The sequence below is a fragment of the Mercenaria mercenaria genome, chromosome 9 (assembly GCF_021730395.1).
Source record: "Mercenaria mercenaria strain notata chromosome 9, MADL_Memer_1, whole genome shotgun sequence".
Taxonomy (NCBI): domain Eukaryota; kingdom Metazoa; phylum Mollusca; class Bivalvia; order Venerida; family Veneridae; genus Mercenaria; species Mercenaria mercenaria.
This window is the reverse complement of record NC_069369.1, coordinates 72870115-72942203: the sequence shown is the minus strand read 5'-3', so window position 1 is coordinate 72942203 and position 72089 is coordinate 72870115. Positions and strand designations below refer to the sequence as shown.

General features: G+C 32.3%; 1 long non-coding RNA gene across 1 annotated transcript; it reads right to left on the bottom strand.

The window, feature by feature from the left end:
* Positions 1-20064: 20064 nt before the first annotated feature.
* On the bottom strand, positions 20065-21411 carry LOC128559707 (uncharacterized). The gene is made up of 2 exons (XR_008372547.1): positions 21187-21411; positions 20065-20722 (listed from the first exon to the last, which is right to left on the bottom strand). It is a non-coding gene; the product is annotated as an uncharacterized LOC128559707 (long non-coding RNA).
* Between the last annotated feature and the right edge of the window lie 50678 nt (positions 21412-72089).

Here is a 72089-nt window from a genome sequence, read left to right as displayed (position 1 = left end):
ATGTCTATGACTATGAAACAAAAGTGTAAAAAATAAACGATCAATTACACAGTGTATAGACTCTCTGTACACCCAACCGGAAGTCGCCAAAAACTAGGCGTTCAGAAATCAAAACACAAACTTTTACTGTCGCGGATGGCTTGGATTTTCATTGTTTATTTCGTTAATATAGCACGAAGTAAGTGTATTTTTTATTTTACATATCGATTAAGAATTACTGTTTACGTAGATACCAAACACGCCTGTTAAAACTCTTAATATACTTAATTTCAAGTCAAATCACGGGTGGGTATTTGTTCGATTTTGTAATGAAGCTGTCAATTCTTTGAAATACATGTATCTCAAGCTTTTGCAAAGAATTGAAACCTTTGCTAATTCGTAGATAAATATCTTACGCATCGATAAATACTAGCACGACTCAATGGTAACGAATACGCTTTTAGGAAAATGTGTTTTTCAGAGACATATATGCCGATTACACTGTCCCACTATTCGTTATATTACTGGCCAACTAATCGCAATTTTTAAAATCCGGACTGAACGCTTAGTCGAAAAACTGTACGCCTATTCAAAACTTCTTTTCATTCTTGTATTTCAATGTTTTGACTTTGTTTTATGATAACCAAAAGTTAAAATATAATAGTTATAACTTCTTTCGTTTTCGTAACAGTCATGGACCAGTTTAAATGCTATTACTGCAGTTTCGATTCCACTTTTCGTTAGTGTTTATTAGTAAGCATTTATCAAATTAAACTGGTCTAGCGCGGCGCAGCCGTGCGCCTAACTCAATTTGGTAGATTCGTTACACATAAATCACTAGCGCATCATTCATGTCATCGTTACGTGGCACAACTCAGTGTTTGACCCATTTTCGGCATCTCAGAGACTTGTTCGGACTTTACGACGGGAACTTTATCATCTTTCACAAAAGAAACAGTTGCCGTCGGCGCAGTAACTGGTAATTTCTGTTTATTTTAATATCCGGCTCTAAAGCATCGCTGTTATCATTCAAAATCAAGCAGATCGAAGCTAACATCCAGTTCTTTTTCGTTTTCATTTATAATTATTGAGTATTATTGAGCTACAGAACAAACTGAAAATGACCTGGCTCCTAGTGATTACATCAGTTGATCTACATGTATAAATAATTTGAATAAAGCTACCACCGTCTTGAAAGATAGATGAGCGGGACTCAATTTCATTGCACACTTTGACTGTACAAAGCCACCAGGCAGACAGTGCGTGTGTCTGTAGGCGGAGCTTAAATTCAAAAAGTAATCATTCAAACACTAAGTGCAATACCTTGAGTGACATTGACCTTGGGTATAATGGACACAGGGACCCTGCATAAAAGGCTTTGTTTCTATGCTGCACAATGTTTATGCGAAGTTACAGTAAGGAATAAGCAAAAGTAAAAAAGATGTGACGAAAAAAGGTTGCCTTAATACTTTTAACCAAGAAAGCCAACGCCGAAGCCGGGGCGAGTAGAATTGCACCCCTATTCCCGAATAGTCGAGCTAAAAATACAAAGAAAAAACGAAAAAAAAAAAAAAAAAAAAAAAAAAACAGTGTCCTGTCACACTGAGCGAAATAAATATATATTTTTCTCGTATGTTAGCGGAAACACGTATAAAGATTCACAGCGCGTGTGTCTGTAGGCGTAGCTTAAATTGAAAAAAATAATGTCAAACACTAAGTACAACACCTTGAGTGACCTTGACCTTGGGTATAATGGACACAGGGACCATGCATAAAAAGGCTTCGTTTGTATGCTGCACAATGTTTATGCGAAGTTACAGTAAGGTTTAAGCAAAAGTAAAAAAGATGTGACAAAAAAAAAGGTTGCCGAAAATATTTAACCAAGAAAGCCAACGCGGAAGCCGAGGCGAGTAGAATAGCACCCCTATTCCCGAATAGTCGAGCTAAAATTACAAAGAAAAAAAGAAAAACAACAAAGTGTCCGTCAAACTGAGCGATATTAATATATATTTTTCTCGTATGTTAGCGGAAACACGTATAAAGATTCTATTTCTTGTCCAAGACAAGGACATCGTTGGTGAAACAGACTAATAAATACTGTTTCACTGTCGCAAGTAAAATACAATACAAAATTTATATTTCTTAATTCAAGGAGTACAGTGTATAGAACCTGCAAGTCCAAACACTTCGTCATTTCTTTATTGAATAGGCGTACAGTGTTTTAGCGAATAGTGGAACAGTTTTTATATAAAGTTTTGCGACTAGGCGGCCAGTGCATAATTCAGATGCATGTTGAGTTAAACAATATTTCAACTATTCGGGGTTGTAAATTCATATTTGTAGGTATAAACTCATGTGCATGGATTGATAATGTAACATTCAGAAGCGGTTCTGACACGTATTTCCTTCATAGTTCCTAAATAACGGGCATTTTTAGCCTGAATGCATCGTCTTTTGCTATGACCAGTTGTGTTTTTGGTGAAAATACGTTTTATTTTCATGTGTTAGTGTCTATTTAACGACAGTGTGTTGCAGAGACATTTATCATACATTGAAAAATATATACAAGAAGAATATTTATTCCAAATAGCCACAGAAAAACATAAAAATCATTACTACCTACAGCTTCCAACAAGTTGAAAAACGAAAGTGAACGCCTAGTTATTGGCGACTTCCGTTTTGGCGTACAGAGAGTCTATACACTGTGAATTACGCCAAAGCAAAAAGCTGTTATCTCAACAATTCATTTAAGAACTAAACAATTTTGTGCATTTGAACTTTCAATTAATGGCAATCAGTAAATCTCTATGCTTCTAATTGAACTGACTTTATAAATATTGCGGCGTACCTGCTGACTTTCACGTGCCTTTGCTTTACTGTTCAAACAGTTATGCGACAATGTATGACCGCAAAACGGAACTTGAAATGTGTCTAAAGGATCCTCTAACAGATCTGATTCAAAGTAACGATATTTGCGTCAATCATCAACTTACAGGCCTAGAATACAAGAAATATTTATTATATCAGACACTTAAAGAGAGAATTTAACGAGCGCAGTGACTGAATCGATGAGGATTCAAACTGTTATTGTTTATTTATGACAGATGAGTGGCTGTGAAGAACAAAAGAAAGTAACCGCATTTAAGTTTTTGCTGGTTAAATGATGTTTTCATTTCTATTAATGAAACATAGAGATTTAGTAAAATGACAAACACGACTGTAAATAAATAAAACAAGAATGAACATATTTCCAAACATTTCAAAAGATTGAAATATTGAAAAACATTCTATATGAAAAAGTTTATTTCGTGTAACAACTCAAATTCATTTTCTTCCATTGGGCTATATACACCAACTGTATTCCATTTAGAGTCTATTGAACCACAAGGTGGAACATCACAAGTGCATTCACGCTCGGTATGTCACGTATTTTACGACATGTCTTTATACCGGATTCGTACATTTTACCAGATGTTGTCCAAGGACAGCGTGTGTGGCTACCTGACTTAAGAATGTTTGCCTTTGTCTACCGCTGTTAGTGAACGAAATGTTAGAACGTTTGGTATTCAAACTACCGCTGAAAATGAACGAGATGATGGAACGTTTGTTATTCCAACAATCTCAATTAGTGAATGAGATGTTAGAAGGTTTGGTATTCAAGCTACAGCTGTTAGTGAACGAAATGTTAGAACGTTTGGTATTCCAACAACCTCCATTAGTGAACGAGATATTAGAACGTTTGCTATTCTAACTACCTCTGTTAGTGAAAGAGATGTTAGAACGTTTGCTATTTCATCCAACGCCATTAGTGAACAAGATGTTTGTTATTCCACCAACCGCCGTAGGTGAACGAGATGTAAGAACGTTTCTTGCTCCATCAGCCCCCGTTAGTGAACGAGATGTTAGAATGTTTGTTATGCAACTACCGCCGTTAGTGAACGAGACGTTAGAACGTTTGCTATTTCAACTGCCGCCGTAAGTGAACGAGATGTTAGAATGTTTGCTTTTACAACAACCGCCATTTGTGAACGAGATGTCAGAACGTTTGCTTTTTCAACAACATCCATTCGTGAACGAGATGTTAGAACGTTTGCTATTTCAGCTACCGCCATTAGTGAACAAGACGTTGGAACGTTTGCTTTTCCAACAACCGCCATTTGTGAACGAGACGTTACAAGGTTTGCTATACCAACTACCACCGTTAGTGAACTAGATGTTAAAACGTTTGCTATTCCAACTACCGCCATAAATGAACGAGACGTTAGAACTTTTTCTATTCCAACAACCGCGTTAGTGAACGAGATAATTGAACGTATGATATTCCAACTACCACCGATAGTGAACGAGTTGTTTGAACGTTTGCTATTCCAACTCTGCTTTTAGTGAACTAGATGTTAAAGCGTTTGCTATTCCAACTACCTCCTACAATGGCTGATTAAATTATTTAACAAGAGCTGTCGGAGGACAGCAACGCTCGACTATTCAACAGCCTTGTCGATTGAATGAATACGAGTCGAAAAAGGGACATAATTTAGTAAAAAAGCAAAACAGGGTTATGGAACCTGCATAGTGCTTATCAGCTCAGGACAGTGGACAAGTGTGTGAAGTTTCAATCCATTCCCATTAGTGGGTACTAAGATACCAGCTTACATTATAAGAATTTAACCAAAAACTCCTAAGTCGAAAAAGGGGCATAATTTTGTAAAATGCGAAGTTGAGTTATTGATCCTTTGCATTGCCTGTCATATCATGACAGTGAACAAGTGTGTGCAATTTCAAGCCTTTCCTATTAGTGGATACTGAGATACCAGCTTACATACAAAAACTTAACCAAAAATTTCTATGTTGAAAAAGGGGCATAATTTTGAAAAAAAGCAAAATAAAGTTATGGGACCTGCTTTGTGCATGTCAGATCATGACAGTGAACAAGTGTGTGAAGTTTCAATCCATTCCAATTAGTGAGTACTGAGATACCAGCTTACATACAAAACCTTAACCAAAAAATTCTAAGTCGAAAAAGGGGCATAATTTTGTAAAAAAGCATAATAGAGTTATGGAACCTGTGCAATGTAGGTCAGTTTATCACAGTGAATAAGTGTGTGAAGTTTCAATCCATTCCCACAAGTGGTTGCTGAGATACCAGCTTACATACAAAAACTTAACCAAATCGGGACGCGGACGCGGACGCCGACGCGGACGCGGACGCCGACGCATGGGCGAGTCCAATAGCTCTACTATTCTATGAATAGTCGAGCTAAAAAAAACATAAATTTCAAACGTATGCAATTGCAACATTAGATCAATATGCACAGTTCGACATATAAGAGAAAATATACTCTATAAACAACAGAAATGAGCTGCCGCGTGCATAATTTCTGCTTATATCATAAAATCTTTGTTGTGTCTAAACCGCGTGTGAACTTCAAACACGCCCATGCATGTAGTCTATACCCGATTAAAACATTGTCATGACGTCACTCCTTTGTTCTCGCTGTACTGTATTTTTAATATTGGACTGCTTTCAATGGGACTTAGTTCAGTATTTTCCACGTGGAGTCCAATATTATTTTAATATTGGACTGTGTATTTAATATTTGACTGCACGAGGAAAACGATTTATATACAAAATCAATGTCTTCGTGTAGTCCAATATTTATCAATACATGTAGCGTAATTCCATACAGAAATATTGTTATCAAATGAAAGCAGTCCAATAAAATGACACAGTACTGATAATAAAAGGGAAAATTAATATCAAAATTAAATTTTATGTATAGATCTAGATGCAAAATTTTAAAAATAGCATTATACATATATGTATTCTGCATGCGTCAACGTAGTCTTACTCCTTAAACGACGTTTCCCTAGAGCAATAATTTCTTCCAGTTTTAAAAATTGTGCAAGAATTTATTGCTCTCTATTGAAAAAGCAGTTTTATAAGACCAATCATGATAGTTCTTTTAGGCCGTACTGTCAATAGCCTTTATGATTTTGTTAAGTTTAAATGAAATGTCATCAATACTTTTCAAGTAATGCTCCGGAAAAAGCCTTATTTTGTATAAAAAAGGGAGATAATCCAACAGCTAGGTAAGGTAGAGCTATGGTTCTTTGACACTGCTCTTTGATTGCTCTATGATTATGTGAAATTTTAATAAAATGCCGTTAATACCTTTTAAGTTATACAACGGACGGACGGGCGGACGGACGGAAAGACGCACAAAGTGTCAACCAAAGTGCTCACCCTTCGGGAAGCATAAAAATAATAGTAATACTAATTTGCGATATACGAAAATTAGCTGAAGCATTGCATCATCGTATACATGGCTCATATTTTGTTATGTCACATTCCACATTTCCCGTATTTATCCGTTCATCTGTACATAGAAAAAACTAAACAAATGCTTACACGTTAATGTTCATGTAAACCCCTGAAAATGATATGAGCCGCGCCGTGGGAAAACGAACAGAGTGCGTTTGCGACCAGCATGGATCAAGATTAGCCTGCGCATCCACGTAGTCTGGGCAGGATTCATACTGTTCGATAACAGTTTGTCTAATGGCATTAGGCTTTGAAAGCGAACAGCATGGATCCTGGCCAGACTGCGCAGGCTGGTCGCAAAACCAATATGTTGGTTTTCTTATGGTGCAGCTCATAGATTTGTTGGGTATTGACAGTTACAGTTTATGTTTATTTAAGTATTACATCCGTATTAAAAAAAAACTGTAAAAAAAAAACAGGATGTTCATTAAAAAAAAAATAAACGTTTATTGCACCCTACGTAGAATAAATTGCCTTTATTTCTTGTATTTGAAGCCAGTGTGAAGCATTTGCTCACATTTGTTCAGTCTGTGAGATGGCCTATTCGGAAAGAAAAAGGAACTGCAATTAAGGGACACATGTACTTGCATGAACCTTAGTTTTGTCGAAATATCTTTTAATTTTGTACTCGTATATTCTATTTCATTCTATGCTATTTTATGAAATACTGAGATTTTAGTGAAAATAAATCTAATAGATTCAAAGTGAATGATATTAAATATATTTTTCAGTATTTCAGTTGGGACTACATTAAACATCCGTTGTAATAATAACAACATAAATACGAGTAGCTTCGAGTGCATCAATAAAAATCATACTGAAAGCAAGTTTTCCTTAGTTTTCTGCATCCGCCTCGCCACTATGCGTCTAAAGGAACGAAAATAATATGATTTGGACTTACCAGTAGCTGTATCCGATAATATATTAAAATGTCTGTTCTGTAAGTCTTCTTGCACTAAATTTGAAGATTTTCGGGCAAGTTCATGTACAACCCAACAAAAACTGTCATTGAACTAATAAATCACAACAGTATATTGTCAGGCGTGTAAACAAACAACCCATTTTCTCATTCAGCGCATTCATTTTCTCCATCTGTCCGATTTCAACTATACTTTCAGTGAAACATTATCATAATCCGCCATACCCTTGTAATTTTTAACACAAAGAAAGTTTCCTTGTACACATTTAAATAAAAAAAAACATAATCACTTTATCCTAGCCATGAATTAAAATAAATCCTTTCTAAAATGTCACAAAATTTATCTCCTCCCGCCGCCACTCATGAGAATACTACTGCTTATTCCGTACATCAGTGTACATGTGTAAACACAATTAATAGCATCACGAGAATCCCGGGCTAACGAAAGTCCAATATCACGAAGGCGAGAAACCCGAGAAAAACGCAATCGTGCATTATGAGAAAAACGTGCGTAAAATTGTCATGAGGATCTACAGGGTATTTCATAATCATATAGCAACTTTTATTAAATGCATTAATGTGAATAAAAACCGAATTAATTCAAGAATATTTTACGTCAATGGTTTATACGTAATTTTTTATAGGTTATGTCATAAAAACAATGTTTTAAGTAAGATATAAGCCTCAAACGATCCAATATGTAAAATACTGGACGGTCCTCAGCGCTAACGCTAACTTTTTGAACTGAACTTGCTGCTCAAGAACCTTCCAAATATTTATTTCCTTTTCAGCTAACAACTTTAAACAGTCATATAAAAATGTTATCTTCTGCTAAACAGTTTGATGGTGTTTCTGTCCTTGAACGTTGTTATTTAACTAACAGTAACGTTTTTACAAAACAACATCACGACAATGGTGTTATAAATGACCCCGAGTGGGCAGTATACAATCTTTTCTTAACTGATCATATTATAAAACCATACGGAAAAAATCCAATTGATGGATTTGTTTATGTTAAAACCGACCCAGAAATATGTTTTAAAAGACTTCAAAAAAGAAACAGAACGGAAGAAAACTAAGTTGGTTTAGATTATTTAGAAAAACTACACAAATTACACGAAGAATGGTTAAACAGAATGTTTCAAGAAGGTATTAAAATTTTAACAGTTGATAACAATTTAGAAAAAATGACTTTAAAATCTTATTCAAAAGATATAGATAATATAAACAAATTTCTCAAATCAATATAATTTCATTAGGTGTGTTTTGAAAGATTTTTTTCTATAAGTATATTATATATAGATGGTTAATAGAAAGGTAGATAGAATGATTATGCCAAAATTATCTAGCACTTTAGGAGAAATAATGAATCCAGATAAAAATTCATATAAGAAAGTTCTTAAAAGAAGAAATGTTATTAAATCAAAACTTGATCAAATAGTTAGCGATGAATATAAAAATCATGTCATTGATAAATTACAAAATGTTATAGATCCTTATCTTTTAAAAAATAATTTATTTGAATGGAACTGTGGTTGTCTATTAACTGAAGAAGAAAATGCTGAAAGATTATGTGATTGTCCCAAACCAAATAATATTCGAAACAATCCTAAAAAAGTTATTGTAACCGACTGTGATACTAATGAAGAAAAAACATATAAAAGCAATTATGCAGCGTCTAAAGACCTTGGTATTAATTCTGGGTTAATAACAATGTGCTGCAAAGGAGAAAACCGAGTAAAATGTGGAATATCAAAAACTAATGGAAAAAGATATAAATTTAAATATTTTATTTCTTCTTAAAGATAATTTAAAACTTTGTTTATTTTATTTTTTTTTTAATTATTTTTTTAATTATTTTTTAATCCTTTTTTGCTTAACGAATTTTATTTTCTAAATATAATATATAGATGGAAATCGAGAGATCTACAAAACAATACTATAAGAAATTTGAAATTAAAATTACATATAGACAAGATCCAAAAAATCAATTATATTTAACTATAAACGACTCTTATGAAATACTTAAATCTGAACTTAAAACTTTAAAAGGTATAAAAATAAACGTTGTTTTAAAAATAACTTTTGCAAAAATGGATAAAACTGATACAATATATAAATCAGCTTATTTTCAATCAAAGGCTTTAGAAATTATTAACACAAACGAAATAAAAAAACTTTACATCAAGCTTTAGATGAAATAATAAATAGAATTGGTAATTGGATTTCTGAAGGAAGTGGCTGGAGAATAGAGTCAGTTGATGCTCATTATATAAATAGATATAAGTATAGTCCATTGGCTGCTTCAAGTTATTTAGAATTACCAAAACCATTACAACATCCAATGAAAGGATTAATAAATATAAAGAATGATGATAACGAATGTTTTAGATGGTGCCATTTAGCTTACAAATTTCCTGTTAAAGAAAACCCTCATAGAGTTTCAAAATATAAAAAACATATAAACGATCTTGATTATACTGGAATTAAATTTCCTGTTACAATAAATCAAATACCTAAAATAGAAGTTTTAAATGAAATATCATTTAATATATTTGGATATGAAGAAAATAGTATTTATCCATTGTACATATCAAATATCAATACGAAGAACACTGTGACATGTTGCTAATTACTAATGATAAAATAAATGATAAAACAAATGATGATGACTGTAAGCCCTCAAGAACTGTAGTCCAACATTATGTTTGGATAAAAGACTTTAATAGATTAATGTTTAACAAAACAAAACATGCAAATAAAAAACACTTCTGTAAAAGCTGTCTGCAACATTTTTCTCAAGAAAGAATATTAAATGAACATATTCCAAATTGTTTAGCTATTAATGGTACCCAAGGTGTAAAAATGCCAAAAGAGGGAAGTAAAGTACAATTTAGAAATTATCATAAAGGTTTAGCAGTACCTTTTGTAATTTATGCTGATTTTGAATCAATAACTAAAAAAGTTTTAACTGCTTTACCATCAACTGAATCTTCATTTACTGAACCATATCAAAATCATATAGATTGTGGTTACGGCTATAAAGTTGTTTGTTGTTATGACGATAAATATACTAAACCAACCCAGATTTATAGAGGCCCTAATGCAGTTTATAAGTTTATTGAAAAAAATGCTTGAGGAAGAGGAATATTGTAAAGAAATATTTAAAGAACATTTTAACAAAGATTTGAGAATGTCTAAAAAGATGAAAGTGAATTTAAAAAACAAAAGTTTTGTCATATCTGTGAAAAAGAATATATAGAAGGTGAAGTGCCAGTACGTGATCATTGTCATATAACAGGAAAATTCAGAGGAAGTGCTCACTCAGAATGTAATATTAATTTTAAACTAACACATAAAATTCCTGTTATTTTTCATAATTTAAGAGGTTATGACGGTCATTTTATTATGCAACAAGTAGGGAAATTTAAAAAAGAAATTAATGTTATTCCTAACAATATGGAAAGATATATGGCATTTATGATTTCTGACTTGGTCTTTATTGATTCATTCCAATTTATGTCTCAATCATTGGATAACCTAGTAAAAAATATTCCAGAATTTAAATACACATCAACTGAATTTAATTGTGAAAATGTTGAATTATTAAAGACAAAAGGTGTTTATCCATATGATTACATGGATTCATTTAAAAAATTCAAAGAAAAAGAATTACCTCCTAAAGAAGAGTTTTATTCAATTTTAAATGAAACACATATATCTGACAACGAATATGAACATGCTAAAAATGTTTGGAATAAATTTAAAATTAAAACAATGGGAGAATATCATGATCTATATTTAAAAACTGACGTATTACTTTTAGCTGATGTATTTGAAAATTTTAGAAAACTATGTTTAGAGTACTACAAATTAGATCCTTGTCATTATTTTAGTAGTCCTGGTTTAGCTTGGGATGCAATGTTAAAAATGACTGGAATTAAGTTAGATTTAATAACTGATATTGATATGTATCTTTTTATTGAAAAGGGACTGAGAGGAGGAATAAGTTATATTTCAAACAGATACAGTAAAGCAAACAATAAATATATGAAGGATTATGATCCTAAACTTGACAACAAATACATTATGTACCTCGACGCCAATAACCTTTACGGTTGGGCTATGTGTCAACCTTTACCCTCTGGAAACTTTAAATTTATATCCGAAAAACAATTTAAGAAATTAATTGCAAAAGGTAAATCTAACTTTATAGTTGAATGTGATCTTGAATATCCAAAAGAATTACATAAAACCCACAACGATTATCCTTTAGCTCCTGAAAAAATTAAAATACCAGATCAATGGCTTTCTGATTATAGTAAAAATATTAAAACAGAATTTGAAATAGGAAAAAGTAATGTAAAAAAAATTAGTTCCAACTTTAATGAAAAAACAAAATTATGTAGTTCATTTTAAAAATCTTGAACTATATACACAATTAGGGTTAAAAGTAACAAAAATACATAAAATATTAACTTTTGATGAAAGTCCTTGGTTAAAAAAGTATATTGATTTTAATACTCAAAAAAGATCTAAAGCAAAAAATTCATTTGAAAAGGACTTTTTTAAGTTAATGAACAATTCTGTATTCGGTAAGACGATGGAGAATTTACGCAAGAGGGTTAATATTAAATTAACTCATGATGAAAATATTTTATTAAAATACATAGCCAAACCTTCATTTGTTAGTTCAACGATGTTTAACTCTAACCTTTTTGGTATTCATAGAATAAAAGAAAGTTTGTTATTAAACAGACCTTGTTATGTTGGAATGTGCATTCTAGATTTATCAAAATATTTAATGTATGATTTTCATTATAATTACATTAAAGAAAAGTACGAGGGTAATTGTAAATTACTATTCACTGACACTGATTCATTATGTTATGAAATAAAAACCAAAGATGCATATGAGGATTTTTATAAGGACAAAGATTTATTTGATAATAGTGATTACGATAGTAATTCAAAACTTTATTTTGATAATAATAAAAAAGTAATTGGAAAATTTAAAGATGAAGCTGCCGGCATTCCCATTGTTGAATTTGTCGGATTAAGAAGTAAAATGTATCCATATTTATTAGAAAACGAAGTTAATGTTAAAAAATGTAAAGGAATTAAAAAACTTGTTGTTAAGAAAACAATAGTTCATAAAAATTATAAAGATACTTTGTTTAATTCAACCCAAAGTAATCACACCTTTAAAGTTATTCGTTCTGATAAACACAATCTTTCCAGTTATGTTATAAATAAAACATCTTTATCATGTTATGACGATAAAAGATATATTCTTGATAATGGTATTGATATATTAGCTTATTCTTAAATTAATTAACTCTTAAATTAAAACTTAAATTATAGAACCATAAATTGTTAACTGAATATTCATAACGTTTAAAGAATTAATATAAATAACATCATTTATTTTAAATTCATTTGCATAATTAATAGAAATAGATTCATTTTTTCTATTATTTTTTACATTATAACTTTGAAGAATTACATTTTCTTTATTTTTTAGTTGTAATTTAGCTTCTCCTTTATCTAATTTAATTGCATCAACAAGAATAATTAAGATGCAATTTTGTTTAATTCTTACATTATTACCATTTTGAACTAAACCAGGACTAGCATTTACAGTTTTCCATTGAAATAATCCACCATCAGTATCTTGGGTATAACTTGTTAAAAACAATGGAGGTTTTCTTATTAATTGTCTTTCTATTTTATTTACTTTTTCATTTATATTATTAAATATTCCCATTATATTAATTATTCCAGTTAAATAAATGTCCTTATTGGTTAAAGTAATTTATAATAGTTTGTTCATTTACTCTTTGATTATTAATTTTTAGTATTTTATACAATAAATCATACAACGGTACTTTATCTTGTAACATTTTAATGAAAAATAAACAATAATATCCGCAAAGCATACTTGTTTTGTCTTGATATTGAACATTGTTGTATTTTACATTTGGTATATACTTAATTACTTCTTTTGGTGGAGGAAGTCCAAACGGATCGAAATACAAAGTATTAAAGTAACAAACCCAATGTGTTCCAGGACCAACAGAGTCGTCCAAATTTATAATTCCACATTCAACCTTTTCTTTTAATTTTAATAAATTATTTCTACTAAATACACCCCTAAAGTTTTTAATTTTTAATTGTTTTACCCATTGTTCAATTTCAAAGTTAGAAATAGGTTTGTTTATAAATTTTATTTTTTTTTACTATAGGACTTCGTCTGTAAGGTCTCCGTTGTGAATCAATCTGTAGTCCTTTTCCACTCAACAAAGATGTAATCAAAGGTATCCCTAGACTAGCAGCCAACATACCTAAAAACCCACCGTCTTGTTTTTGTTTTTGTGTTAATTAAATCACTCCAGATCCTACTAGTTGCTTTCTTTGATTAGGTGTAAGATATGGTGATATCATATTTCTCTTATCATTAGCTACTGAAATCATACCATTCCCAAGTAACTTACTAACACCAGTACTGGCCAGCCCAGACAAAGCGCCAATGCCTAGAGGGGCTAATATTTTTGGAGCTATTTTTGCTGCCATTGGAAGAATTGTTTTTCCTAACAAACCAGCCAAAGCTCCTAAAAATCCACCATTTTGACCTTGACTGGACATTTGTTTCTTTGAAATTGTAATCTCTAATCCCTTCTTATTTGCAACAGCTTTTTAATTTGATTAATTTGTGTTTTTGTTAAAAGTAAATGGAAGTTTCCACGTAATTGTTCATGTTTTAATCTAAAAGTATGTGGAATTTTATTATTATAAGCTTGTGCTAAATTTTTCTTTTGTCCATCTGTAAGGTTAACTTTATATTCAATATAATTTGATGTCATTATATATAATTTATATTTATTTTATTTAAACAATAACAAGTTCATTTCCAATAATATTTATTTCAACTGTTTCCTCATATAATACAATTGCGTAAATACGAATATTAGCTGCTGGTGGAATATTTAATTTAGCTGTTAATGTAATATGCTTAGGATCTTCGTTATTGCTTCCTTTTTATATTCCAAGTTAAAATGAATAAATCCAAACAAACTTTGAAAATTAAATCTTATTTAAGAGACTTCCAGTAGTCTTATTATTTTGTTTATAATAATAATTAATTACATCGTCATATATTCTTGATATACTTGTGTATTCTGTTTCTGGATAAAAAACACCATTACCAACTTCAAGCCGACAGGAGCTCAAAGTGCAATTATCATTTGCTGCATTAATTTTTAAATGTATCTAATAAATGTGGGTTATGTTGTTGTGAATTACTTTTGTCAGGTCGTTGTAAATAAACAAATACTTGTTGTGGTTTATTACACCAGCTGTTATTCTAAAGGTTATAATATTTTGTTGTGTATCAGTTGATTGTGTCACCATTTCCCTAAGGTATGACCATCTCGCTTTTTAAATCTTTCAGTAGCAATTAGATCAAACCCAAATTCATAAAAATTAAACGTGGAACCCTATAGAATTAATTTTTGTTACAATTACTCTACCAGGATCAGCAGCATTAGCTCTAAAATTAATTCATCATCATCTGTCAGCTGCAGTGTTATTTGAATTTGACTTGGAGGTATAATATTAGTTTCTAAACCCTGAAAAAATGAATAATTATTTAATGGAATTTTTAGCATTTACCTCTTTATTTACCCTTGATTAATTCATTTCTAAATTTAAAACCTGAATTATCAGCAACAGCAGCAGTAGCAGTAGTATCTAAATAAATATATTCGTTTGTTCCAGTTGATTTTGCATAATCCTCAGACAATTCAACTAAATTTTTTACATTTATTACTTTGTATAAATTATTACAATCATAAACAATTTTTCCATTTTGTTTAACCACTAACTGATCAATTAATGAAGCTGCATTATTAATTAGAGCAATTTGGGCTCCATCTCCGTCACCAGCATACTCAGCACCATTAGCAAGCTTATTTACTTTAAAACTTACTTCAAAATAACCATTAAACCAATCAAAATATGAACTTCTATCATTAATTGTAAAGTGATAACCGTTTTTTTGTTGTTTAACATTATTTCCCAGGACAGATATTAAAGCTGTATCTAATTGAATAGGAGTTAATTCATATCTTTCGCAATATTGTTTTGTTCTAAACATGTATATATTATATATTATTTTTTTTTTTTTTATTAAAGTTAAAACTTTATTTTTTATAAATTAATCTGTTAATACGTTTTTGTCGAGCTGAAGTTCCAGATCCTGACAATAATCTATTTAATCTTATATTAATATCCTCCTCATTATCATTATTTTTACTGTTATTCTTTTCTTGTAATTCCTTAGCAATTAAATTACCAACTGCCGGAGCAGGTTTCTTTTTAAATTTTTCAACAATTTTATCAGTATTTCCAGTGAAGCTTCCAATAAGCTTTGCTGCAGCTAAATTTCCAACTTCTGTTCCAACCTTTTTTGTTCCACTTTCAAGTGCTGCTTTTCCTGCTGTTTCCAAAGCTTTTTTTCCAGCTGTGCTAATTGAAGATGCAACTCCGCTTGAAAACAATTTCGTTAAAGTGTCAAAGATACCTGTTCCGTGTATGATTTCTTTCCCGTGTGAGCATCAACATAAATAAATATCCTTTATTTTTGTCATAAACTTTTTTGTACATTATATAAAACTAAAATTTATAATTTCATATTTCTTTTAAAATTAGTGTAAAACTTGTTTCAACCTCATTAAAATTAATTATTCTACCAAATACATCTGTAATATATATTCTAATTGAATTTATAATATATTTATTAATTTCAGAAAATCCAACTCTTTGTGGTTCTTTTGTAAATGGATAAGCTCTTGTTAAATCTGCAGTACTTAAAGCATAGATAATATCACTGAAATTACCATCAACAAGTGAATTATCAATAAGATCACAATGAATGTAAATTGTATCCACAGAGTTAGTTATATTTGGTGTTTTAGTTCCCCATTCAGTACTGTCTAATTTTTTTTCTCAAATCCAAGCAATGTATGAAAATTTGATGTTTCCAAATCCAACTTAAAATTATCTGTAATTGAAATCAAAATCTTAAAACTACTTAAATCAAATTCCAAACTTATTGGAGCAATTTCTGATTTATCAAATTCATAATCGCCATTACTTATTAATGTTTCCCTAATATAATTATTAATATCTGTGTAACTGTAAGAACCATTTGTAAATATAATATCTTTCCATTCTTTACCATTATTGTAACGAATTCTTTTATTGTCATATTCATCACTAATATTATGCCAAGAGTAGGTCATAGTGTTAATACTATCCAAACCAACAACATAAGTTTTATTTTTATCTAAAATTAAAGAACGACTAAATCTGATTGTAAAATCACTCGGTTTATTTTTATTATCTTTAACTGTTTCAGAACTTAATACTATTTTTTGTTCCATTTATATAATTATCAAACATATCTTTTTAATAAAAGTGTAAATTCAAGAAAAATAATTTTTATATAACTTTTCATGTTGTTCTGGTAAAAGTGAATTCATTTTTAATAGTTCATCAATTATTCTAATACCTTCATTTTTTAGTCCTTCATTATTATTTCCAGCATCAATTGAACCACAAATTAACTCCAAGTCATTAACCAATTCTTTTGGATTACATGGACAAACGTCATAACCTTCACCTCTAATTACTTTTTTAAATTTCATAGATCTTTTATTGATAGGTAATCCTGATTTTTCTGTTAATTCTTTGAATATTTTTCTTGAATGAATTGAATGCTTTTTATTATTGTTATATCTTTTATTAATCAAATCAATTAAATCATCATCTACTTTAGTGTTAATGACTTCTTTTCCAGTTATTCTATCCTTAGCAATTAATTTGTTTTGACCATAAAGTTTATTTAAGTTAATAATTAAATTACCATATTGTCCATTTGGTGAAACTTTATATGGGTTATGATATCTTATTCCTTTTCCAAATATCTCTGAGACATTAATCATTTTTGATAAACGTTCACCATATCTTTTAAGATTTTTTTTTGTCTAATTTTAACTCTGAAACATACTCACCTACAGTCATAGGTTCTGCATCTGAAAATTCAATTTTTTCATCTGGATTTTTTTTACTGTGTTCATTTATTCTACGAGTACATTTCTTTAATTTTTCGGTAACCTCTTTTCTTGTTTTTATCCAATCATCTTTATCTTTGTTTATTACTAACTCTGATAATACAGGTAAATTCCAATCTGATAATACATCTTTATCAATATTTACATCTAAATTTGCCTCAAATTCTTTTTCTGATTCTTCAGGAAATTCTCTAGTGTCTTCAAACTCATCATCTTCATCATCCAAACCCATATGATCTTTCGGCGGTAATAATCGTATTGGTTCTTGGAATAGCTGTGGTATACCCTGATATGTTTGTATGTCTTTCATTTCATCACCTAGGAACGCTAATTGTTGTTTTATTCCAGGTAATGCTTTTAACTGACTTGATAATTGTTCTTTTTGACTTTCTATTCCTTCAATAATTGGCTTATAAATTTCAGTGTACATATCCCGATTTGTAGCTTTTCTTATTTTTTCTCTCATTATTTCTTCTCTAAGATCTCTCATCTTTTATGATTTCTTATATATTGACAAACCAAGGAAGTTTTTAAGAAAAAACTTTACTGGTAATATATAATGGGAGTTTTTAATGATGTAAAACAAATAAGTGAACCTGACAGTATAAGTAAAGTTAAATTTGATATTGATTTAAGTGATTATGCTACTAAAAAACAATACAAAAAGCTTAGAAAGGACATGGAATCATATCTTCACAGAAATAAGGAACTTGATAACACAATGAACAGAGCATTAGATATGGGAGGTAATAAAATAATCAACCTAGGAAATCCAGATAAATCCACCGATGTAGTTTCAAGACGATTTATGTTTAAAAAAGTTCAAAGTGTAATAGATGACTATAATCTTGAAGACATCAAATCTATAAAACAGACATTAGAAGAAGAAGTAAAGAATATTGAAGAATTAACAAAAGATTTTAAAAAGAATTCATTATTAATAGTTGAATTACAAGGTAAAATTGAAGAAGAAATGAAAGCTATGGTTGATTCTATTAAAGAACTTGAAGAGAAATCTGATTTAACAGATGATAACATAAAAGAAGTATTTCGAGTTAATTTAAACATTTTATTCACCCAAATTCAAGAATTAAAAGATAGTATGATTAAACATGAAGAACTAAAAGCCAAGATTATTGAAGCTGAGAAAAAGTTACAAAATATGTATCAGTTAGAAATCAGAACGAAATAAATAAACTAAATACTGAAACTGAAAATAAGCATAAAGATTTATTAGAATTATTTTCAAATAAACTTGCAGAATATAAATCTGAATTGGAAAAGGCAGCTTCACAAAGAGGTGATGATCATGATACAGCATTATAGGATTTTAAAAAAGAGCTCAATTCTAAAATAGATGACTTTAAAAAACAAATTCGAAATTGGATTAGTATTGTTGACAACCGTCATAATTTAAAGTATGCAGACTTAAGTAATATTACAAAAAAATTACAAGAAGATATGACGCAGCTTAATGCTAAAGTTGAAGAACATAAAAATGAACTGGACTTTGTAGTTGAAAAATCAGTTAAACAAGGAGAGTTAATTACTGCTAATACTGAAGCAATTAACATAATTAATAATCAGCTAGAAAATTTGAGAAAACAACTTGTAAACATGATTAATAATGTTGATGCAAGTCACAATATAAAGTACGAAGAGTTAAGTAAACTTAAAGGTTTATTACAAAAAGATATTAATGAATTTAATGATAAATTTAATGATAAAATTAAAATAATAATAAATGATTTGGACTCTGTAATTGAAATATCAGCTAAACAAGGAGAATCAATCACTGCTAATACCCAAGTAATTACTGCTAATACTAAAGCAATAACCACTAATGTCGGAGAAATTACCACTAATACCCAAGAAATTACAAAAGTAAAAAATGTTTTCTTAAAACAAGAAACACAATTAGCTAGAACAAAGAATACTGTTGACAATCTATCTGCTTCTGAAGTTGCCACAACAAAACGACTTGATGATTTAGCTGAAATAATTCTTCAACTTAAAAAAAAAGACAGGAAAATAGAAGAAAGGCTAGAGGAAGTGGGACATGAAGTGTTTCTCTTTGAATACTATAATAACACTCTTTATGATTACGTAAAAATGAAAAAGTATTTTAACCGTCGTGGTGCCTGGATATATTCAACATATGAAAATATGACCGGTCTGAACTATTTAAATGCATTTAAATTAAAACCTGGAATTTTGAGATTATAAAGATTTTATAAAACAAACCAAGAATATAAATTATTTGCACAGATGTGGTTTTGAGTGGTGGTGTTTAAAGTTAAAAAATCCGGAATGTATTAATAGATATTAAGATTTTATTAACGGGGACCAGGCCCTCGGTGAACCAAATAAACCGATAAAAGCCAATATCAATTTTATATTTAGGTGGTGGAATGTTGAATATCATACAATTCTCGTATGTATGATGTATTTGATAATGTAAATATAACAGTTGAGGACTTTGACACTGATCAGTTAATATCTAGTATAAGAAAAAAAATAAATATTTATCTAAAACAAGGGACAGTGATTGACATTCATCCTTATGACGATTCAGCATCTACAGAAGTAACATTTTCGCTTTTGGCGGATAGTTACATCAAATTCTATATATCGGATGAACCAAAGGACAGTGATTGATATATATACCTGGGGTTAAGTATAATAACATACAATATCAAGACAAAACAAACACATTTTGTGGTTATTATTGTTTATTTTTCATTAAAATGTTACAAAATGGTATAAACATTTATGATTTATTGTATAAAACACTGAAAGTAAACAATGTAAAACATAATGAACAAACAATTATAAATTATTTTAATAAAAAGGGTTAAAATGTATCAAAAACATAATATTCTTTACTACTATCAAAAATGCACCCATAAACGTTATATTCCATACTACTCCCAAAAGCGTATATTCAACCATGCGTATGACTATGGCATACTCCTACGGTTGAGTGATTTCAGTAACACTAAAGTTTAATAATATTCAACCATGCATATGCCTATGCCATACTCAAATGGTTGAGTGATTCTTACAACATAAAAGTATTATAATATTCAGTCAACCGTAGGATTATGGTATAAGTGTACGGTTGAGTGATTCTCACAACGTGAAAGTATTATGATATTCAATCATGCGTATACCTATGGCATACTCCTACGGTTGAGTGATTCTAACAACATGAAAGTATTATGATATTCAACCATGTTATGGTTAACATTCTTTTCTTGAAGTCTTCCGATGATATATTTTGTGTTAAACGTTCGTTGTCTTTATAAAGTCTTGGATTTTTCACGTTGTAATTCGTCTGGCTAATAATATCTTTGTAGAATTCTTGAATACCTATAAAATAAACAAAATAACATTAAAAACCCATATCAACATACTTATTCTACAACGTATAAATAGTAAATAGTAAAAAACTGGTAAAGAGTTAAAAATATAATTATTTTCTTAAGCTTGTTAAAAAAACCGCCTCGGTAGCCTAGTGGTGAGCGTCCGCTTCAAGTGCGGGAGGTCGCGGGTTCAATCCCCGGCCGAGTCATACCAAAGACGTTAAAAATGGCACAAGCAGCTTCCTCACTTGGCGCCTCAGCATTATGGGGATAGTGTTGGGACTGGTGGGGTATCATGCCACGTGTCTACGGCGTGATATTCCAGTGAGCAGCAAAATAAAGTTGGGCATTGTGCTCACTGCTACAAGCAGACACCGTCGTTTATATGACTGGAAAATTATTGAAAAAGACGTTAACCCGAACACACACATAAGCTTGTTAACAATAAAAAAATAATAAAATAAAACTTACATTTCAGTTGTTTAAATTCCACTTTTTTCGTTATAATACTTAAAACAGTAAAGAATGTTATGTGTATTGATAAAACTAGTCGTAACCGGCTGATGCAATATTGCGAAATACTATAATGGAAACCCAATATCTGTTTACACTGTAAAGTCAATATCGGCTTTAAACCGGAGGCTAAAACTATTTTGTAAATTGTTTTTCGGTCCGGGTATAACGTTTTTTAAGTTTTTATTAAGGCTTTTTAAAGATATTTTGAAAGTTTAATATGTATTTTCTCAGTACTTTATGGAAGCTAAAAGCTCCCAGGGACTTACGTTCATCAAACAGAAGGTTTTCACAATGAGTTGTCAAAACCTGTGGGTTTTAAATTGTCCGGTATTGGTTAGTTTGGACCGAGGGTCAAAAGGTCAAGTGGGGTCAGATGTTTCAAAACCATCCTAATATTCACTGCTTAGGGCTTTCCTGATTTCTGCTTTTCTAGGGTTCATGCATGTAAAGCATTTCAAAGACACGTTGAATTGGATCAAGTGTAAAGCACTTTACAATAAACTTGCACATTATTTTGCAAATAATATATCATGCGTGAAAACATAGAAAACAAAACAAATAATCCTAATCATATGAGCCAAACGTACCATGGTTATCATCACAAAAATACGGTATATACTGTGCCATATTGAACTTTTAGCGTGCAGCCACTTTTACAGCATTTACTTATCGCAATATGTGGATTGCAATGACTATCGCTAAAGTAGCATTTTCTTGGCGAAAGCCTCAAGGTAAAGACACTGGTTCCTGTATCTTTTCCTTCGTCAGACGGGCTGCATTGACTGAAATTGACATGGCATTTGCGTCTGCTTGATTTTTGCATAAGTTCTCGATCAGCAGGACTTTTTTCATTACGCGGAAGGCAAAATGTTAGTCTAGTGTTTGTTTTCTTTTATCTTCGTCACAGAATCCTGATTTTAGAAAACCTTTTTTCATTCATATATACAAATTTGAAAATGCTGATACTGAAAAGCATCGGTTCAGAAAGAGTTTTAATTATACAGATACGAGTATATACATTACGTGAACATTTATACGCTGTATTGTATCGTTGTATGCAACTGAACCTTTCATCTTGGTTTGATGAATTGAACTTTTTACTCATCTCGCTAGCATTATGGTAGAGCGTCCGCTTCGGGTATGGCCGGGAGGTAGTGGGTTCGCACCTTAGCCATGTCCTACTAAAGACGTAAAAAGGTGCTAGTAGCTTCCTCGCTTGGCGCTCTGCATTATGATGATAGTTCTAGGACTGATCAGTCTAGTGTCAGCAGAATGTGACTGGGTGGGGGTGTCGTTTCACGCGTCTATAGCGTGATACATATTGTATTCCAGTGCGGCAGCACTATTGGTGTGGGCATTGTGATCAGTGCTGCAAGTAAACACCGTCCGTTTCTATGACTGAACAATTGTTGAAATAGACTTTAAACCCGAACACACACACAAATGTACTGCTATAAGGAACAAAACGCAGTCATAAACGTATCTGATTTATTCAGTTTTATGTAAGCAGTACGAAATGTAACACGAATGTTTTAGGCTAATATAGCTGAAATATATGATACTAGTGGATCGAAGCTTTATTACGTTTGCAGTCGAATTTATTGCGTACTAAACGTTTTTTATTTGATACTGACGATCTATGAAAACATTAAGTATCCTCTTTGTTTTCAAGTCTAGAAAAAAATTGAAATTATCATTTTTTGACTTTAAGAATTCCAACTAATTATAGCGTCTGTTTCCTGTTTTCATTTAAACAGTAACACAAATTAGGAACATCTCGAAACCATTTCCTATAATCCAGATCTAAAATTCCGTTTTGCAATACCTTTGAAGCCTTTAGAGATATTTCAAGAAACAACAATTTTGCAACAGTTTAACTTCATTGTGGTTTGTTTTAATTCATGGACAGGAAACGTGAAAATGTAAAAGGCCAGGTAATTTCATTCATACATTTATTTCAAACGTACTGTTCAATAAAGACAAATATAATATAATTGTGACTTGAATGGCTTTTTAAGCTCGACAATGCGCCCTTCGTCCGTCGTCCGTCCGTCCGTCTGTCCACAATTTCTTGTGAACACGATAGAGACCACATTTTGCAACTGATTTTAATCACACTTGCACACAACTTGTAGTGGCATAATATCTCGGCTCCTTTTGAAAACTGGCCAGATCCCATCATGGGTTCCAGAGTTATGGCACCTTAAAGGGCCAACATTTGCTATTTTAGCTTGTGACCACGATAGAGACCACATTTTGCAATTTATTTTATTCAAACTTCATACTACTTGTATTGGCATAATATCTCGGTTCCTTTCGAAAAATGGCCAGATCCCATCATGGGTTCCAGAGTAATGAACCCTTAAAAGGCCAAAATTTGCTATTGTGTCTTTTGCAGCCATATAGAGACTTCATTTATGGTTTGATTTGATACAAACTTGCAAAATATTTTTAACAACAATAGGATTCCATGATGAATCCGTCAGATCCAATCATATGTTCCGGAGTTATGGCCCCTGATTGACACATGAAAGAGCCAAAATTTGTTAATTTTTACCTTGTGAACACGATAGAAGTGACATTTTTCATTCGATTTTAACCACACTTACAAACAACTTAAGTCACAATAAGATCTCGGTTTCTTTCGAAAACAGGCTAGATTTCATCATTGGTCTAAAATTTTCTACTTTGGCCATTTCAGCCATATAGAGGTTTCATTTATGCTTTGACTTGAAACAAACTTGCACATAATGCTTATCTTGATGATCTCTAGGCCAAGCTAGAAACTGGGTCATGTGGGGTCAAAAACTAGGTCACCAGGTCAAATCAAAGGAAAAGATTGTTAACACCCTAGACGCCACTTTTATAACCTATCTTCATGAAACTTGGTCAGAGTATTTATCTTGAAGATTTCTATGCCAAGTTTAAAACTGGGTCATATGGGGTCAAAAACTAGGTCACCCAGTCAATTCAAAGGAAAGCTTGTTAACACTCTAGAGGCCACATTTAAAACCCTATCGTCATGAAACTTGGTGAGAATGTTTATCTTAATGATTCCTAGGGCAAGTTTGAAACTGGGTCATGTTTACTCAAAAACTAGATCACCCACTCAAATCAAAAGGAAAAGCTTGTTAACACTCTAGAGGCCATATTTATGGCCCCCTCTTGTTTCAGTTATGGTATGATATTCGAGTATGAAGACGTTGCATTGTATTAAAAGGAGCATTTATTAATCAAAAGGCCGATGCCAAGCTATAGAAGGTTATGTGATAGCTTTGACTAGAGCATGACTGTTAATTCTTCTATCATAATTTCATAACAACTCGATATATCAGAATGATCTAAATCAGTTTTATAGTATTTCACTAAATCAAGAGATATTAAAAAAGCTGTGCAAGTATTTTGTTCCCATGCTGATAACTATACCAGATTTGCATGAACAATTTCATAAAGATTAGGACTAAATAATTAACAATGGCGTTTAGGAGGCCCTGGTGTGATGCTCTCAAATTAAAAAAATATAAAAAGTAAATTTAGCATTATGCATAATGTGTTGGGCATATTGTTCTGTTTGAACTAAAAAGTGTTTTAACATATTTTAATCAATCGTCTTTTTTAAACTTCGAAATATACTGTAAAAAAGGATTCAAAGAATAAAAACATTCAAAGAAATAGCGGATAATTTTATGAAAATATAATAATAAAAACTCAGCACCTCTAAACTTGCAGTAATAGTGCAGAAAAAGTACCCATTGCCTTGTGCGCATCTTTAATGGGTACAAAGGAAGTCTCTGGGTTAAAGATTAATACTAAAGACATTTACCGAATGAAATTACCTAGCACAAATTGAAACTACTTGAGCATAATTTATGTTTAATGGTCATACATTTTGGAAAACAACTTTGCATTTTGTAATAATCTATCCAAGGTACTGATGACATGTTGAACACAAAAGTATAACACATTTCTCGATGTAAAATTGTGAGGATTTTCATGCGGTGATATGAGAACTTTATTTACCAGACGCCACCAATACCGGAAATGTACGTCGTGACACGAAAATATTCGCGGATGGTAAAAGATTTGGATATACAACACTGAATAATCAAAACAATATAAATCAGAGATAAAAAAAGTAACTAGGCTTTATAATGCACATATTTTAAATGTGTACATTACATTGCATAGTTTACACAAGCATAAACACTAAGAAACAATTAATCCTTATAGTTCCAATTATAATATGACTAGCAATGCTTAAATCATCACGATTCTATGTTGACGTCATGTCGACGTGATATTTAGCGCCATGTATGTATCGAGAAACAGCGCTTTTAAATGTGATCAAATGTTTTACTTATAAACATGTTTAAAACGAAATGTCACATAGCACAATTATCTTGATTAATTTACACACATACTTAGTTGGTTATTCGCTGTGCAGAATTATTCAACATCATTTGCGCTGTAATGTAACTATTTCGCAAGACGTTTTACCATTTCCGGTCCAGGCGTGTATAAACAAAGGAACGTGACGACCTACCATTTGGTGCCATACATGCGCGAAGAAACAGTTTTATCATAACTGATCTAAATTTTATATTAAAAGACATATTAGAATCGAAATAATTTAGAGCAAAACCCTAGCGCCATGTATGCATCGAGAAACTTAGTTGGTTATTCGCTGTGCAGAATTATTCAACATCATTTGCGCTGTAATTTAACTATTTCGCGAGACGTTTTACCATTTCCGGTCCAGGCGTGTATAAACAAAGGAACGTGACGACCTACCATTTGGTACCATACATGAAGAAACAGTTTTATCATAACTGGTCTAAATTTTATATTAAAAGACATATTAGAATCGAAATAATTTAGAGCAAAACCGTGTTTGAAGACTATTTATACACTCCGGCGGTTACACGTCGTACGAAATAATATTATTGCACTCTACGCATAACCGCCTATCATGTATAAACAGTGTTAAAACACGGTTTTGCTATAAATTATCTCTAAAATAAACCTATTGCAACCGCGATTTTTTAAACGCTCTATCATTTTACTTTCGCCGACAATAATTATGAAATGAGAGTAAAAAATGTACAAGTATTACATACATTTGACATATTCAACAGGAAAAATAATCATAAAATATAAATTATTGGCAATTTTATTAAATGATTTGTATCTTTAAAGCGACTAACCCACACAGTGGTGTGAGATCTTAAAATATCGAACTTTTCCTATATTCACACTTAGTTTGCATATTTGATGTTATAACAATGTCTTCTTCATCGAATTCTGTTGAAAATCGTTGTTTTTCTAATAAATCTAAAATAAAAACAATCGTCTACGATTTCTGATAAGGGTTTCCCAGTTTATAAAAAAAAACGGGATTCCTTCAGCGCACACCTTGCAAACATTACGTGTCAGTTTGAAAAAATACGGTTATATAGAGTAATGTGGCAAAATGACGCGTAATGTAGCAAAATGGGGAGTAATGTATAAATAAATTTAATACTAGAGCTAAAATACTTGCGCAATGACATGTTTTGTTGCTTATAAAACATTTTCTCTCATGAATTATGATAATTATTATTTTATATATGGTAAAACACATTATCTAGGTAGCATTCAAAGCTAAGTACTGATGCCCTGTACAGCAATCTAAGCGTAATGCCGATCAGTAAGGCTAGTAGAGGCGTAATGTATGTATGGAATTTATACCAGAGCTAAAATATTTGCAGAGTGACATGGTGTATTGCATAAAAACATTTTCTCTCATAAATTGATGAGAAATGTTATTTTATCTATGGTAAACCGCATTATATAGATAACACTCATAGCGAAGTCCGGCGTATTGATGATGAAAGCCTAGTATATACATTGTATAGGCGTAATATTGATTGTTAATACAGATTTTGTTAAGATACAAACACTTTCAAAATGAATCTGATGAATAAACATTTTATTGGAAATAGAATAATGAGTAACGATTTTATGGAATAAGAAATAATTAATTAACTTGCATATTAATCCTCATTTATTCTTTGGGTTGGCAGAGTTAATGTTTGATTCAGCTCTTTCCGTATCAAAGTGTGTTGGGTATTGTTCGCAAGGTTCAAGTATGAGCTAGGTTTTATGAAATCCTTTCATTTTAAGATATCTTAAATAATGCAGTGTTTTCTCTCGTTAAAAAAACCATGCAGTTTTTCCAAATAGAATCTAAAAATGTGCGACAACTTTTCATAGTAATCAAGATATCTTGAAAGTAGATGCGTAATGATGCAAAATGAGAAGAATCTTCGAGGGATTTCATCATGTGTTTTTCTTATGGTAGATTCAACAGTTATCTGATTTAATTTCTCATAAAATCCTATGATTCTAACAAATATTTTGTTACAATTTACTGCAATTGTCTTATTAAAGATCAGTTATTTAGCAGACTGCAAAATTTGTTTAAAATATTTTTTACGCAATAGGAGTCAGAAATCGAAGTGTTTTCATGTATTTTCATGATTCCATGTATATATCGTCTTGTTAGGGAAAGTCACCAAGTGTATATTATAACTGCCTTACATAGGTTATGATCTGAAACTTATTTTGTAAGTTGTGTAAGGATCCAAATATTTAATATTTTTTAACATTGATTAGCTCACACGCGGCATTCATTTCTGCATGATCCGCATGGAAATTGCACTTTTTATTCCTGAACCCATAATCACAGATCAAAATATTGTATATTGTTCAAATATGAATAGTTTATATATTCCAATAAAACAAGTAATCACAATGCACTATTATTAGCAAATGCAAAGCTACGTGTATTTATTTAGAATAAAGAATATATAACTAAATAAATCGTAGAAAGGCATTTATATTGATAACATTTACTCAGAAGCAACCAATTAAAAACTTTTTAAAATCTGAGTATTTTCCTTGACCAGTGACATTGTTGGATTAAAGATACCCTTTCATGTTGATCAGCGCGATGCGATCCTTATTGAAATTGAAACTGAAATTGGTTCTTAAATAATTTTAGTGTTGTTTTAAGCAGACGCAAATTTTGCGATTAAAGACGACACATGTGACATTACACGGTAGTTGACTAAAGAAGACGCGTGTGATATACACGGTAGTAGCATGTTACTGTCCCCTCTCTTGATTTATAAACAATCACGGATTGCGTTATCATTTTGATTTGATCAAATGTAAAACAATTTTGTTAATAAGAGTTGAAACCGCTGGATATCATTTGAAAATATAAAGTCAGTAAATGGCATTTGACTCAATACTTACAATAAAATTGATATTTATTTTTTAATTGATCTTGAATGTCTTTGTATTCTTTCATAATATAATTATTACTAAAATATAAAGGGGAAGAATTGATATAAATATTAGAAAAACAAATGTCTAAATATAAGAAAAACATTGATGTTCCTTTTATCGAATTGATGCATATTTATTGATGCATGAAAGAAAGAAATTGACCTAAAACGGGTAATAACGGGTCTAATATATAAAGAGAGCAGTCAGAAATAGTTTTGAATATATCTATGCCTGATGTTTAGGCTACAAATGTATCATTTAGTGCTATATAATCTTTTTCCTTCCATTATTAGTATCATGCGCAGTTTAGGTTCGCTGCTCACGTGATGATAGTGTCTAAAAATACAGTCGCTTCTCGTTCTATATTTATCAATGTTTACAATTATAAAGCGTGTTTATAAAAGTGAAGGAGAAAAACTTCGAAAGCTCGAATGTTCCCGTAATTCTGGAAACAAGAAACTTATCAACCATTAAGTTCCATGCAAATATATATTACCGTGGCGGCATTTTGCCTTTCGGTGAAATGTCTGATGGTTGCGGGTTTTTGGTAGATTTATTTTCTGTTTAAATGCCAGTCTATGAATATACATGAATGAGAAACAAATACAAATTTAATGTGCCTCATATCTAAGATGAACTCTGCCTGACCCAGCTTGTGATGTCGTTGATAGATGTTATATAATCTAAATGGTCAGTGCCAGTGGATACAGGTTGAATAAGAACTGCTTGTTCATTGATAATTCATCCGCATTGTTCATGAATAGGACTATTTTGTGTAGCACATGAACATCCTTTGGATGTGATTTGGAATCAAATAAAGATGCTATGATTGTCAGAAATACACTTTAACTTTGGTAGCGGGATGAACCCGCAACCCAAAATCACAAATCACAATGTGTGGGTTAGTCGCTTTAAAACATCATCCTTCAAAATCATACCATTATACGATTTAGCATAAAAGACTACGCATATTTCATATTAAACTGTCTTGGGTGTTTTAAACTACACATAATCGAAGCTGTGCAAAATTAAACAAAGTGTACCAAATTGATTTAACAAGCAAATAATAGCCATAAATTGCTTCCGCGAAGAAATAACTTCATACATTAACGTTATACAGAATCAGTACACCTTACCTTATTTTACTTTGGGAACATCAAAAAAAGAACCATTGCATATATATCATCTAATATACAGTTATGAAATTGTTCGTTTTCTTTTATTGTTGATATTATTTCAAACACTTTTCTAGATTTATTAAACTTAAACTTATTCGTAGGAACAATCAGGTGATAGAGGTATTTCGCTGTTAAATCGCAAATAGAGCCTTTCAATGTTAAGATGCGGCTAAAGTCCGCGACTTAAGTCTTTCACTGTACAAATGTAAGAATGTCATTTCAATAATGCCAATGTTTTATTTGTCAGAGCTAGGATTCACGGAACAACAATTCTGTTAATGAAACGATTCTAGCAAATATTATGAAGATAGCAAATTGTATTTCTTCCGATGCCTTGTCAGTTTTTTGATATTCGTGAACTATTTTATATTCTGGTCTTCCACACAATTTTCTTGAAGGTGGAATTTCAAATGTAATGTCTTATATGAATTGAAATTTTGAAGAAAACGACATTTCGTGAACCCATTAGATCAAGGTCAATGATATTACAAAAAGTCTAGTATATTATTACCAAGTATACAAAAAGAGCCTTGTGAATTTTTTCACAATCAATCACTGCAGTAAGATTACTGCTTCAGTTTGTATTTCAACATCTCACCAGCTGCAGCTGCTTATCCTTCCGATCAATAAAAGCATAATTATGTCGCCATTAGTCATGTTAGTGTGAGCGTCTCGTTTCTTGTCACGCTTGTCATTGTCGTCCGTTATTTAGTATTTGACCAAACTCAATTTCGATCTATCATGAAAATAATTGATAAATAAAAAATAGACATGACTCATAGAATTATAACTTAGTCCCTAGCTGCCTAGGAAATGAGTCGAGCTTCTATATCATCACATCGAATTCAGAATCATCATAATATACCAACTTAGTCTAAAGCTACATAGCCAGTGAACCCTGCGTCTGTATCATTGCATCGCATTCAGAATAACGTTGTCCCTGTCTAGCCAATGAGACCTGCGTCTGTATCATTGCATCGCATTCAGAATAACGTTGTCCCTAACTGTCTAGCCAGTGTGCCCTGCGTCTGTATCACTGCATCGCATTCAGAATAACGTTGTCCCTAACTGTCTAGCCAGTGTGCCCTGCGTCTGTATCATTGCATCGCATTCAGAATAACGTTGTCCCTAACAGTCTAGCCAGTGTGCCCTACGTCTGTATCATTGCATCGCATTCAGAATAACGTTGTCCCTAACTGTCTAGCCAGTGTGCCCTGCATCTGTATCATTGCATCGCATTCAGAATAACGTTGTCCCTACCTGTCTAGCCAATGAGCCCTGCGCCTGTATCATTGCATCGCATTCAGAATAACGTTGTCCCTAACTGTCTAGCCAGTGTGCCCTACGTCTGTATTATTGCATCGCATTCAGAATAACGTTGTCCTTGTCTAGCCAATGAGACCTGCGTCTGTATCATTGCATCGCATTCAGAATAGCGTTGTCCCTAACTGTCTAGCAAATGAACCATGCGTCTGTATCATTGCATCGCATTCAGTATAACGTTGTCCCTAACTGTCTGCATCTGTATCATTGCATCGCATTCAGAATAACGTTGTCCCTAACTGTCTAGCCAATGAGCCCTGCGTCTGTATCATTGCATGGCATTCAAAATAATGTTGTCCCTAACTGTCTAGCCAGTGTGCCCTGCGTCTGTATCATTGCATCGCATTCAGAATAGCGTTGTCCCTAACTGTCTAGCCAATGTGCCCTGCGTCTATATCATTGCATCGCATTCAGAATAACGTTGTCCCTAACTGTCTAGCCAATGAGACCTGCTTCTGTATCATAGCACCGAATTCAGAATATAATAATATGGTAAATTAGACCCTAGCTGCCTAGCCAGTTTACACCGCTTCTGTATCGTTGCATCGAATTCAGAATAACGTTGTCCCTAGTTGTCTAGACAGTGAGCCCAGCGTCTGTATCATTACACCGAAACATAACTGATCACATACCACATGCCAAATGCTGTACAACAATAAAAAGATTACTTGGCAGTTTGTAATAGATTCTCTGTTACACAAAATCAAACTAATAGTCGGCCATTATAGTCATTGTCTCATTTCCTGTTGTCTAGACAATAATTTCAAAAATCCTTTACGATATTGTTTCAACCACTTGAAAGGCAACCTCTATATCTAAACGTAATTGCTAAATAGTTTACGTTTCCTTAATACATCACTTAATCTATCAAATTATGCATTTTGATATTGTATGTACACCAATAAGTTTTGGTTTACTGTAAAACCTGTCTCCATCTTTTTTCAACAGATCTTTCTGATTATTCTGTTGAACTACAACGGTGAAACCCTAGTTCACAAAACAATTGGGTCAGTTCTTGCAAAAATAAATGCATTTTCTGGACTCCCATAGCTGGCCTTTTCTCAGCAATATGCAAATTAATTACGTTGTCAGATAAGTTTTGAATGTTGTTAGCTATATACAAAATGCAGCCGTATGTTGGGACATTGACTGGCATCCTGTATCGAGCACATATTGTAAAACTTTAAAGACCCACCTACCTAGTGACCTACTTTTTCTTCTCACATGAACTTCGTGCAAATCATTCTGATAGTACTGGTATAATACAGCTATTCTACAAGATGGCAGGTGGAAAATTTAGGCCCTCCCTGAATAAATGTGTTTTCACAACTTCATCTGTAAACCTATTCACTCATTCTCTTTTTAATATGGTTTTAAAATACACAGAATAGTAACTATCTAAATTGTAGAAACAAAGACCGGCCTAAACCCACCTTAATACATCAAGTACTGTGCATACTACTACACTAATCTAATAATATATTTGAACATTAAACACATTGTCTTGGCCTTATATATGTCGCTGTCAATTTGTAACTAGATACTTGTTATTTTTCATTTTCTCCAGGCAAAGCAAGTATAATTACCATTATGGAAATACAAAAGAATACAGTTATTTTGTGGCGCGTCTTTTATTTCACATCAGTGTAGACTAGTTGATATCAATGTAGTAATGCAGTGAGAAAATTGGTAAGGATTTTAGTGTAGGTTGTCTTGTAACGGATGGTTTGTTTGTTTGTTTAGTATTAGTGCCGTTTATCAATAGTATTTCAGGTATGTAACCGGGCAGGTAACCTGTATAGCCAGTATTCCAGGATTCTTTACCATTATTAACATGTTCGCAAGTAACTGTCAGCTTGAAACATATACCTGTCATATATATGCATGACAGTATGCTACTAAAGTTAAGTGATTATTAAATTGCAAATTTATCTAATATAATTAATGAATTATTAGTGATGTTGGTGAGTATTATATAGCTAAGGCTGTATTGTACATTTTAAACTTGAGTAGCAAGTAAAACAGTATTGTAAAAACAGCTATAAATACACGCCAAAATCTATACAGAAACATGTTAACACTGTGGAATGTTAGAACTACTGCTCGTCGTATTCTAGTGGTTAGTCTAAATCATGCAGATTTGCGTTTAATTTACAGACGGGTAAGAAAAAGTAATTACGAAATTTATATTTATCAAATAAAAATGAAGTTATTAAGAAATTTTATGAAATATTTAATTCAGAAATGAATGAAATTCAGTAGGCGGATGACGAAAAATGATGCTGTTCCTTGGCATAACACGTAAACATCTGGCAGATTTAACACAAAATCAAGTTTCTTTATATTTAAAGAATCCTCGTACTCACGTATTTAATTCAATTTGCGTCATCTATTATGATATCAATAAATCATTTAAGGATATCTCTAAGTAATTTTATGGTATCAGAATCATTTAATAATGTCATAAAATAGAATTAAAGATATCATTAGATGGGGGGAAATCTTACAATAAAACTGATATTAAGATTCCAAATTTCTCAAAAAAATAAATATCTATAAATCATTTTGTGATATCTTGAAGTGAATTTATTGATATCAAAAATAATTATATCAAAAACGGTCTCGCGATATCCATGAATGAATTAATGATATAATAAGATTAATTTGTTAGACTGATATCAAAAATGAATTAATGATATCACAACATGCATTTTTGATATCCCTAAATTATTTTAAGATATCACAAAATTGTAATTAAATAGTAAAACACATATTTATGCTTGAAAATATCAAAAGCATTCTTAGGAATGACAAATTATAAAAGAGAGTAAATACTTGACGCTCAATTATTCCGTGGGTAAATATCGAACTTAACGTAAAAGGTTTCTATCTGACTTTTATCAGCTGGCCACCTTTGAGCAAATAGAAATGCATTAAATGTTTCTCGGAATGTCAGTTTTAATACTAGATATTCAATTCTATCTGGCATTTTCAAGTTCCAAGTTGTAATAAGCCTATTTGTGGTAACATGTATAATTCATTTGGATAATCGTTTATTCTTATATATCTGAATATATATAAATTTTGTATGATGGTTTTAAAGTACTTACTGGTAAGGGGAACTTGTTTACATGGAAACAGCTTGTTGTTAGGCAATTTATGTCTTGCTTTGTGTAAATACAAGTACTGTGCAAGTAAAAATGCCTAATTACAAGCAGACATGCAATTGCTACCGGTACAAGTCCGTTTTTGTTTTATTGTTTTCTTCACACTGATTGGCTAAAGTATCTATTCATGTGTTAATCAGATATTTATTTTCACAAGTTAAGACCTACCTTTTCTTACTTCGAAAGTTTTTTTAACAGTCAGATTATACTTAATGTTAACTACGGTTGGAAGAAATAATCGGTGATAAATAGCAATTAAAGTACAGTCACTCATGAATGGCTTTACTTTGTCGATTGTTTCCTTGTGGTATAGCTAAAAAATAAAAGATTATAATCGTTATTAACAACAAACGAACATTTTGGTATTTATAAACTTTCATAGCTGTTACATCGTTTCTTGACATTTCTGCAAAATGGTCAGTTCAATCTATAACATTCTCAAAAACACGAAGGAAAAGTAAACTAAAGAATGATGAAACAAAGGATTTTATCAAATAATTTATAATGATAGATGCAAATACCAATGTAGAAACTGAATGGTCAAAAGTAATGATTTGAGCCAGTTTATTTTTCTAAGCAAACTGCATTTAGATGTGTATAACACGAGGTAAGTGAAAATCGGAAAATAACTGATAACTTTAAAACCTCTTCATGAAAGGTGCATATTTATTTAGAGACTTATAAAAACACTAATAGTTCAACTTGCAAGACTCGCCAGTTGTTTGAAGCTTTTAATTGCTGTACCACTCACAGTGATATTATATTCATCTGAGGCTTTAGCAGACATAACATTTTGGAAGATATGCAATAGATATTTTTATCAATTATATTTCTAACATAAGAAATGTAGAACACCCGTTCCGTGGAATTATTATTTTCATCTACAGACATTCGTATGATATTTTGTTATTACTTACAAAACGAAGGCATATATTGACCGAACTATCAGTAATTAAATGTCCTGTGATGGTATAAAAAGCAATGAATTAAATCAATATAAAAGAGAATGTGATAAGAATTGTAATATAAAACTTTTATTACTACAGTACATTAATACTTTAATATGTAAATCAAAACAATGTGACAATATATATTCACCACTAAAATCAGAAAACGCTTGGATTATATTTCCGCGTATAATATTCTCGGCCGCAAAATAATCGAACTAGACCTTTCCTGAATCTTTGATCCATTAAACCATAAAGAACTGGATTGATCAGAGAATTAATGAAATATAACCTCCAGAAAAAGAAAAACGCAACTTTCTGTGAATTCGTCAATGCTTTTAGCACACCTTCAGTATTTGCGACCTTACACACTAATCCTAAGTATAAGGACATAGTCACAATAAATACTCCAGATAGAATCAACATTATCAATGTTTTCCTGCGTCTTGAGTTAAATCGGTTTCTTAAGTATCTAGTTTGCCACATGTTCAAACGTCTCAGTGATTTTTGTGGGTCAACAACATCGGAGTCGGAAAAGAATTTGCCACGTTGAAGCCGTACTTTTCGAGTTGGAAATAATTCAGTATGAGAATGCCCATTTTTATGAATACAACCGTTACTATTTTCAGGAATGTCTTCCAATTGACGTCCTGAATTTAGGACATGAGCTGTTCGGTCGTTTAAAAACTTTCTTTTAAGTGTAAATTTTCCCGCAGGAAAGCTGAATCTCCTTTTATGTTTGTTATTACGATAAAAGTCATCATTCTCAAGTTCAGGGCAAGAAAACTGAAAACTCCTGTCTTCATGGTCTATGTGCAACATATGACAGTCGCCATTATGCGAAGCTTCATGTTCCCTCCTTAGACCAATCAGTAACTTCCTACCAGTACATAGATTTAATATCGCTGTTGTTAACATAATAAGAAACATTGGTGTCACAAACGCACATAATACATAAACAAACGGTACTAAATCATAGGCGTATGAATCCGATTTTTCACAAATGGATACACGTATAGAACTATTTCCATATTTGTAATCGTATGACTGTTTTCCCCAAAAAACAGCCGTTGGTGAAGAAATGGTAAGAGCAAATAATAAACTTGCAAAACATAACCTTGCTGACGTTCTGACAGGCATCTGCCATGATAACGGATGACATATTTTTCGGTATCGGTCATACGCTAACAGGAACAGAATAAGTCCTGCAGACCACACGGTAAATACGTTGAAAAATGACTTTGCTTTACAAAGGGCGTCATATGGATAGCTATACCAATTCGTCTGAGAAAATATTTCTCCAGGAAGGGTTGTCAAAGCGCTTGTTAGATCTATACACGCCATGTAGAGCACGAAGCATCGGAAACTACATATTTTATACCACTTGTAGTAAACTATCAAAATGAATATATTTCCAATCACACCAAACGCAGCTTCTATAGCAATTATCAAAGTTACCGGAAGAACTGCTTTAGTCATATCCCTTGAAAGATCTTCCGCAGTGTAAACATGTTTAGCCACATTTTCAGTGTAATTATAACCTCCAAATGTTGCATTGTTATTCCCGTGCCAATAACTTATTAAAAAGTCCATAATTGTTAAGCGCACAATAAAGTATAATTTGTTTTTTATTATCAATTCCCTGTTGAACTTTCTTAAACGTTTACGTCGAAAGCGACGTTGAAATTACAGTTCCTTTTCACAAGATATGTAATCAAACAATATTTACACCTCTATTACTTATGTACCACTAAGTCATACATTCCAGTAGTAGTTGCACATGAAATTCGAGATAAAAACATAACTGTACAATTATTATGTTGTAACTATAGTCATGCAAAACTAAATGCAAAAATGTTCATTAATACAATATATGTTTCGAGTTCCAGCAACACTTTTGAATATATTAAGTTTATGGTACGTCAGCTATTTTATACTAGTCCATTTTTCTCCATATTGTCCACATCACTAGGAACAAAATGTTTCTGTGAAAATATTGGTTCTTTGCTCTCATTTTACCGACATGCAGTGGAGAAACAAAGCTATCGGAATTTTACTGTTCGTTCGCAGTGTTTAATGATACAAATTGTCTGATTTACTGAATTACATGAAAATACTCTCCTAATAATCAAAAGAAAAACATATAAAATTAAAGCTTTATATGAATTAAAAATGAAAGAATTCATTGATTGTCATAAATGTAAATTCTATACACTTTGCGCTCGGTTTGAAAATCATTGCACACACTTGGGACACAACATCCCTTTTATCGTCGAAAACACACATGTAATGCATATTTTAACTGAAAAGTGTACATTACAACAATAATTCCAACAGCAACAATAATTCGTGTCAGAGACAAATAACAAAGAGTAATCAATAATCATAATAACAAGTTACTATGTCGTTCGTAATACGATTTTTTAAAAGGCAAATTACTGTGTCAGTTTTAAAAGTGTTGTATATCTTGTCAGTTCTTTAAGGTAAACCAATTATACTACATCGTACGTGTAAATTGCAACGAGTTTTTATTAAAAAATTAGTTACGTGTTACGTGTGTTCAGATTTTGTTATAAAGGCATGTGGTTGATATAATCTTTTTTGTTACTTTACTTATACTTTTCTAAAAGCAAAAAAATGTGAATTATAGGATAGGTCGGATGTGCTATACAATAATCGCAAAGGAATGTTTGAAACGACTCACGTTTTCCCATCAAAAAAATGTTAAGGTGGTTTAGTGACGCGTGGATTTCTTCGGGCCTTTGCGTTGTCAATGCCTTGTATTGATTTCGGATATTCTGCTGAAACTGTAGGATTGTAGTTTATATAAATTCTATGATTCGTGTTATTGATAATTTGAATTGTGTCTTTCTTTTGGATCTTTACATCTAATATAAAATTTACAGACCGATTTTTGGGTCTTCTTTAACCGGTAGAGCAAAATCAACGCTATTGTGACGGAATCTATGAAACGCTTGGCAACTACGCTAGTTTTCGGGAAGTGTGTATACGAAATAAATTTGTTGCTATTTTATTTTTTTTCAAAAACATTAGCCTTCTACATTGCAATATTTAGTCAAACATGTTGTTCCCTTGAAAAAAAAATGCTGTTCATAATCAAAAGAATTTTATTGCTGAATGTGTACATTCTTTATGCTGTTTACTTGCAAAATTTATTTTAATTGTTAGAAACAAAACAAAAGCGTCAAGTGCAACAGTGTATAATGTTGAATGTTCAGTTCTTTATATTATATGTTGTTAATTTTGCATTAAATTGCAATATCTTACACAAATTACCAGTGTTACTTGTTATTGCAGAGACACGAGTTTAACCGAAGGAAAGGAAGCGTACCAAAGTATGGAACATTAAGAAAATTGAATGATATATTAAGAGGTGTTCGACCAGTAAAGTCATATTACAGAGTTGACGAGTCCACTAAGACTATTATGTGTTTTGAGCGGACTCACAAAAATTAAAATACAGCGCAACAGTTACGCTGTATACAGTGGATTGAAATTGATAAACTATAATAAGAAAATGTTCGGCTGCGATCAAATCCGTCTTCTCTGAAAATGAACAAACATAATCATGATGTTTTCTGTTGATTGCCACCACAAATTTAAATGCCAACTCTTCAGTTTTCAATTTTGTCTTAATAAAGTTGCTTGTGTCCAAGATTACATTTTTTTGGATACCGTGCAACTTGGGTTTTGCCTTTTCTGAAGTTGTTTGTGGTACTTCTTTCTGTTTAAAACAATTCAATTTTCCAATCAGGAACTTTAAACGACAAAATTAATCACGTGATAAAATGATGGGAACTACATTCATGTTTCAGCAGATGTTAAACTGTAACATAGAGGATTTTAACATTTTATCTCAATTTTACGCTCATTTACATCGTCCATGTGTTTAGTGTTAGTATCGAATTATTTACTAGTATTGTTTTTATACACAGTAGTATGACTTATAAGATATTCAAAGACATCGATTTATGTTTCAGAAACAAAATATGAACTATGCCGCATGTCCGTAAAGGGGCATTTTACATGTATCTTATCACCAACACTCAATAGCCTTGTTTCGTATTATGATCATGTTATATCGACACAAGATTGCGCAGGTGGATAAACAGCTACTATAACTTCTAATGAGTTCAAAACAGTTTGCATCATAATCATATGTTAAGACTGGGATATATTTTTGTACATTTAATCTAGAAATGAAACATAACGTATGCATTTATGTCATTATGTTATTACATCATTGTTGTATATAAATGTGTTGTTTTTTTTCTATCAAAACTACATGTACTAATATTTTACGAAAAACAGTTTTTATGAACAAATCATGTATCCTGGTAGTTTGTTGTTTCATGTGACGACAACTGCGTTGAAGCACAAACCGTGAACGAGATTTCTTTTCGCAGATACCACATTCCAGAGGAGAATTCCCATCGCTGTCTCAGTCTTGCGTTTTTGCCTAAAAAATAAATTGAATATGGAAAAACAATACTGTAGATTTCAGATCGATTGAAATTAAAACATAAGTTTGCTATATATTAGTTCGATTATATTATTTCTTTTATGTAAAATATCTTTAACAAATTTTCTGTCAATTATAATACAGATTAATGGAGATGGGAACTTAGAATTGGGACTAAGAATTGAGACGAGAACTTGTCAGATTACCCGGTTTGCAATATGTAATTTCAAGGGCAAGATACACACAAGGCTAGTGCACAACATAGCAAAACATCGACCATATTCTTTCACTGACCTTCCGAAATCACAAAAAGCTAAAACTAAGTCTCTGTCTTGTGCCCAAACGTCGTTATACGTGATTAGAAATAGAATTGTGAAATTTCGCGCTATCTGCTACAACTTTGAGCAAATTTATGATTTGCCTCTTCAACCAGTTGCACAATAATCATTCTCTGATAGTTGGACACTATTTTTTAAAATGTTTGCAACAGAAATTGCTTGACGGACAAGTTTGCAACAAAAACTAGCTTGAACAAGATTTATTTCGGTATAGCACTATCCCGAAAATATGCAGACCCAAACATTTATAGAATTCTTCACAATTAGTTGTTTTGTCTCGTTTAAGGGCCCTAAAACAGGCTAGTTTGATCATTAGAATGTTAAAAACGGCAGGAAACGACGAAATTAAATTTCAAAATATGAACATGGCCATTTTATAACTTCAATAACTTCGAGAATTTGAAATCTACAGCGCTGAAACGCAAAACCGAGTGTGACGTAGACATAGAACTGATGCATGCACATATCCATAGATTTCAAAATACCATAGAAACCCACTTACCTGATAAAAAAAAACAAGCGAACACGCGATGATTTCAGAAAATATCCGCCATTTTGTAAGTTTGCAACCATTTCGCTCGCTTGAACCAAGTGTGCAACCACTTCACGTCCTGCCCCTTGATAGCGATGCCACTTTTTTAAATTTAGAAATGTGTAAGATGTATAATTTTCTTCCAGTTATTCACATGTAAAAATAAATGATGAACTAAGACCTTTGGAGCAAATCGAAATAATGTGTTCTAGCACTACCCGATTTGTTTAACTTTTATATACAAACAAGACTGAAAGTGTGACTTTATTTTCCGAAAAAATAATTGTTTTGCGCGTTAGTAAATACATCATAGCGTCAAATGACACAGCGGCTGGAATAAAAATGAATACAAAGCAAAACGTACAACGACATCTGTATTTTGATGGTGGTACATGTAGGTGGGCGCGATGTCGCTAAGGATATAAATAGTTATCTTTGATGTCTTGTTAGAATCGAAAACACCTGTGTCACCTGAAATGAAATTATTCTCATTATAACAATTGGGTTGTCCCTTCACATCAACGATAAACTCAACGATTGAGATAGGCTAATCTTACCCTTAGCCTGCTGGGGCAAGCGATTTTGCCATTGCGACCAGCACAGACCAAGATCAGCCGGCACATATGTGCAGTCTGATCATGGTCTGCACTGTTCGCTATTTAGTCGGTATCTTTTAGGTAAGCACCCCTTTAAACAGTTAATGGTACGGTCCAAAATGAAAAATGGACAAGTCCAATATAGAAATGTAGCATGGTAAGGGTTAAATAATAATAGAAATAATAGTTTCATTTAACGCGTATTACTTAATTAACGATACGGTTATGAATTAGTCTCATATAAGCTTCATCTTCTCATTATGAATTTGAAATTAGATACTTAGTGTGTAACTTTGAAGTTAAAATGAAAGAATAATAAATAGCAGTAACATATTTATGAACTAACTCATACTTAGTGCAATGAAATTATCCTTTAAAGTTCCATATGGCTTTAATGTTAAAAACAGATGAAAAAGCTATCCAAATAGATCTTATTCATAATTATATCGTTAGAAAAGTGCCACTTTTAAAACTGCACATAAACTGTTACAAAGGGAGGTAAACCAAACAATAGATTCAATACAACTTTCTGCTATTTTCGTCAGTATTCAAACCTTTAACAAATATTAGAGAAAACAATTATGGGAAATAGGATTTAACAAGAAATAAATATATTCTATGTTCATATTTAAACAAAGGCATAATGAAACTTTAAAATATGTAATATTATGAAAATGACTTAATATCTAGTAAACATCAGATTTCTGAAGCTAAAAGCTAAAAATATGCACAAATAACGGAAAGCTATATGTAACAAGCGCACGCTTATGACAGAAAGCGTTGGATTACTTTTGAAAATCCGACGTTATTATGTCAGACTGAAATTAAATACTTGTTATGACAGAAATAGATTCAAGAAACCGTAACATGAATTAAATAAGAATGAGAACATTAGAAAGACAATATTACTTAGTGTTAAGACGTAAACAGACAAAAACATATGTAGACAATTGTAAAACAAGGGAAGTACCGTATTTGACAGAATTCATGTGAGAATGTTACACAACAGAATAGATAACGAGAGAATATTAAAATGACAGTGTCACTAAGTACGATTAAGAAAGAAACAATTGAAAAGAAAATATTTATGTAATAATGAATCCAATTTAAAGAAGGTGTAAATGAAATGGAACTTTCTATGTCTGAGAACTGAAGAGTAGGGAACAGGACAGTTTACATTGTTGCAAAAATGTAGTATAACCCGAGTGTTTCGTTCTTATGCGACACAATATATCACTCAGGCCTACGGCCTTCGTGATATATTCTTACGCATAAGAACTCAAAACTCGGGTTATTCTACGATAAACCACGTTTGAGAACTTATTATTTCTTAATTATGTATGATGCTGTAACAGAACCATTTATTGTTTACTGTGTTTTCAAATTCGTCATTTACATATCAAATGACAGATTTCAATCAAAGATATGTGTTGGTTTTTAATTTACTACACCATCAAACAGAGCTCATAAAGTGAGTGTAAGATACATACCTTGGTTATATGGAGCTAATGCTACGGAGCTTGGATAAAAAGCTATAGTTTCTGTGACTTAAACAAAATGTACAAGTTACTGCTAGTTGATATATGTAGTAAACAATTAAGGTAAAGCAATACAAAACTGCTGTATATATTATATTTGTAACAAATTTCAAACACAATGCTCTAAAATATGCAAAGTTTAGTATTTATTAATTATAACTTGTCACTAAGACATTTCATGCGTGTATTATGCTATGCAACAATTCAATTGAACGTTTAGGATATAGCTAAGACTTGTAATATGAGCCGTGCCATGAGAAAATCAACATAGTGGGTTTGCGACCAGCATGGATCCTGACCAGCCTGCGCATCCGCGCAGTCTGGTCAGGATCCATGCTGTTCGCTTTCAAAGCCTATTGCAATTAGAGAAACTGTTAGCGAACAGCATGGATCCATGCTGGTCGCAAACCCACTATGTTGATTTTCTCATGGCACGGCTCATAAGTTTGACATTATGAATTTTTCTTGGACGCATTTCTCTTTTGTATTACCCTTAAATAACCAGTTGCATGTATTTATATAGATGCAGATTGCCAAAACTGAGTTGAGTTTAATTGAATGAAAAACTTTACGAAGACATTCTAAGATATTCTAATATTAGGTGAGTGCTGTTAAAGAGTTCTATAAGCTGATGGCAAACGTCTGGCACACTACTACAATAATATTGACAGTAAATCAGAGAATAATAAAAGCATTTTCGAGCTAATGGCCCATTTATAAGAACAAAATTTAAACCGGATGGTATTGTCACGTTCACATTTTGTTTATCCGAGGAGGACTTTTAAACAATAAACATTGTATAACCAGACATTAAACAATGCTGCTTGTGGTATATACTGTAATGACGAAACAGTTTAATGTCTGTTGTTTTAACCACAAGGGACCGTGTGTATTTGTGATGAACATTTAATTGACATAATTTTGTATAGCCTGTTCATCAATGTTTATGTATCTATACAATAAGAATGTGCCGATACTCAAATTATGTTTTTACAACACCTACGTATACGAATTGCTTTTATTCCTTCAAAAATGCAAAAGTCTATTGAACAATCTTTGGAATTTAAGTTTGTTTTGATCGTTTACAATTTAGTTAGTCAATGATTATGTTGTATATATGTCATACAGTAGCAAAATATTGTGGTAACAAACTTACTTTATTCTCCCAGAATATTAGATACAGATTTAAATATTCTTTTTACCGTCATATTTGCAATGATAGAGGGTTATAACTCCCAAAGCATACAGAAAATGCCCGTACAAGTGAAACCAATCCGTTGCCCAAAATGCTTGACAAATTTCCATCAAACAGTGAATAATAAATATAATGCATTGTACTCAAAGCTGTACATAAGCCTTTATGGTTAAGACATTTTATTTTATTTAAAATCCAGTATTTTTAAAGTTGTTTGCTTTATGTTTTATGAGTTTATAGATTTATTTATTAGACATTTCAATGAATGTTTAGGTAAACGACACAAAACTTGAAATATTTAAGAGAAATAAAATACATCTATGCAAAGCATTATACGTCGCCTTAAGGCTTTAGAATTAAGTAAGTATTCAGCTACATGAACTAGTACTGGGCTGAAACAAATGTAAAAAATATCATTAATGTTGTTATGTTATTAAATCATAGCGACTACCTTTTTCCTTTTAGTGTAGTTATTTCATACATACACGTACGTTACTGAAGTATAAGCAGATTCTTGCAAGAACCATACAGAAAACATCTGTATAAAGAATGGTAAATTCGCCGGGTCACAAATTTGCTTCAGTGCCAGGTGGCTGGCGGCTGCGAATCACTTGCTCCTGTCCGATGTGGGTATGAGCCTTGCTTGAAGCGTTGAATTTTTCAAGTAGTGAGGAAGTCATCAAACTGGCGTACAGAAGGTCGGTAGTTCTACCAAGGTGCCCGACCGTTATGAAATCATGCACGGAGAGGCACCTTCAAAAGAGATTTGATTAAAAACATTTCCTGATATTGTTAGAATTTTTAAAATGATGTTATGTCATATATGTATTTCATGTATCTAAATATCACCTAACAGGTAATATATTGCTCTTTACTAACGCATGTATCTACTAACTAAAGATTACAAAATTAAGAGCAACAGATTTGTTTGGAAACACTTGGACAAAATTCTGTATGATAAATTCTACAATACTATTGTATTTCCTGACAAATAATCCAGTGCTTTATCTATCATATTAAGACGCGAGACACCTATTCACGTATCAGTTCGTCGTTACACATCATAAAAGATAAGGGTCACTCATATAACATTTTTACATGTTACGGATTGCAAAATGATCCGATTCTCTATTTCAAAGATGTACTACACTGGTCTTTATCGAAATTAGTTGTTTTCACAATGAAATGTGATGTTAAAATTTCATATTGGGGTACATGTTTTAAATAATATTGCGCTAATATTGAATACAATAGGATTGTTGTAATTTCGTAGATTGATTTGGGATGCTGTATTCGGCTCTCGTGGATTTTGCAGGGTGGATCTGCCGAGTGTGATCCAACCAAGCAAAATCCATGAGAGCCGTATACAAAATCCCGAATGTAGCTCCTGTTATAATGACCCTTTTATAATGTACCTCCATGCTTTTGATGTTTTCTTTTCGAATGAAATTTTCAATATTTATCGGTATTAATACAGAACTTAGTGTACCTTTTGTGTGTGCTATTTATAGAACTGTGTCAGGTCATGCTAATTAAGTAGTCCGACAACGTACAGTACAAACTCTTTTCTGCCTGTTCATATTTCCTTGTGAAATACAAAATGTATTTTAGACAGAATTTATATAGGTATACAATGAACGCGCATATGATACATTTTCTATTTATATTTTTTGTCCCTTTTGTCCACTTGTCTATATGCTTTACTTAGTCTATGTGTATTTTTGTTTATATTTTACATGTACTTTTATGACTAGTAAATTCCGCTCACCCCATTCGTCGATAATTAGTCAGACAGGGATTAACCACACTGTTCTCTTTTAAGTGTAGACATAAAATGAAATAAAAGTGTAGACATAAATAAAACATTTACTGTACGATAATTCGGTTTATAACTAAGACTATGAAATCTGACCAAGGTGATATTCAGCCGAGAGAACTGCAGAGTTGCAACGTGGCTTTTCCACTAGATATTTATCCTTGAAATTTAACAATTATCAATTTTATTATTAATTAAAACACACGCATGTTTGCGTGCAAGCACGTACGCAACCCCTGCCCCCACCCTTCATCCCACACAAAACACGCATAGATATACACGCATATGCACACATGAACACTCCCATACATTAATAGCATTGTGAATTAAGTGTAAAAAAAGAAATGTGATATAATATTGTGCAATATTTTATCCCATTATGATTGCAGTATTTCAAGTAAGATTCATTTAATAATTCCACACAAATTGCTTAACCAGTCTGTGATATTCAAGTTTAAATATTAATGTTTTATCATCTGAACCAAAGAACTGATTAAAGAAATATCGTGGCGAATTTCACGTAGTTCATGTCCAATAATGAAACATTTTTTTTCTTTTTTAGAAACATAATGTGCGTCAGACATTGTTTTAAAAGACGTGGAGTTTATGAAATGACGATTAAAACAGGAACTTCGAGAGACTCTGCACGGAAAAGAAGCTGAAAGACAAAAATCGATGTGGATTCTGAACACGAGTGTTTTTGTTTTAAAAATCGGTGACTGAAAAACTTGCGTCATTGAATTTTATTTACGTGACATATCCATTATAAAGATGATAGCTGCAACTGAGATATAGAAACAGGAATGTAAATCATGTTCTATCGCCTGCAAATCGTAACGTTAGATGTGATGAGAGTGTCCAATCTTTATACCTTTATTAATAAACACGTACTAATTTTCTGTGTTAAAAGAAACAGTGATAGAGAAATTATACCAGTCATGCAAGCAAGAAATACTTTGATTTATATTATATGTAATCTTAACTGATCTTCTTGACCGAATTCTCCATTATAATTTCTACATTGTTTTCATTTTCTACTCTTTCAGCTTTGTGGGATTGCTTGTGTAAGTCCGGTGAAGCTCTACCCAGGTGCTTGAAACAATGCCATTATAACAATACCTTGAGTCTTCATCCACCAACAGGGGCTCAAACCCACATAGATAAGCAAAAAGTGAAAATATTGCAAATTCTAGAATTTGAACAGTATGTGTCTAAACTAAACGAAACCATGTGTATTTTTCCTTTTCTGTTAAACGATCTTCAATTTTATCGATTTCTCTCAAGCCTTTTTCAAGAAACTAAAACATGACTGCTTCGTGCGTAGTAATTGTATTAATTTGCATCATTTCATGAGATGGAATTGACAAGTGTTTACAATATAACTGTACAGAATCCAACTAATTCCCTATTACTTGGTTCGAGACCTTATATGACCGCTATAGTTATCCATTGCCAAGTGTTTTAATGAAAATCGTCGAATTTTATATATTAGGAAGCCACTCTGTTGACTTACTCCAGGCATTGGGTCATCCTTTAACATTAAAATATAGTGTCATCAATGTTGAAGCAATTGAAACCCAACAAATGCCATCCATAATTCCTATAATAAAAAAGACATAAGCTTTACTTTATACATTTTAAAAAGATTGGAAGTATTTATATTGGAGTACATATACCACGACATTGTCAATGAAATCAAAGACGTTTTGACTAATCTAGCCTAAAATTACCGTATTCCTCAAAGAACTGATATTTCATTAGGAGAGTGAGGTTGTCATGAATAATAAATTGTCCATTTATGACCCAAAACTGAGCCATGAACGATAGAATATGAACAAATAAAGATACCATACTACCGACCTTTACAGAAAATATTTGCGAAAAGTCACGATAATGCATCTTGTTGATGTGCTGTTTTTTTTGTAAAAAATAACGTATCAAGAACCAAGAGTGTACAAATCTATTCACCGAATATGATCCTGTCTCTGCGAATATGAACCCATGTTTCTGCGATTTGATTGCTTTCGTTCTAATTTGATAGAGTGATAGGAGCCTAAGCAAATTTAAACAACTCTCCTATACAACCTACACATGAACGGGAATAATTAGCATCAAACATGTTTCTCTGATAAAAATTTCATTTGTGTAAAATCAAAGAGATTAATGAACATGCTGCACGTTAAAGAAACGAATGCCAATGTGATTAATGTACCGGCGTATATGATACCTTAATGAAAAGACAAATATATTTATCAAGATTTATGTGTCAGATGTTCCGTCATAAGGAAACGAGTTTTTAGAGAGAGAGAGAGAGAGAGTGAGAGAGAGAGAGAGAGAGAGAATGTCACGCATGTGCTTGCATATAAAGAAAAAGCGTTTATTTGACACTCGCTTCTATGCAATGCAATGTATACCAGAATCACAATTGGGAAATCACGAGTGCAAGGATATAACAATATGTTTAAAGGTCCAATACTAAGGAAAGTGAACATTTTAATTTCTTTTAAAAAGCACAGAAACTATTTCATTTTATTGGAAAATGAAAGTTGGTATGTAGAAATTCGAAATAAATCGCAGTATATGTACAATTATTTTTCTATGAAGTATGAAGAAAGTTAAAAAGACCTGGAGGGTCATTCTGTCGATTCATTGAAATTTCAACATAATACACATACATTTCTTTGAGTTCCAAAGACCTTCTGTAAATTTTGACCTGCCAATCTTCATTATTTAGTGTCATGCAGAAGTCTATGCACTGGCTATGAAAAAAATTGCCAACTCACTTTCCCTTAGTAATGGACCTTTAAAACAGTGTATACTGGTCTAGATACGGTGTTGCAGTGGGTTCGAGCCGCATATTTTTTTTTTACAAGTTAAATGTTCTATAGCTAAAACACTACAAGAATGAAAACTTTTGTACATACATTCCGGCAGGTCCGATTTAGCAACAGAAATTTTTTTTGTGCTTTCAGTATGAGTGGCAGGTTTGAAAATACATAATTCTAACTAAAATATAAATCCTCAGAATATGTCATTTTGTATACAAGAGATACGCGATAAAGGTCAATGTTCGTTCTATACTAAGAAGTTTCTGCAATTATTTCTGTAATGTAATCTACATCATACTTTGAGTACATATGGCTTTTCACCATCATAGTTACCCGTAAGTGTATCCGCGCGAGTGGCTTTAAATGATCGAACCATTATTAAATGGGCATTTAAGGGTAGATAATTGCTTTTCTCAAAAATAGGATTCAACAGTTTATATTTTGCCTTTCAGCTATGACAATATTATGGACCGGGTGTTATTTCTTCATTTGCTTTAAAATTGATTTTTTAAGGTACATCACATTTATATCTTTCTTCAGACTTCTTAAAGTTAAGATTTGGTCGGTGATAAGATAGCTTCAATTTATTTTCAGTTCCTTTATGACATTTATAATAATACTTGCTAAGCGGTATGGTTAATTTCAAGAACATTTAAGATATTCTTCGTAAAACGTACTGTTAAGGGTATACACATCATGTGGTAATGAAATATTAAATACAATCAGAAAGAATGTTTTTAAAATTGTGTACTAGGCAATGAAATGTCTACATACACTATAAATATTAATTTTCCAACTCATTTGATTACACCGGACAAAACGGCAAAACTATTTAAAACTCAGCATACACTACAATACCATCGTTACACTGTAATCATAATCATTATTACATCATAATGATTGATGATTAATCATCATAGGGTTAATAAGCGTACTGCTAAATCATTTGGTTTCGTGGTCATGAATTCTCGTAGTATTTGCTAACCAACAGCTATTTCGTGAAGGTTGTATGAAAAGCATTGGAACCACTGCCTTATCCTTGCATGATCGTAAGAGGCGACTGTTAGGGTCTTAACACTTGGTTTTGCAGTAACTCTGTGATTCCAGCAGGTATGTCAATTTTGATTCCATGTTTTTATTTCGATGTAAATGAGATGTGGAACCAAAATTTGTAGTCCTGTTTGGCGCCATATAACCTATACTCTGTTGGTGCGCCGTAAAACCCAAATAAATAAATAAATAAATGTCGTGAAGATATGAATTTGAACATTTTATAGACTAAATGAATTGGAGTTTTTTTGTTTTTTTTTGATGTGGTTTAATATCGTGGATTGTTACCACACAGAAAACAACAAGAAGTAGTACAAAAGTGACACTATTTATAATAATTTAAATTTATCTGCTTCGAAACAGACCTTCATAACAGTTTTAAAATTGCAGCAGCATTACAATTAGAAGAAAACCAGAACTTATAGACAGTTCCATGTGTTTCATATATATGTCTGGTTTGACTTTTACATATTATATCACAGGTAATCATTGTTTATATTTCGTATTCGTAAGGTTTTTGCCAATTATGATTTGTATCGATTTACAATGTCTGACAGTTAAGCAATGGAGATAAGAAGTGCACTCTTCGTTCATTATATCATCTGATACAATCACGTTTACTGAATGCAGTTCAAAGTTGCTAAGCAGAATAGAATGAAAATTGCTATATAGGGATGATGCACATGTGAATAAAAAGCTAGAAATTATACCATAACAAATAAAATAGATAATATTTTTGTTTGTTTGTTTTGGGTTTAGCGCCGTTTTTCAACAGTATTTCAGTAATGTTACGGCAGGCAATTACTACTAATTTTCCCACGTGAATCGGAGCTGGAAGACAGAGTGACTTTAGACACAATGTTCTTTATCAAATCGTCACGGAGCACATGCACCTCGCCCAGAGATCGAACTCTCGGCCCCGAGACTGCCAGATCCATTGATCTGCGCTCTACCTATTGAGATCAGCGACATGTATTTTTGTTATTGCAGCATAACTGACGTTTGGCATTCATAAATAAAGTGAACTTCTAAACTGACAATATAAAGTGATTTATAAATTCCTAAAGGAACTAGGTCAATAAAGATCATGCTGACTTGCGTGTTCCTTGACGATTGTTGACAGAACTAAACTATTTCCTGATTTTTCTGCACGTCAGTCGCCATGTAATTGAACTTAAATATACAAAGCTTTAATTATGACTGGCTCGTAACGAGGTCAGTTGAATGCAACTGAATTAAAAAAGCTTCGACAAGCTGTTGTTAATGTAATGTAGCTGTAAATAACTTACATTACTGTTCTATCATTCCTGCTGTTTATATACCGTTTTATATTACTAAAAAATTAATGTAAATATGTCACTTAGACATTTCGAATAAAATCCAAATAAGACTGGAAAAACAGATAACGAATGGTCTACATTTCTAGAAGTGTCAATAGATAGGTCGGGTCTTCGTTTCTATGCTTCGAATTCAATTATAAATATATTTTATTTGTATTAAAACAAAGCAATTGAAGAAAAGCTCCATACTAGTAATGATACAAAATGCATCATGTAAATGTTCTAAATACTTAATAGTCTATATATTTCTCGACTGAACTGTATTCATTCAAGCTGTTTTCTATTCTTTCTAATACTTTCAAAGAAGCAAAAATGAGTGGAACTTTGGTCAGTATTAATGTATGATAAATATCAAAAATTACATAAAGTATATTATCGAACAACAAAACCGGAAGATATTATAACACACAAATGTAATTTTAGACTCATTTTTTACAAACGATATTGGCATGATAGTGGCCATAGCTGAAAAATTATTGGCAGAGAAATATAGAATGTACGAAATGTTTTGACATATATATACCTAATGATTTGCCCCGTCAACGGATGCAAAAACTATTTTATGCTAGAAAATGCAATAAGGCCACGATCACAGCGTAAAAGAAATTTAAATAGTGTTTAACATGTACCTTGCAATGGAGCTGTCGAGAAAAGGGAAAGTTCTAGAAATCGATTTACTTATATAATTAATGAATTGTCTCCCTTGAAAACTCTCTTACACAAAAAGAAATCTAAGGCAGCCCTAACGGGATATTTGGTTCCGGTGATGTGTTGAATAAAATATTTATCCTTAAACGAATAAATAACGTAGTATTCTATAATAATTTTGAAATTCACAATTTTGATATCATAAAAAAGACGCAGTAAGAAGAGCCTGTGTTCATGTTAGAACTAAGTCCTTTAAATTGATTATCATTTTTCTCATAATCGTTTGGACCAGACATGTAAGATACAGAAATGTGAACTTCGAGTTGTGTGCTACGTGGTACCCTCATTTGCCTTGACATTTATACTTCTTGCTTGATAATGGATCGAATACATCTGGACCGGTCAATACAGAACTTACTATAAGTTATCATCGGTTACAGTTCACTTTCGGCTGTAACGTCCAGTCATTTTACAGTCACGAGAAATCGTCTTTCAATGCTAATTTATTTAAATTGCACTTAAAGAGTCACTTCCGTGTAAGACATTTAAAATTTAGAAAATTCAAAACACTTCCGATTTATTATAGTTAAATGAGACATGAAGGTCCATATTTGCATATTAATTATACACGATTTTTTGAAAAGTATACAATGTCTATCCTTGCAAATGCAAAACTATTAAATAATAGCTGTTTTCAGCAAAAATTAAATCCATAAATCAGATCTTGATAAAGAACTCATACACTTGACATGCGAACAACAAGAAAACACATCTATGGATTATTCAACCAAGCAAGATAATAGCAGACTTGGTTTGATTGAGTTTGCTCATGAGAAGTAAAACTGACTTTCATTTTATGCACTGTTATATGTAATAGGTAATGTATGAATATCGAACTGTCATGTATCTAACTATATGTAATATACATGAATGGATGGGGTATGCTACGTAATTCAGAATATATTGGGTAACTTGATGGTTAATACAAATTAAACTATATAAAATGTAGCAGCATTTTTATATGAAGATTTTAGTAGATAATTTTGTACGATTAGTTATAAAACATTATTTCACTTCAGGATCAATCGGTTGGCAGTTTCTGAATGAACACAATATAACACAAGTATACGTGTGATTAATTGATGTTTATGTCTAAATACTTGATTGAATACAGTGTTTTTAGAACTTTGTTTTCTTTTCAAAATGATAAAGGTCACTCAAATAATTTATTACAGATGGAAAGTGACATTATTCTCCATCTAGAACACTGGAAAATATCTTTAAAACTAATACATGTATTTTAATCAATATTATTTTAGGAGATACAAATGTATAAACATGCACACAATAAAAACAATATCTCTATCTGTATTATATCTGAACTATGTTGATGTAAATGTGTTTGAAAACATATACATATCAAAATTCATTACGAGTTCAGTTTTTTTTTCAGACGAAAACAAAACACTTCTATCAGAAGAAGAACTTAGGTTAAGAGAGTTTCCAATGTTTCGTGTAAATGTAACTATTTCCGACAATTGTAGATAACTTCAAAGCAGACTTTTATTTATATTTCGTAGTGGTAATGTTGTGGCCAAGGCCAACATGGTATATTTGCTGATAACCCTAAAATGTCTGGATGGGTATCAAGAAAGATTAGAAATATTCTCGCAGTAAAATGATACATTTCATCTATAGATGATCATACACAGCACGTGCATCTTACTTCAGCTTTGTTTACGTAATATATCATCAAACGTAATATTTTCGACTTCTTAAATTTAATTCATATGTTGTTTATTCGTTATAATATTTAAGGAATACAATTAAAATTTGCTCAAAAGAATAACCATTAATTTTTCTTTTTTTTTTCATTTCCTTTTAGAGCCTGCATGAGCATAAAGGTTACTGACGTCGAATCAGTTGTCCCTTACCCGACTGGTTTATGGAAGGTCGGTGGTTTCCTAAACAGATGTCAGTCCGTGCCTGAAATAATGCCCGAGTGGCACGTGATGTTTTCTTTCCCTTCTGTAAGTCGGAATGTCGCTATATGGTTTGAACTGTTTTGCTGTTACTAGAAACCCTACAGATAATTATTTTTTTTATTTTGGTTTGATGCAGAAACAATAGAAATGCTTCCGTTACGTAAATTACGTTATAGCTGATGGTGTGAAATTATAAAACAATAATAATCATATTATGATAATCATTGAACTTCAGTATTTCAAATGTTATAATTTGATAGAGGGCACACTGTGTTATAAGTTCTATAATGTTGTAGGCTAAATGCTTAGTTATAAACTCTACGTCATGCTTCTGTGACAGAGAGCGTAGCAATCCTGGTGACTGTTGATAAATGATGCAATTTAAGAACTTTAGAAACATTATGGGCGTCAAATATTGTCTTTTAGACAGGGATATATATGTATAATGAGAATTATTTCGAGAGACACGATCGTGTGCAGGAGCGAAACAACAGTGTCGATCGTGATTAAATCAAAATGCTATTGTTAACTCTATAAGGTTATATAGCAGTAATTCGGTCAAAAATGTGCTTCCATGGTGTAGTCGAAAACAGTCCATAATAAATAGATCCTAATTTTACCATTTTTAGCGCATTTGCGCGTAAACCGGGAGCCAAACGGGCATTATTTTATCATTCGAAAAACACAACACAAAAATACTTAACATTTTTATTTTTAAGTAATTACCATACCTTTACAGACATAATAGCAATGTTTATAAATCATAAAATGAATGGAACATTCAAGTGTGGGAATTTTAGGCCACTTAATGTTAAAATTTTGACAGGGTATGCCGAAGCAACTGTCTTGAAACTGAACATCAGCCGAGAGTAGACCAAAGCTATAAACTTTAAGTGACGATCAAAGTACAAACAGTCCAAAGCTATAAAATTAAGCGAATAGGAGACACTGTTGCGAATAATGAAAGCAAACGGCAACATTATTACGAGAAAGGCTATTCTGACTTGAATCTTAACAAGTCGAGCAATTTGGCAAGCGTAACAGTAATGAGCAAGCTAGGATTGCCAGAACCTCATGGTCAAAACCTAGAAAGGCAACATGGAAAACTTGGCAAGCGCAAGAGTAACGCAAAAATAATATTAGGTTTACTACTAAAAACTGGAATTATTTGTAAAGAAAAACGGTCATATATGCCCCTTAACCGACGAGAATGAAGCTGTAACTTCAACATCAATCTCCAGGAAATAACATAACCGACTGATAATTTAGTAAGTTTGACGATCTACGCTCAGCTGACAGAATTTTTCCGCTGATTAAGTGACATTTAAATTATTCTTTCAGCTAACATAATTATGCGGAAGTATCCAGGAAAAAGACAAAACTGAGATATGAAACCATACTCTTTAAAATGAGTGATTATATTGGGACTTGTGGACGGTACAGATTACTTGATTTGTACTTCCAAATAACCTATGATAATGTTCTTTGGTATTAGTCTAAGCCCAGCTTAATATAGCCATTCATACTAATATGTATTGGCCAGTCCTGTATATTATATTTGTGTAACATGTATGCACACACCTGGTTAGGGGTCATGTTCTGATGAATAAACTTGAAACTTGGCAGCGCTATAATACTCAGATTTTCTTGAAAAATAAAGTTAATTATCTTAAGTTCAAAATAATTTGTATTATTTCACTCATGGAATGTATTTTACATGAAATAAGACACTTTTCATGCTTACATTCGCATTTTTCGAGTTGGTTACTTGAAAACGAATTCTGCGGACCGTTTTCTGAAATACTGTAATATGAGTGTACCTGATTTCAGTTGACTTGCATTTCACTCTATACTATTAAACACCCCTTTTTCATTTCGTTTTGTAGAAGCAAATGTATGGATATCTTGTGGAAAATAGGTCTACGACGGAATGAAATTCAAGAAACTATATCAAAATTGATCTGAAGTAGCTGAATTTTATATGAAACAAAGAAATATTTTTTTTATTGGTTTATAGCTTTATAGAAGTTGATAGCTGGCATTGTAAAACTTACGTTATTGTACGTTCTTCACGTAGGGTTTCTATCTTTTACTAGACAACGACATCGAAATGTTTAGGATTAAGAAAAATGAGTATAAACCAATAAACTTCTCCTTTCGATTAAATTATCTTCTATTTCATCAGATTGTTATTAAGAATATAATCCCTAACATAAGTGCCGCCCGTTTGTACCTTGCACTTTTCCTTACTTCAAAACACCGCCTCAATAGCCTAGTGGTAGAGTGTCCACTTTGAGTGCGTGAGGTTTTGTGTTCAATCCCCAGCCGCGTCATACCAAAGACAAAATGGTACTGGTAGCTCCCTTGCTTGGCACTCAGCATTGAAAGGGTTGTACCAGGAGGTAAAATAAGCACAGGTAAGTATCTGTTACTGGATACCTAGTTTGACGCACATGAGTTTTGTAGCTCGCGTTGTATTTTGGATTATTTACCTTTTACCTTTAACAAGATAACAACATTGTTTTGTCGCGACATACAGAGTTTCACGAACAGACGATACGCATCTTTAAAAGTACCATTCCATAATTTTACGATATAGTTTAGTATAATCTTTATTACCATAGTGTTTCTATGTTTGCTTAGGAAGATGCGGTTTCTGAGAGTTTTCAACCAGTGCGTACACCATACTTAGGGTCGTCCGTGATCGAACAGTTAGGATCGTAGGTTTACATCAATGAGCTTCATTAGTTTCAGTTCGTTGAATTCTTTCATGTGTTGAAGCCAGCCAGCTTGATTTAGTTGGGCCTATTGGTTTACGCAGATACATATACTCACTAAAGCTTAATGTATTCTTCCACATGATCATATGACCTAATCTTTGTCGGTGTGATTTGACTCCAAAGAACAAAATCTATACTTAAAACAAAAATACGTTGAATTATATACAACATTTATACACAAACATTGTCTGATTATTACAAGATACCTATCTAGAAATGTAAGTCATTCTCAAAGATCGGAAAGACAGAACCACAACAACAAGGTAAATCTAAGTGGTTTCGATTAATATCTAAATTCAAATCACTGAATCTTCTTTTCAGATGATTGTTTTCAAATACTAATATATTGAAATATGAACATTGTTTTTTCATTGGCGGGGAGTTAGGTCAAATGCTCTGACTAGTTTACCTTTTTAATCTTTCATCCGTGCTCAAACTAGAACTTGGATTATATACATTCCAATCTCATAGTCTCGTAACTTACATCTATTAAATGTTACGAAAAGTGATATCTTAATAGTAACATTAGGAGAAATATGGAAACAATTATTGAAAGTAAAATAAACGTTATTTCTGGGACGATTTGTAATTTTTACTTCGAATAATTATTGGTATCCGCTGTGGCTTTCGTACGTGCCTTGCTTCAATCAAATGCAAATGGCTGGACAAAGATCATGGAAATACTTCTCCCTAAAGACGTCTTTGTCAGAATGTAACTACTTGATTCAATATCAGAGATTTCTTCTAATGTGTAGTTGATAATAAATGATGCGGAAGCAACTTGTTTTAAAACACACATCCATATCGGGCTGTGAACCCTAAATTTTTCACGATAATTGTCTGCATCTTTGATAATAGAACCGATTCTTCCAACATCATAAACTATTTGATTGAAGGATTTTATCTGAATCTGAACCGAATACTATCCATGAAAGGTGGACAATTACATTTAAGCAACATTTCACGATTTTTCGCGTTGTAATATATTGTTAAAGACTTCCGTCAGGAATAAAAGAACCATAACATAGGGTTAGATCCCTATTAGAACCTATGTTGTTTTTGTTTTTCGAAATTTTCCAATAATCCCCGATTAATATGGAAGTATTCAAAAAGTGAACCAATTTCTTCTGAATTAAGTAAAATTTGCATTTGATAGTAATTAGGATACCTTGGTTTTCTGAACTAAATTCAAAATTCACATATTTCAAATATATCTTGGTATGTACAAGGAGGTAACAACATTTTTACATACTTGCATTGCTAATAAGTTTTAGCTAAATATATATTTGTAAATGTAAATCGTTGACAAATATAATACGGAAATTTTCTACTAAGGCAAAGTATCTTTATTAAATTTATACATATGAAAATATATCTTAATTAGGCAAGCACGATTTTAAGATATTCATCAGTGAAAATCAAACATGTATTATGCACTCAGAGAACACTAGTAAGTGTTGATAATCATTTTATTTTCTGAGCACGTCCATTACTTGATAAAAATCTTATTAACCTTTATTTGTTTCAATAACTGTTAATGTAGTTCTGCACGTTTGGATCGATTTTTTTTTTCTACAATGTAGAATTTTATCAAACACTGATTTTTCAAAACTTCAGAATATACTTAGAAAATATAGCAAATAAAAAAGATAGTGTCCTGTGCTTGATTTTTGGCTAGATTGATTTGAAAAATTTGAACCTCACGCAGTTTTTCATATTGGAAGTCTATGGAAAAACTTTCATAACATTTTCGCGAATTGACATTTTTCTACAGTATAGATTTTAATGAAACTTCTCAAAGTCGTAAATAAATATATGGTCTATAATGTGGTGGAATAAAATGTATATGTCTATGTGCTTATTTTTGAGATAGTTGACCCTGATAAGAGTGAACCGCACATTTCAAGCTAATTTTAAGAAGTAACTTTTATTTTGAATATTTAACGTGTCAGATGTTTTAATATCATATTTTAACTTTAGAAAGATAGTAACAGTGCCATTGTAATAAATTTACTCACGGGTTGCCATAAATTCATAAAATGATTTTCATTTCCGTACGCCGAATCCAGGCTTTATTCTACGTGTTCCGGATAAAAGACGTTACGCCATCACTTCCGGTTTATCAAACGTGCAGAACTACCTTAACAAACACAAAGTGCAGGGGCGGATAATTACCCAACGGTTATATTGGCAAACCAATTATCTATTCTTCGACTTAAATAATTTTTTTCAAAAAAGAGATAAAACGTATTTCTAAAAGCAAAGTGCACCTATCCAGCAGGTAGTATAACAAATATTGAGTCAATTTGTTCCATCTTTACTCCGTTAGTCGTTTAACCGTCGGCAACCGGCTATGCATTAGTTTAGTTTCCTGGCATCTCCCGTGTATAACTAGCATACGCCGATCTCCTGAGACTGGCAATGCGGCAAATCATACATTTTCGCGAGTTCCGCCAGCATTATAATTCAGTTTACAGGCATAATTACGTCAAAAAAAGATGTCTCAATTTTGTTTTAAACAAGCCATACTAGAAAATTGTTATAAAAATATATGGGTTTTTTTCTTGTTGCCCACATCACAGGCATGTGCCACAGCGTTCGTTTGTTCTAAAACCGGTATTCATGTTTTCTTCCCACATACGTGACCGTTGAACGTCATCATGTGCATACCTGCGTACAATGACCAATTTTAAAACACACGCTTGTGTTCTAAGAACATGACCTTTTTTATCCTTGTTTTTCAAGTACCCGTTGGTGGCCGTTGATGTCCTCGCGCACTTGGCTTCAATGAAGTATTATTTTAGGATTATGGAACCATTCGATGTAACTGTGTAGTATGATAGGATTTTGTTTAAAATCATCGAATACTATTGAGCCAGTGTTTTACATTGCTTTCTGTGCGAGCAATTATAATTTAATTGCGATAACTTTTGCAAGCTGAGAACCAGTGTCGTTTTGAGTTGTTAAAAGGAATCGCATCTTTTTAAATAAAAATGCAAAATACGCAATTGTGCAAATTGTGTTGTCATATCCACTGCTGATTTGGCGCAGACGCTTGGTTTGTAAGGCTACAAAAATGTCTCTGTTATAAAGATTTTAACTTTTGAATTGTTCGTAGGTTCGTAAAGAAATATCCCATTCAAAGTTCACATTGGCTCAACCGTAGGTATTTCGTTATATAGAAAGATATGAATGTTCGTAGGGAAAAAACTTTGGAATGAATAAACAGTCATTATTGCTCGATTTGAAAAGAAAACTGTTGAATATTTCGTTTTTTTTAGAAATACTGTGAAGAGTGAAGTTTGAAAGTATTGAAAAGGTTGAGATACGTATACTGAAAAAAAATGAATGACAAAGTAAAATCAACCCTAAAAACAATATTTTCATAAAAGAAAGAACCTTACATAGGAATTTGATTACAAAATGCATAATCCTAAACATCCTAAAATATTTGAAAGAAACTGATTTGCTCTTTTTTAAAGGTCCATAAATCTTTATCTTAAAAACAGATGAAAAAACTTTCAAAATAGATGTTATGCGTATTTACACGGTTAGAAAAGAACTACTTTTAATACTGCACAAGAACTGTTATAGTTAGAGCTATAAAGGGAGGTAATTAAAAACAATAGATTAAAAAAAACGTTCTGGTATATTCAGCAATATTCAAACATTACACAAATATTAAAGAAACTAATGATCAAAAATAGGATTTAACAAGAAATTAGTGTAGTTTATGTTCATAATGGAAAATGTGACAGCCACATTAAAAAGGGCATCATTTAAAAAAAAAGGCATTGTGAGCCTTTAAACGTCTAGTTACCATTATAATGCCTGAACACGTAGGGTCAAATATTTACATTTTAGCTGAAACACTGAGTGGTTGCTAACGAAGAAACGAGAAATCATGCAGTCGAAATCAACAGGAATTTAAAAAGTTTGCAAAATACGCAATGCGTTAATTTATGAACACCACTCGTATCAAACAAATTCCGTAAAAGTAATCATTACTAAAACATTTAGCCTTAAAGATATGATAAGACACTACCTTGAACATTATTTCATTACTTAAAACTAGCTAGTTTAATATAAAAAAATATGACGCGACTTAATTTCACTCCCGCGACATGAAACATGACCAGAACAGAACAGAAAGTTTATTTAACGAGTACACTGCATGTACATAGTTAAGTATACATATAATTTTACATAATACGATTCTCAAGGTCACGCATACAAAAGAAATTGACAATATTATGACATAACATGTGGAAAAAACTATTGCATTACAAAACGGAGGACATATTTCCATCAAAGAAATACACATGTGCTAGGTTGAAAAAGAAGTAGAAGTAGTTGAAGTTAAACTTTATTAATTTAATCCTTAATTCATCATACAACAGGTAATAAATCCATAAAAACGCTTCACAGTTGTATATCATATTCATCTATTCTTTACGAATGTCTAATTTAGAGGTTGCAAATCTCTATTATTTCTATGCGATACTGAATTTCACAATCATTACGTCAATTTGTTCAACATTTATAAAAAGAATACATATGATAAAAACTATAACTTGACAGTATAATGTCACTGTTTTGTTAAAGCCTGTGATATCATTTGTTTTCATAGAAATAAAAAAAAAAATTTCATCATACTGATTTATTTATTTGGGTTTTACGGCGCACCAACACGGTATAGGTTATATGGCGCCAAACAGGACTACAAATTCTGGTTTCACATCTCATTTACATCGAAATAAAAACATGAGGTATGGAATCAAAATTTGCATACCTGCTGGAATCATTTTCATCATACAAGTAAACAAACATAATGACAATATGGTTAAAGAATGCAGTTATAACATTTGCTCTCATTACAATGATTATAATAGTACTAAAACTAAAGATGTAATGTTTGTAAAAAGGCAGAAAACAAGGATTTCTGTCAGCTTTGATACATGTTGCTGTCATTATTTTCGGCAGTTATAGAGAATTGCAGTAGAAGACTATGTCTTACAATTAGTACACATACGTTTTGGCCACCTTTGCATCTCTGGTGTACCTGTAAGATTGGTATAGACAACAGAAGTCTAGGTTCATCTTGTAGGTAGCGATGAGGTCTTGTGATACAAGATATGATCTTCATCTATAGTCGTTTTTTTTTTGTATCCTGTAAATTACAATTAGTTTTCTTGATTATCCTGGTGACATATAGACCCAATGGGCTGGCCACAATATTTGTCAATTATATCTACAATGTATGTACCACTAATACCATTGTCACAATAATAAACAATATCATATTTAATATGTACATGTACCTTAATCAATTATTCTAAACGATCATCTAGACAAAGACAAGATGAAATATGCAACGCCCCACATGTCACTTATCACCGAATTCAGCGACACTCTATTGTAAATTAGCACTGAATGAAACTGCATGGTCTCCAAGTCCCTAAGGACCAAAAATAACCAGAAATAATAACGTAACTAAGTACGCTGCTACCTTTCACCGCCACACATCTTAAGTATAGCTATTATCATAGTAAAGTTTATTAAAAAGCACCAAAATTTATACTAAGTATTTAGTTTGCATATTCTTAAAGAATAGGTAAATCATATAATTTTAAACTATTTAACCTTAACTTCTTAAAAAATCAATTTTAATAGTTTTCTTCAGGAATTTGCGAGTGGAATAAAATCAGTTCTGTTGGTATTCTGTAATTAAAGCAAACATTTCTTCAGTATTTTTGAAAATATACATTGTAAATGTACTCTTTTTTATGACGTTTAAAGAAAAAATATAAAAGCTATATCGCGGTCAAGATTCACAAGAAAAAGGCATGAAACCTGCTCCATCAAAATGATTTATGAGCCGTGAAAAAGTCATGACAGTTCGAATATTATTCCACACGTGTTAGTTGGCACTAAATGTAACAGGTACAATAAAAAATGCCGATATAAAACGAATTCCGTACGGGAACTTTCATTTTTGAATCAATTAAAGTTTAATAAGCCAAGGTATAGTATGTCCAAGCCTTCACTTTGTGTTTGACCTTACTAATCTTGCATACCATAATTATGTTCGGATGTCAAACAGACTCTTAGTTGGATTTTATTTCATTTTTTTATTATTCTAATTACCCTTTAGAAATATAAGAATGTTTTTACTTTAATTACCGCGATCTGTTCAAGACCTGTTCTAAAAACGCAGCCTCCCCAAACGTAAACACAGTACGCAAAAGGCAAGCATTAGCGAACCTTCTAATGTTTTCGTCACAAGGGGTCGTGAGATTCTTTCGTTATGCATTTTTCTGTCATTTGATAACGTCCTCTTGTCCAGTTGAACTCATATCTTAATAGTGTGCAGGAAAATTGCATTTGTTAACAAAGAATGACGTCATGACGTCCAGAAGCAATCCAGGTTTAGTTTTTTTTATATGTAGCGTTTTAAAAGCTTTTTTCTGAATCGAGGAACAAAGCGCAGTCATCAAGATATCAGATATTTGTTCTTTTATGCAAAAATTAGAAACAGCACACTATTCCACAAGACTCATAGAGCTTGGAATTTATTTACTAGGAAATTTTCTTTTCTTGCCATTTGGAAGAGAGTCATATTAGCAATCTTTCAGTGTCCTTTTTGTTTTCCAGACAAAACGTTAAACATATCTTCTTTTGACTAATTGATAGTGTATACAAACAAGACTTCCCACTAATGATACCTGTTTTCACTCAAGTTGAACAGTACCATAAATGAGCCGTGCCATGAGAAAACCAACATAGTGGGTGTGCGACCAGCATGGAACCAGACCAGCCTGCGCATCCGCGCAGTCTGGTCAGGATCCATGCTGTTCGCTTTTAAAGCCTATTGGGATTGGAGAAACTGTTAGCGAACAGCATGGATCCTAACCAGACTGCGCGGATGCGCAGGCTGGTCTGGATCCATGCTGGTCACAAAGCCACTATGTTGGTTTTCCCATGGCACGGCTCAAATAAGGTACAACTTTAAACGATTTCGAAGGATCCAGATGTTCAGTTTGAGTACAACAGTATGTAAGTATTCGTATAATAAAAATATAAGCATCATCTTCAGAACAAAATGTAAAATGCGTTAAATAGTTTTTGCTAACTCTTTTTTTTTTTTAATTTAATTATGCTTTTGAATACAAACATACTAATATCAATCATTCTTTTTATATTATGTACTCATATTCAAACAATTTAAAGGTATTCATTTGATTTCATTTTGTAACAGGTAAAGATTCATTTACAATCAAACAAAAACGTGTTATAGGATTCTTGAAAACATTAAAATGACATATGTGGAATAGAGTTGATAAATTTAAGCCTCAGAAAGGTAACTATTCATTTTTGAAATAAAAGGACAATTGTTCGAAAACCCATTAGACAATAAGTCATTTACTCTAATATTTACAATCTTACAGCTTATAGTTAGGAGATATAAATCCAAACATATATACACGATTCGTTAATGTTTTCTTTTGTTTGCATGTTGTTTATATTGTTATTTTCAAATATTTATCCAGTCTGGTAGATCTACTCAAAGCTGGCATCTGATCGTAGAACAATCGTTTGAAGTTTTTAAATAATTGTGTGATATTCTTCACCGTGGATCAAAACAGGAAATGCAATTGTTTTTACTGGTGGGACGTTTGATATAAACCACACTGATATATTGTAAGCTTATATTAGCATTGGACGAATCTTCTCACAATATAACTAGATTTTATTGATATATGACGAAAAACACGAATTATTGTTTTCAGGCGTAACTCCGTTGTACGCTCTTACAATAATATCAAGCTTTTACAATATTTGTGATGCATTTCCGTATTTTTGATGCTAAGTATTTGAATATGAAACAATGCAGTAAAATCTTTTCATGATCATGGAAATCTTTTGCACAAGCTACTTGCAATTTTATCATTTTGATTCTGTTGAGAGAATATGTTGTTGTTTCAAAACTGAATGGTATTTTGTTCTGTGCCCTGATTGTCCCTGCTAAAAAGAAATTTAGACGTAAAAAATTCTAACGAAGGACCTGTCACCAGCGTTTTTCACAGTATGGAATGGCCTTTTGTTTTATGTCCTGATTGTCCTTGCTAAAAAGAAATTTAGACTTACAATTTTCTAACGAAGGACCTGTCACCAGCGTATTTCACAGTATGGATATAGGGTAATTATGTAAATGGCAGTACAATGTGACAAAATACAACAATGATTGAGGTCGAATAAAGGGCAACATCAAGTAGGAAAAATATATATTACTGCCATGTATAAATATGTAATGGCATAATATCAAATAATGTAATATCGTTACTATTGAAATCGTTTTCTTTCGTGAACCTAATATTATATAGAGAGATGTATTGCAATATCGCTTAACATTGGACTTTCATCAGCACCATTCTATTCTTTGCTGCGTATTTTCTTTACATTGTACCTCCTTTAATGATCTTCTACACAATGCTTGCATTCCTACTTCGGTAACTTGCATCACACACATATTTTATTTTAGAATGTGACACTTTTCAATATACTTTCTATCTCGAAATACATTTGACACATCTATTGTAATTCATTAGCATGTTAAATTAGAATTTAGCGTTTCAGTCACAATTTAGATGTATGATTTGATAGCGCAATAATCACTTAAATGTTTTTATTAATGAACATTTTGTTTTTGAATTTCGCAATCAAGAGCACAATATTTACCCATGATAACATATAACAAGTTTATCGTTATCAAAAGAAATCCAGGTTTTTCAGACAGTTCGCTTTGGTTCGTGTTAACGTTTTGACAGTTATAGATAACTGAACAGGAAATAATATTATTTACAATTTCAGACTTGTTTTTTTGGCCAAAGGTGCATCTCTCTTACTTACTCTATGATGTATTGGAAAAAAGTACGTTGTACATACACAGCGTATCAATGCGTTACTTATTATGGATAGGCTGAGCTGTTGGGATCTGTGATTGTGCTTGAAAATTCCGTCCTTCCAGTTTACGTAAAATGTTGTGAAAAGGTTAGTTATACACTCGAATTTAAGCAATCATATACTGTAAAAGTAGAAAATTAATCCTCGCGTAAATATTCACCGTTAGTATAATTCAAGTATGATACCATTTTTACAATTTAGCGAATATTAAACACCGCGAAGATACCCATAATTTCAAATTCGCGCAATTCTGACCCAGCAAAAATATATGCTTTTGCAGTATTAAAGAAATGAGAATGTTGAAAAAGTCATTGCCAGGTGCAGTTAAGATTGAACAAGCAAACGTACGTGATGTTTATACTGCAAAACAAAACAATGGGACTCATGCGGTCAAAAGATTTTGACGACGACATCAGTTGCTAAACTTTGTCAACTAAAGATTTTACTGACTGAACTTGTTTTGAAGAATAATTGTAGAACGTCCAGGCATGCAGATTTCGGTCAATATTATTGTCGTTTCGTAGCGTTTCCGGAGAACTAGAAAAGAAGGGTATTGGATGAAAATGTTGAATGACAGAAGAAGTCTCAGAGAGCTTCTTGCTTCGTTGTAAACATGAAATTTGTCACAGTAGCAATATAGAATACTTTTGTGTATAAAACTGATTACTAGTAGTTAATCGGCTTCATTGCAGAACCACTTTCTTAAAAATGTCACTGTGTAAGAGACATGAACAGCCGAACGGGGTCTCTAACCAGTGTGTTCTTAAAACCATTCAGTTTTGTACTGCAAACCTTACATATTTTCTCTTCGATTTTATGATACATTTCTATACAATGACTCACTACCTGGCTGTTTCCTAAAGTGACAGAAAAAAGCAAAGTAGACATTATTTCGATGCATATGTTCAGTCGCAGTCCTTTGGTGGACACTAAATAGCACTGTAAGACCTGGATATGAACCCAGGGCCTAGGTATACTGTGCTTATGCTCTATCAACAAAGGTACCAACTTCTAGCTAAAGATATTTAGTGTAAAGGTCTGACACAGTTACAGGCATACCTGTGCTACAACGAATCCGAAAATTGAAACAGGAATGTGTACTGCTGGAACTTCAGCATTGTAAATCAAGTGTAGATAAATATGCATTTTATAGAATGGAAAAGTTTTGGTCTGATATTTCTGATACGCAGGTAAGAACTTGAAGCAAGTACCTACACGTTCAAATAGGTAATGGCCTCTAGTGTCCATGCTTTTAACTGAAGCAGCGATTGTCACCACATGCTTCGACTCGTTTGTTTTGTCAATAAATTTTGCCGTGTATGATAAGAATAAACATATTCAATCCCTAAATTTTCATAAATAGTTCAATTTCCATATAATTTACAACGTTCATTCATGCTTCTATACAAATCTTAGGAGTGTTTAGTTTTCTGCGAATGTTGCAGTTGAACGTTTGTTATGTCAATACATGGGATTGCGCCCGCGACAACCAGCTACTAAAATTAACAAACAACATCAGTTAGATCAGGACTTCAGGGTACCTTATACTACCCAGTTAGAGAACGATACTCTTTACCTTGACATATTGACCGCCTAATGTGTTATTGACATTTGTCTATGAGGCATGTTACAGCATTTCATCTATTTGCAAGCATGTGTTACATAGGACTGCTATGTTTTCCTAACGATATCTAAATACATCAGCAAGATATTTTGATAAATTATTTTTTGAGTATGCGGAGGACTGAGTAACAGTCAGCATTTAATGTTTAACACTTTCGATACAACTTTGAACAAGCAGAACGGGCGTCACACACATTTAAGAGCTAAGACAACAATGACAGTTTTATTTTAAATGAAACGGTAATAACTCTTGTGTTAACGTTTATATTGGAAGAAGAACATGAATTTCTAGATTCTGGATGTATAACCCCTGTGGACAAAGTTTCCAGTTTCTTGCGAAATCAAGGGCAATAATGCTGGTATTATTGTAAGTTCTCCGAATGCATTAGCTAGAATCCATGTTCCTGATAATACAAGAATTTAACAGAAACAATCCTCAAAGATAATACAACACTGATGTTTTGTTTTTTTTGTTTATTGTTTATAGTTTTTGCTTATTATTTGTTTATTACAGCTGATGATTTTGTAATAACAATGAAGATGAAATTATATCTCATATCTTAATTATAATGATAATAATTATATCTAATTATCACATGCTCAAAGTTTATTTGTTCGTTCTGTCTTCGTGTTTTTGCTTTGTATCCGAGTGTGTGTGTGTTGGTAGTGTGCACATCTGCGTACTGTGAGTTTCGTTTAGAGGAGGCTGCGTTTTTTGAACATGGCATTCCCTGTTTGATATTTATTCTTTTTTTTTTATAATTTAATACTGTGACAAAATGATGTCTTTAACGTAAATGTGACGTTTTCATATTTAATTTATAGGCTGATTACAGGACCTTTACAGTTCTTTACACAATTAATTCCTGTTGGTTTTCCTGTCCTTAATAGATCAAGACGAGTCAAGGACAACTATAGGCAACAAAAGCGATTTCTAATAAACATTCCCTACTAATTTCTCCTATCATTTACACATAACGTTTATAATCGAAAACCAATGTCTATAGAAATTTGTTTCATTGACTTAACGACTTCCTGTAGTCATTTCCCTAAAGCACAATGGTCCATTATTTCCTCATAACAATTGTCTGTAACGTTGATTTACAATGTTTAATTTCGATATCTGATGATTACTCTCATTCATTTGCATGTCTGTTGTATACATTAAAGTCTATCAGATTCGACGTATCATAAGTGTCATCAGTCCCGCACATAATGACTACATTTCAATCTAGTGGTTTCAGTTCAATAGAAGAAATGGTTGGCTACTAGATCATTTTAACTGTTTCAAATTGGTTTTGGAAAATACACAGAGCGTCTGCGCTGTAAAGGTTCCTAATAACCGTACCAGAAAAAGGGATGGAACAGACTTTATTTCCAAAGGGGCATAACATATGTAACACCAGTACACCATAAAAAATTATAAAAATCGGTTTATATAAGAAGAATTGCAAAACAGTACGGAAACTGCAGTCTCTGTTTTCGGAAATGTAATTATGGAAAATTATTGTTAATGATGGGAGGTAATGGTAATTTTGTGGCGGCGAAATTATCTGTAATGAATAATATCATATGGATATATTTTGTTATGTAAGAAGTAAGAGAATGTAAAATTGTCTTGAACAGAGAATTAAGCTCATACAAGTAAGTGAAACCTCGGTCGCATTCAAGTACAAACCATTTTCGTAAAACATAGACAACTTTTGTGTAGGGTATATAGTAGCACCGACACAAGTGAGACCGTACAGCCAGTTTTTTAATCTTCTTATTACAGAGACGCCTAGGTAAATCCTCGGCACTGTTTCAGGCACGGGTGGGAATCTGAGCGGGATTTCTAACCCACATCGATGAGGGTCAAGTATTTCTGAGTCAGCGTCCTAAACCACTCGACCAAGGAGACATAGTTAGAAAATTGTTAAAATTTAGGAAACAAATGCATTTAGATAATCGGCTGCCTAAGCTTCATTGTTTAGATACTTACCATAAGCCCTCTTTAGACAAAGGAAGCAATCTGTTTATAGAGTGAAATCGTTGAGTGAACACCGTTTGTCAATCATAATCCTGTCCATGTTATATCAGTGCAATGGAAGAGTAAGCCTATGTTATCTGCTATACAGGATTAAACAGTCATGCATTTAACAGTCCTTAAATTGTTTTCTTTGATTTTCTCATATTTCTAGATAATTTCCCATACTTTAACGCAAATATAGTGGTAGCAGAGATTGTTCTCTTTCCAGCAATAGCTTTATCTACATATTTTACCTTGTGAAATTCTGTGAGTTTTAACTTTTTTTTAAAAAAATCGACCGTTTGTTGAGAAATTTAAAAAAAAAAACAAAGAAAAATATCAAACAGGGAATGCCACGCACCAAAAGCGCAGCCTCCTCAAAACGAACCCCCCAGCACGCAAACGCGTGCACCACACACACACACACACACACACTCAAAGCTTACACATCAGGACAAAACGAACAACACACACACACACACACACACACACACACACTAAAAGCCAACACATAAGGACAAGACGAATAATAAGCATACACACACGCGCACACACGAAGTCAACACACAAGGACAAAACGAACAAACAAAGGAACACAGTGGGGCACCGCCTTGGAACGGTCAGTGGCAAATACAACACTGGAGAGCTTAAACCGGTTTATGGTGCGCACCCAACCTCACTCTTACCCCCACCATGTTCCAAAGACATGGGACAGTGTAAATAAAAGTAATCCCCTCCAGGTGAATCTCTAACACACGTAATGGAAACAAAAAGGCATGGCATGTAAAACACAAAAATGCTCGTGTATAAATATATAAAAAGCAAACCTTAAGAACCAAAAACGCATGTACTCAATGCCTTTTCAGAAGACAGAGCAACAAGAGAAACACCCTTAAGGGCCCGACGAAACAGGCCAGAAGACAAATATCAAAACAGTTCAGTCCTGTTAGGATTTAAAAACTGCTCATCATAGAGTCCTCCCCCTCTTCCGTCCGACGCAATCAAAGAGGGAAGCGTAGTGTCCAACTGTAAACGGGTTGAACACTAAACATGCGGTATGTCTCAAAACAGTTGGGTCGTAACCTCTTTTAATAAAACGTTTGATAATCTTTCCAAATACATTTGGAAAATTACCATGACCCAAGATCTTACGAAGTTTGTAAACCACATCCCCATAAAAAACGGGTTTAGAAATACCTTCTCGCAGAAGTGTCTTTAAATTACTATTGAATTTTAAAACTAAATCAGAATTACGATAATAAAATTTAGTAAAATATTTACGCAATTTGTAATAACAGTAGCCTTGCTGAAGAAGTTTACTTGTAATATATTGATTACGTTCATTGAAATGCTTGACATGACTACACGCTCTGGCAAACCGAATTAATTGAGAAATATACACACCATAAGATGTAGCCTGAGGTACATCCCCAAATGGGGAAAATTTACAATACTAAAATTAAAATCATCCCTCTTGTCATAAATTTTGGTATGTATAATATTGTCATAAATAAAGAGATGTAAATCTAAAAATGAAGCATCAGTATCCGAATTGTTAGTTTTAATTAACTGAAGCTCCCTAGGATAAATAGTACCCACCAAATGACCAAAAAACGGATTATCCATATTAATATTAACCCCAAAATGTCATACTTTCCCTAAGGCATTAAATGGTTTGATCTGTACATAGTTTTCTATACAAAATGCTGACCGTAATTATGGATGATTTTTCCTGCATAGAGGTAAAACGTGCATAGTTTTCATGAGATACTATGTACACAGTCACCTAAGCCTACAATAAAGTTTTAGCGGAGTTCTATTTTTTCCAAATATTTTACACATGATAATTTTTTTCAGCTCAATTAACTTTTTCAGACTGTTTACTTTAATACAATTCGCGACACATATATATGATAGTTAAAAAAATAGATAGTGCTCACTTGTAGTTTGTAATTTTAGTTCCAGTGCCTACATTGTTCGATCACTGGAAAACGGCATAGTATATACCCATCCAAACTGTTTCGATACTAAATAAAATATTGAACAAGTATCCTGTGATGTTTTTCCTTACTCTCTTGTTCTTGGTTTGCATAGTTCGTGGTGCGACTTTTTTTTGCCATAAATTGACAAACAGCTCTTTTAAAAGATATCTTAAAATCATGGTAAAAGTTTACTTCGGCAATCCAAGAGAAAGTAAAAATATGTGTATTGGTTTAATAAACCGGCAATTAAAAGATATTCTTTGATGTCTGTTCTAAACATATTGAGCTTAAACTTCAAAGCAAAGTAGTCTACAACTGGAGGGTTTATATGAAAGAACTTGCATGGTAAACAAAACGTCGGCTATAGGCACAATTTGGTATTTACATCAAGAGCTCTGCTGTCAGTTTTAATGTTTTATCCACATGCTTTTAAAAAAGCATTTTGAGCTGAATTTCTAGACCATTTGTTAGATACATATATTACGAAATAAATATGTTCAAACTTTTATATCACACAATGGTAGAATGACAGGAATGCAAACTTATAAATTCATGTTTTCAGAAGTATCGTTGTTTCACTGGTTTACTCCTTTCCCCCACGACCACCCTCGCTGCTCCAATTCCTGCGCCCCCTCCCCCGCGGTTTATCACTCCATCAGTCTGTCACGCAAACAAACAGGGACCCAGTGATAACTTTTAAAGTGCAAGATATTTTTCATAACACTTAAAAAGATGGCAATATGGGAATGCAAAGTCTTTTATGTTGTTGCTATGGCACAATGTGGCTGCTATGGCAACAAATAATCCAAGAATCTTCATTTACTTAAGAAGTTCAATATATGTTCCATGAAACTTAATATTTGGATAAATGGCCATACGGACATTAACCTTTAAAATTTCTAAAATGGACTGGCCCATCATTCAATTTTGGCAGTACCGCTTATTATTGAAAAAAAACAAAGACAAATATCAAACAGGGAATGCCACGTACCAAAAACACAGTCTCCCCAAAACGAAACCCACAGCACGCAGACGCGTACACCACAAACACACATACATACACGCGGACACACACAAAGCCAACATATTAGGACAAAATTAACAAACAGTGGGGCACCGCCTTGGAACGGTCAGTGGCAAAAACACCACTGGAGAGATTAAACCGGTTTATGGTGCGCACCCAACCTCACTCTTACCACCACCAT